At 33.7% G+C, this 64,574-nt stretch overlaps 2 protein-coding genes across 2 annotated transcripts; one reads left to right on the top strand and one right to left on the bottom strand.

Annotated features, from left to right (window-relative positions):
• The first annotated feature begins 31,726 nt into the window (after nt 1-31,726).
• LOC107897691 (RAN GTPase-activating protein 2) lies at nt 31,727-34,590 on the top strand. Its single transcript, XM_016823224.2, has 2 exons — nt 31,727-31,905; nt 32,677-34,590. Exon 2 carries the CDS (start codon nt 32,683-32,685, stop codon nt 34,315-34,317), a length of 1,635 nt encoding a protein of 544 aa, XP_016678713.1. The 5' UTR covers nt 31,727-31,905; nt 32,677-32,682; the 3' UTR covers nt 34,318-34,590.
• Nucleotides 34,591-34,851: 261 nt separating this feature from the next.
• Nucleotides 34,852-46,020, bottom strand: LOC107897690 (probable ATP-dependent DNA helicase CHR12). The gene is made up of 12 exons (XM_016823223.2): nt 45,484-46,020; nt 44,228-44,384; nt 43,934-43,998; nt 43,341-43,529; nt 42,627-42,776; nt 41,273-41,668; nt 39,361-39,620; nt 39,014-39,232; nt 37,842-38,049; nt 37,617-37,770; nt 36,469-37,071; nt 34,852-35,689 (listed from the first exon to the last, which is right to left on the bottom strand). Exons 1-12 carry the CDS (start codon nt 45,724-45,726, stop codon nt 34,986-34,988), a joined length of 3,348 nt encoding a protein of 1,115 aa, XP_016678712.1. The 5' UTR covers nt 45,727-46,020; the 3' UTR covers nt 34,852-34,985.
• Between the last annotated feature and the right edge of the window lie 18,554 nt (nt 46,021-64,574).

The following is a 64,574-nucleotide window of genomic DNA, read 5'->3' on the forward strand; positions in this document are numbered from 1 at the left end:
TCGCCCATTGTTTGTGGGGCTCGATTTACCCTACGAGCGGTTGTACGCTAGTGAGGCCTCAAATGTCGAAGTTTCAGCTTTTGTCGATTTCCAACAAAGAAGGGCATGAATACAGACCTGTTTATGAGAACGTGTCGAAGTCCACGATCACCAACTTTTGGCACAACCTGCGTTGAATCTTAATCACTTTCCCCCTCACCAACTCATCTGGTTCGCTCTATTTAAAGACAGCTTCTCACCAATGCTCATGTTAGCTTCCCGATGTGGGATTACTTTCAACCATTAGGAAAATTCCTTATTTTTCTTTTTTCATGACCACTTCAACCACAGAGTTCCAATCCAACTCCACCTCCTACATAGCTCAAATAGTAAAATAAATACTCCATTGCGCATCCCAGGACTTGAACCTCAAACCTCACAGTTACATAACACGCCACCTTGCCACTCCACCACAAGCTCTTTCTATGTCACAAAATATCCTATATTAATTATAAGGTCTATATGCCAAAGTCCAAGTTCCTTTAAAAGAAAAACCAAAATAAATTGCAAGAGCCAAGACTTGAACCTAAGCTCCCTTGCAACCTTAATGACGCCACAACCACTAGACCACATGCTTCCTTGTGTCATTTACTTAACACAATAATTTAAAAGGCCATCATCCAAGCATCCAGGGTTTTATTCACTTAAAATTAAAATTTTTACTAAAGCCCAGGTTTGAATCTAAGATTTCTGAGACACTTCACAGAGCACTTAACCACTGAAACAGATACACAGTTGTGTTATTTTCTTGCACAATTAACTACTTATATACAACCTCCCTATTGACCCATACTCAAGGCCCAATACTTCTAGGCCCAAATTCGGGGCGTTACATAATGAACCATTAAACCTTCATCAAGTGAAGAGGCATGACTTTTCAGCTATGCATGAATCAAGTGAAAAGACATGACTCTTTGGCTGCCCATTAAGAGTGATAACCGAATTTTAATATTCTATTAATAGTTTATATGAATGTTGAATTTGAATAGTCATAATAATGCCTATAAATAGCTTATAAGAAAACATTATTTTGGTTAAACTACTATTGCTAAATTTATGAAATATTTGAAACTTGTGAGAGTTCGAATCTCCTTGTTCTTTTTGGGACTAATCTGACTTATCAAGCTAGGCTTGTGGCGTCTTATCCTTCCTTTGTTTTTTGAACTTATCACTACAAAGTGTGGTGTTCGTTATACCTTTGGTTCTTATCTCGTTAGATAGTGGGTCAAGGTTTATTTGCTGATTTTACTTTTCATTATCCATCTAAGTGCTTCTAAGCCTTAGGTTGACAATCTCTATATTGTTGGTTTAGCCTTTTCCTTAGTCGAAATTCCTCTATCTAACTTCCAAACTCTTTGAACCTTTGTTTGAACCTATCTTCTATCCATCTTCAGCCTTTTTCTTATAATGAACAAACTTACTCAATTTCTCGATTGGGCAACTAATACGACTCGAATCATCACCAAATCAAGTTCATATCATTTAGTATCAGAGCTAGTAAAATTAGAGTAAGTATCGACGTCTTAAGCCTTATAGGATTATGATTTTATCAAAAAAAATTGACAAAAAAATACGTATTAAAAAATTTTTTCAGTATCCATTGAAGTTCAAAGTGTGAAATATTAGTATTTGGGAATACAAAATTCATTGGAAATAAAAAAAAAAAGAAGAAGCTAGCTTGGGATTTCATTGCTGCCCGAATCAATTCATTCATTTCCTATTTCAGCCACACTTAAATCTTTCTATTTTTAATTTCTAGCCTACCCTTTTGTCCTAACATCATTACCTACACAAAATCGAACATCAAAATTGTGAGTCGATTCCACAACGATTGTTGATTTGTCTAAGTAGTCCATTGAGAACTTAGAGAGACGAACGTGAGCAGAAAAAGGCAAAAGTGAGTTGTGAGATCATTGGAGTGTTGAAAAGCCAATCTTGAGTGTAAACACAAGTGAAGTGCCATTTTTGTTTTCTTTGCAAGTGAAACGTAAGGTTTGTATTGGTGAGGTACTCATTTTTATCTTTAAATTCTTTTCTTTTCCATCAATAAATAATGTTTCGATGAGAGTTTTTAGAATTTGAACTTCAAGATTTGATGAAAGAGATGGACCGGTTGTTCGATAGAAAATTAAAACCCCTACAAGAACGATTGGTTTGTGTCGAAAAGCGGGGCCAGTGAGCAAGAGCCCAATGGGAACAAATTTCTCCAAATCAAAGGACAGAAATAAGATCATTATGGAGACAAACATCCAATGACTATGTAGAAAGAGGCTCATATCGAGATTCTTATTCATCAAGGAAGTCGAGTCGGTATGAAGCATACCACGAGTTTGAAACCTTTCAAGGTTACCAACGAGAAGGTAGAAATTTCTCTTCAAGTGTCTCAAAGTATTCATCTACAGAGAAGTCTTTATGAAAAAGTGAACGTGTTTCATATAAATACTCATCTATGGAGGCTTATTCACAAAGAGATGGTCATGACTTATATGAAGATTCTTCCACTTCTTTCCAACGAAAAGTCTATCGTTCTGATTCTTTTGTATTATCTCCACCTTGTAATGAAAGATTGAGAGAAAAAGAAATAAAAAAAATGAAAGACAAGAAATGCTAATAAAAGAAAATGAGAGAATATTGAATGAAATTGAGAAAAGAAAAAAAGAAATGAAAGAAAAAATTTGAAAAAGAAAAAGAGAGTGAGAGAAAGCGAAACAAGATTGAGATGAAAAAGAATGTGAGAACAAAAAGAAAATTGAAAAGCAGAAAGAGATTGGAGAAAGAAAAGAAAGAGTGCAAGAAACTAGTGACATTGTTGAAAATGAAAATGAAATAAAAAGTGAGAACGAGTCTTCAAAAGAGACGATTGAAAAAAAAGATCGTGGTCAAGAGAAAGTGAGAAATGTTTTTACTAACCCATCTACGAGTTATTCTCATATTACGTCTTATTTTCATGTGTTTAAAGACTTGATTGACAAGCTTCAATTTCATTACTATAACGCCCCAAAAATCTCGAAACCCAAAAATCTCGAAATCCCAAACTTTTTTTGTTTTCGGTTTTGATAAAAATTGTGTTTTATGTTCCTAGCCATGTAATAATTATAGTAGGTCTTAATTAAGGTTTGAGTTCGAACCTAGGAATAAATGAAATTATAGTTTAATTATTAAAAGAATCAGGGTTGGCAAGTAGTTGGGCTTTTAAATAAAGATAGGGGAAAATAGCATCAAAAAGCCTTGTGGAAGAGTGGCTAAGTGGCAAAGTGTAACACCCTTCGCCTGTATCCCTCGTCGGAATAGGGTTCGAGGTGCTACCAGATTTAAACTCATCCATTTATATAAAACTAGACCGTAAAAATTTTTGATCAATTTTAAACTTTTCATACACACGTATATTATCCTTTAATCGGGCTTACAAGGCCTAAAATATTCATGAGGCATTATTAAATATTTACCAATATCTTAGTCTTGTATCATTTACTTACTCAACTTTACAACCCTATACATGCCATAGACTCGAAACACTAAGATTTATTTACGCCGATAGCGTAGACTTGACAATGTGATAATATCTCTGACGGCCTCCAACCCGAGCTAACCTGGCAACCCTAGGGAATATGGGAAAGAAAAGGGGAGTAAGCTTTACGCAGTAAGCTTTACGCTTAGTAAGTTCATAAGAAAACAATAAGCAACTCATTAACAAGTTTTATCAATGTTTACAACATAATCACAAATTCACTACAAGTTGTCTTCCTGATCAATAGTCACTAAATTATTTATAACTGGAGCTACAAAACTCCAAATTAATTGCTGTTAATTTTCCCTGAAAATAAACTCATATATCTTGCATCCATAAAATTTTAAGAATTTTAGGTTTGGCCAATCAATACCAGATTTTTCTTAAAGTTTCCCCTGTTTCACTGTTTGACTAATCTGACCACTCTTCACTACGAATCAAATTTCTCGTTGTACAGAATTCAAAATATTTTCTATTTGATTTCATTTAAAACTAGACTCATTAAGGAGTCTAAGCATATAAATTTTATCTTATAACAATTTTTGTACAAATTATAATGATTTTCTAAAAACAGAACAGGGGACCCCGAAGTCATTTGACTCTATCCCACGCCACTTCAAATATCTCATTATCAGAAATTCTTTTGCTTACACGGTTTCTTTTATAAGAAACTAGACTCATTAAGCTTTAATTAAATAATTTATTCAACTTCTAACTCAACTCCAACAAGTTATGGTGATTTTCCAAAATCACGTTACTGCTGCTGTCCCAAGCAGATTTATTACAAATTTACTCTTTCACACATTCTTTGCATTCACATTATTTAAACATGTATATCACCAATCAATTTCATCACATATCTATAATTTCACTCAAGCATAATCTCAATACAACACATCATGCTCAATGATTCACAGACAACCGTTCAAATTAGCAATTATAAGATGATTCCGCACATAGTCCACCCTTATCGATAATTTACGATGGTTTTGCCCTTACTCACAATATGACATAGGTATTTTCACCTATGCTTCTCATTTCACACTCATGATTCAATTCCAATCGATCTAACATGCATAAGAATATATCACATACCTGGCCAACTTAATGCATTGAACAAATTCAATTGCCGATTTAACACAAGGTCTCATAGTCTTAGACTTTTATCAAATCACCGGCATTTAGCCTGCTAGGTTTTAAACCCGATAATATTATTCACCAGCTTAAAGCTTGCTAGGCTCAAAGCCCAAATATCACCATTATAAAGTCGTCTCATAAACAATTCATATAATATAGCATGTATACCTGTTCACTTTGCTCTATTTAATCATTCAATCACAATTTATAATTTCCCTTTGAATCATTCGATATTTTGCACACTAAGTGACATTCTCAATATCTCGCACACTAAGTGCCATTCTCAATATTTCGTACACTAAGTGCCATTCTCAATATTTCGTACACTAAGTACCATATTTGATTGCCCCGCACACTAAGTGCCACATTTTGTCGATATGTCATCAGACGTTAAAATATTCACGTATATACAATTTATACGATATTAAAGCATTAGAAACATAAATTTAACAATGCTTATTGCATATGAACTTACCTCGTTTGCGGTAACGATAAATTAGATCGACGAATCCGATACTTTGTTTTTCCCTCGATATAGACTCGTACGAGGCTTAACTTGATCTAATCAATCAAATTCAACTATTACAATTCATATTCTATTCATTTTAACTCAATTTCATATTTTGGTAAAATTTCTATTTTACCCCTAAAGTTTTACTTTTATTCAATTTAGTCACTGAGCTCAAAAAAATGCAAATTAACTATTTCTAACCATAATTAAGCTTAACCGAATATTCATGGTATTAAAACAGCCCATAAATTACTTTATGGAAAAATTAGATTTTTTCCCCTGATATTTCAACTTCTTTACAATTTAGTCCCTAAGCTCGAAAAATTAAATTCATTCAATTTTTTGGCCAAACCCATGCCTAGACAAATTTACTACTACTTCATAACAGCCCATATTTCATTTATTCACACTTTCAACCACAAAATTTCAATAATTCACAATTTAATCCAAAATTGACATTTTTACCATAATTCACTTTACGAAACATGTATATTCAACAACAATAATTTATTTTCCATCATCAACTATCAAAATACTCGTGCACTCAACAATGGCAACATTCAAATACTTTAACAGTTTTGAAATCAGAGATACGGGCTAGCTAGAATACGAAGCAACGGTCTCATAAACATAAAAATTATCAAAAACCGAACACAAAACATACCTAAATCACTTCATGCAAATGCCGAAACTAAGGAAGCTTCAATGGCTTTCTTTTCTCCTCCATATTCGACCAAGAGATAAAATTTGCATGGCCATTTTATGTTTTATTTTTATTTAATACATTTTAATATTCCATTTACCTTTTTGTCCTTTATAATAATACATAATTTCATATATGCCAAACCACCAATCTCCACTATCATAAAGTAATGGTTTAATTGATAAATAGGGACTTATACTTTAGTAAATCATGGAAAATAAACACTTAAACAATTAGAATGTAACTTTTTCATTTTACGCGATTTAGTTCTTTTTGCTTAATTAACTATCGAAACGATAAAATTTTTCAACCAAACTTTAATACCATCTTTTTGCCACTCCGTAAATATTTATAAAAATATTTACGACTCGGTTTATATAAATGAGGTCCCGATACCTCATTGCCTAAACCCACTTGACCTTAGGGTCATACCACTTGAACTTAATAAATCACTTATAAAACAAATATCACAATATCAAAAACATTTTTAAAATCACAATTAACTCGTAAATATTAAATATAATATTTACAAACCTACTCGTCGGATTTGGTGGCCCCGAAACCACTGTTTCGATTAACCCTAAAAATGGGCTGTTACACTAAGTGACGCCACTTAGAGTGCAGGGAGGTGGCATTAGTAGCTAGCAAGGAGGTCTAAGATTTGAGTCCTAGTTTTGTGTTTTAAAATTTTAATTTTGGCCTTCTAGAAGGATGGAAGTGGCGTGAAGATAGACTCTAAGGGGAATGTTCAGAAGAGAAAATTAAGGAAAGGATCAAGGGGTTATCAGGGAGAAAAACGAGGAGATGAGAAGGCAGAAGAGATAGAGCCGAATTGAGAATTGGGCATGGAAAATTTAGCTATAAGGGCTATAAATAGGGCCGAATACAGGGTTTCCAGGCTACTGCCGAAATTCTTCTTCACCTTGTTGCTAGAAACCCTTTTCTTCAAAAGCCAAAAACCCTTTTCTTTTCAAGATCCAAAAAGGCGAAAACCCTTTTGTTTTTATTTTTTTCTTTGTGCCGATTTCTATTCTTCTCTACACAATTTTCTTTGTTTCACTTAGCCGATTTCTTCTTCTACTCTTCTTCTTTAATCTGTTCCAAATAAACCTTATTCACCATACTAAGTTTAAAAAGCCGAAAAGCCGAATCTCCCAAGGGCTGAATACTCTTTGACCAAATCTAGTGGAATTAATATAGGATCCCAGATCTTAGCTCTCTGCCGAATTGCTCTTTAGGTGTTTGCGGTTTTGATCTAGGAGTTGATCATGGTTAGTGATTTAAGAAAGGGTTGATCGGGCAAGGTAAGGTTAAGGTGAGGTTTCAATTTTAGTAAGGATATGTATTAAGCATGCGATTAATGGAAGGGTGATATCGTTTGTAGGTTTGGGCTAAGGAGATCGCATCACGCTTGCTTACTAGGTGTGTACATACACTACACACACATTATGTATCGACAAAAGCTGAAATGCCGAAAAGTTGAAAGTTTGGCTACGGTAGTCTTGCGAGTGCGTGAACACTCGTAAGGGGGAGACCGATAGGTTTCTTGAGGCCCATGGGCGATTCCGTGGACTTGGGTTGTGATTTGGCCATATAGACCATAATGGGCTAAATGGGCCCGATGGGCTGTTGGGCCCATAATAGGCAAAAACTGAATAGGAACTTGTATATGAGCATGAATATGAATGTGATTGGGCCTAATGGGCCATATAAATGTGATTTGGGCCTAATGGGCCATATACAGGTGATTTGGGCCTAATGAGCCATATAAATATGATTGGGCTTAATGGGGCAGATACAGGTATGTGAAATTGTTTGGGCTTTGTAAAGGGTTTTGGGCCTAGTATATGATAACTACGTCAGACTAAATTAATATTTTGCGACCGTGGACAGGTCAAAGGGTTAAGGTGTGGCAACGGGTATATGCATGTCTAGGATTGGATCTAGGGAGAGCTTGGAACTTAAGCGGTCTTAATGACTCACCTCCTCTTCTCTAGAATCCTACCTGGTGTATAGTATTCATTCATCTTAGCCCTCGGGATTTGTTTACGGGCCAAGGTAAGTGAAATCCATATTTAGGGAAAATTACTGAAATGCCCCTAAGGGCGAAAATGACCAAATTACCCCTAGGTGTTAAATGTAAGTTTTGTGAATGTGACATGCATGTTTGCTGCATACATATGATATTCTGCTTAGGTTGCATAAGGGTTGGGGATTATGGAATGGAGGAAGTATATGAGGATCGCATGGTTGCTTGACAATCATGGATCCACCGACGGCTTTTAAAGCCCAATATGTAAATGAAGGTAGTTCCGCAACTGGGCTACCATTGGTGTATGGGTTGGGTGGGTCGATATTATATCCCCACATGGTGTGACGGGGGACGGAGCTGGTGTGTAGCGGATGGATAATTTGGATGGGATTGCATTGCATGTTTGATGATTTTTCTTTGAATGCTTGTTTTTCATCGAGGGTTGTACACACTAAGTTTGCGAAAACTCACCCCTTCTTTTATTTTATTTTCAGGTGATGCTCAGTAGAAGGTTCGATGTTGGAAGAAACTCTGGGTGGCCCGATAGCAAGATAATTTGGACTTGTTTTCTTTCTAAAGCATATAAGTTTATATGTTATTAAGTACTTTTCAAATCAGATTGTAATAGGGCTTCCATTTTATTATTATTTGGATTATTATTTTTATGTGATGTAATTATAAGTAGTTGAACATATTTCTTAAACTATAGTATGTATTTTCTACGTTTCCGCAACTAAATTCTAAAAAGTGACATATTGTTATCAAATCCTATGTTTTGAACAAGTGATTGAAAGGAGTTTTTTTTTTGTTAATTAGGATTTTTTTCTATTTTAAGAAGGGTTTTCAATGAAAACACAGTTTTTGCTAAAACACTTCAATGTAACACGCCAGATTCGGCCATAACGTCTGGGCCGGGTTTGGGGTGTTACATTTACTTTCCTGATGAGAGATGATTTCATTTGATCAAGAAAGGTAAGGTTGAAAATGAAATCAAACCACAAGTGCCTAAAGGTAAGCAAGGTAAAGAGTTTTTAGCCATTGAATCAACGCAATCACATTTGAATGTTGTTGAGAAAATTGCTGAAGACTTAGTTTTTGAAAGAACTCTTCACCTTGATTTGATTAACTGTCATTTTCTGATTGTTAATGATTTTGCTCCAACTAGTGGCATGAAGAGGTTTTCTCATGATTTGTACTGTGTTGGCAAGTCTGTTGGTGAAGTGAGATTGACTTGATGTCCATAAAATTTGATTATGTTTGAAAAAGAGTTTTCATGTGAAACACTCAATCTGTTTGATCGTAATGGTAATGAGAATTCTTTAACTCTTAGTGCAAAATTTTCGTATATTTGCATGAGATTTGAGAGATTTGATTGTTTGAAAGTTTGCGTGTCTAAATCTTGTTTGCTTGGCATGTGTGATTTACTTGTGAAAACGAAATTTTTGTTACGTGCTGGAACAAGTGATCAAAACCGTGTGTTTAAACTGGGAGCAAGTTTTTCTAAATTATCATTAAGCGAAGGTGAACATCATAAATTTTATGTGAATAGAAGTGTGAACAATCTTTGCTTGTTTGATGTTTTATCATTATGTTTGAAAACAAAACATGTGAATTATGATGTCTTGCAAAGTCAAAATCAAATCTTTGATTCCAGAGATTATTCTATATTATGGTTTAAAGGATTTGAACGTGTTTTGCATGGTTATGACTTTCTATTGCATCGTGCTTCTACCATGTTGCAGGTAATGAAATGTTCAATTCAGATTGAAATGGTAAGGAAAAACTATGTTCTTGATTCTAGAGTTTATCTCTCTAATTTATTGTTTAAGGTGTTTGAGCAATGCACTTTTGATTTCCAAGATTATATCTTCATAGTACTTTGTGGTTCTGGTTTGTTTTCATCGAAGAATATTTTGATTCATTATGAGAAGGTGAGATCAACTTCTATTTTGATCCCGGTATCGGTTTAAGCATTCTAAGTTTAGATGGGTTGTCAAAAGTTATTTTCTGTTTAAAATTCAAAGTGTCACTAATTTATTCCATTATTGTGTAGGTGACAACTTGGAATGGTTTCCTCCTAAAAAGGGAGGTCATGAAAATAACATGTTTCCTTTTTGAACCATTTGTGGTTCTCAGGTTTTTGGAAATGAATCTGTCAGGTTCATGAACAAAAGTGTTCGTGACGATGAAAAATCTTTCGCGAGCAAGTGTCCCTATTTGAGGACAAATTGTTTTCAAGAGAGAGGGTATGATGTGATCCCAGCCGTATCATGTTTTGAAACAATTCGACGACATCGAGATTGGCCCAAACTCAAGGGGCCCAAGTGCAAAATGAAGCTTTTAATTCCAATTTGTTAATTTGGTTGCTGGAATAAGGACTTTGATTTATTTATTTTAGTTACTTTAGTTATTATAATATGAGTCTTTAATTATGTCTTGTTTATTAAATGCATCTTTAATTAATGTTTTGCATTATTGATCTACATCTTTTAATTATGACATGCATTATGTGTTTTGCATTTAATAAAGTCATGCATTAAGTAATTCATTGTTCATTTAGTTTACATCTTAATCAAACCAAGCATTTAAGCATCCTAGTTGTTAAATATGTTTGAGTTTGTTTATATAAGTATGTTATTTAATTTGGCTGTTATTTTTTTAATGCTTAAGTTATAGTGTGTTTAATTTTTCTTCAATAAATTGATTGTGTGATTGTTGTAGGAAAGTCCAAAAAGGTTGGTTACATCGCTACAAAAGGGTTGTTCGTTTGCCAAGAAGAATCAAATGCTGTCACATTCAATTAGCTGTCTAGTTTTGGCATAAAAGAGTGTGCATTTGGTCACTTAATTGCTGGCGCATATTTGGAATGTTTTTGGTGGTTATTGAACCATTCAAAGCTAGTTATGGTGCCAATTAAGAGATGAATACACAAGCATTAAGGCATTTGGTTAAGGGGAAAATGAAGGGACATCAAGCAGTACATTTAATGGACTACTAAACCTTCATCAAGTGAAGAGGCATGACTTTTCAATTATGCATGAATCAAGTGAAAAGACATGACCCTTTGGCTGCCCATTAAGAGTTATAACTAAATTTTAATATTTTTTAATAGTTGATATGAATGTTGAATTTGAATAGTCAAAATAATACCTATAAATAGTTTGTAAGAAAACATTGTTTTGGATAGACTACTTTTTCCAAATTTATGAAATATTTGAAACTTGTGAGAGTTCAAATCTTCTTGTTCTTTTTGGGACTGATCTGGCTTATCAAGCTAGGCTTGTGGCGTCTTATCCTTCCTTTTTTTCGAACTTATCACTGCAAAGTGTGGCATTCGTTCCTATCTCATTAGACAGTGCCAAGGTTTATTTGCTGATTTTACTTTTCATTGTCCATCTAAGTGCTTGTAAGTCTTGGATCGACAATCTCTATATTGTTAATTCAGTGTTTGCCTTAGCCGAAATTCCTCTATCCATCTTCCAAACTCTTTGAACCTTTTTTTAAACCTATCTTTTATCCACCTTTAGCATTTTCTTATAATAAATCAAACTTACTCAATTTCTCGATTGGGCAACTAATACGACTCGAATCATCACCAAACCGAGTTCGTATCATTATAGGTGTTGGAGCAAGGGTTAGATCCTCTATTCCCTACATAATTAGCCTACATATGGTTTCTCTCATCACTGTGCCCTGTACTAAAAATGGTTAGATTGGGTTGGTTTTGGACTTGCACCTTAGCCTCACTTATCTCCAATTAATTGAGCCTTTCGAGAACTTGTTGATATTTATCCTCGCTACTCACAACATTCATTGCCGCTTGTTTGGCTCAATATGTGAACCACTCAATCGGCCACATGTAAGAGTTCATCACTATGTCCTCGATAAGTTGACAGGCCTCAGTGTAAGTTTTTGATATGAATGCTCCCGAGGATGCTCCATCAAGACTAGAGCATAAATTTTTGTCAAGTCCATTGTAGAAGACTTAAAGTTACAGATAATCTTGTAAGCCATGGTATAGACACTTGCGCAACATCAAATTAAAGCACTCGCATGCCTCATATAATGACTCTCCTTCCAACTACTGAAAAATTGTAATATCTATGCGAACTTTCATGGTCTTGCTCGAAGAAAAATATTTTTCCAAAAATTTGCTTGCTAGCTCATCCCAAGTGTTCATAGAATCCACCAGTTATGAATTTAACCACATAAAAGCATTTCCAGTAAGAAAGAATGGGAATAATCAAAGACGAATAGCATCATCGGATATCCCATTATATCTAAAAGTATCACAAATGGTTAGAAATTGGTTAAGATGTTGATTTGGATCCTCATTCATTGACCCTCGAAATTGAAGGTTCGATTGTATCATTTGGATCATGGTCAGTTTGATTTTGAAGTTGTTAGCATTAATTATCGGGCAATTAATGCTACCTTGAACAACATCTAAATTAGGCATCGCATAGTCACGTGCAAAGTTTGTGGCTCCATGGGTAGTGTTGTGGTTGTCGAATTTATCCTTGCAGATTTTTGGTAGGCTGCTCTCTTAGTGGAGGTGGTGTGTCTCTGGGATGTTGCGCCCTCCTTATGTGTATGACGATACGTTCCGGTTTCGACTCAAATGGTAAGACACCATTACCGGTTCGAGTCATAGAATGCCTCCTATAAGCACAAGAGAGTGAAGAAAATTAACTAAAAATTGCAACAAAATAAAAACAAACAAAGAATAAGGTTATATCTATAAATCCTACTCTAGCTATTTATTTTTACCTAAAAATGTACACTAAAAATTACTTAATCTTACACTGTCTTCCCTCGAGACGGTGCCAACAACTTGATCGACTGTGCACGTGTGCATTGAAACAACGAATTTATATAAAAATTTTGAAAGCTCGATTTTATTGCAAGTATACAGTGTCAGTTGTAATATTTACAATTCCGATAGAACACAAAGTATTCCAAGGGGTCGAACCCAAAGGAAGAGGCAATTGAGAAGTAACTAGCATGCACAATAAAGTTTAAGAAGCTACTAATACGATTTTATAGTGCGACAAATCATAACAAGATAATTTTGTAAGAAAATTAAAGATTCTATCCAGCAAATAATTTATGGGGACTGATTGACCTCGATGTGGTTCTGTAACAGCCCATCTTTCAGTGGTGTCAAAAATAGTGGTTTTGAGACCATAAATCCGACGTGTTGGTTTGTAAATATTTATTATTAAAATATTTATGAGGACATTAGTATCATATTAAATTTTGATTAAGGAATTTTATCGTTTAGATAGTTAATTAGGTAAAAAAGACTAAATCGCAAAAGCTGCAAAAGTTGAGTTCCATTAATTAAGAGTTTTAGATGTTAATTGGAAGGTCAGTGAGGTACTCAAATGGAAATTATACCATCATGGTGGTAAGTGAATGATTTTGGGGTCTTATAAACTAAAATTCATGTTAATTAATTAGGTGTAAAATGGTAATTAGTAAATAAACTTAAGTTAAACTAAAAACAAAATAAAAATTATATCATCTTCTTCCCAATCTTTTATAGTCGAAACCCTAAGGAGAAAGAAAGAAAGAAAAACATTGTTCAAGTTTTAATCCTTCAATAGGTAAGTGAAATTTTGTCTGTTTTTAGTAATTTTTATGTTTTTGAACTCATATTAGCTTAAATTAGCTAACCCGAGGATTAATTTTTAAAACTATCAAATGTTTTGGATTGTGTCATTGATGAGTTGAGTTATTTTCTTGAAGCTTTTGAAAGATTTTTAAGCTTAGATATTAGATTAGAGTGTTTTGTAAAATAGTTTTGATGATTTTAAAGTTTAAGGACTAAATTGCTAAAAGGATGATATTGCTTGTACTTGATACATAATATTTGCAAATAGGGGCTGTAGAAAAACCATGGAAGGTTTTGGCTGGAATGGGTTTAAGAGAAAATGGGTAATTTGCATGTTTGGGTATTAGGGATTAAATTGAATAAAAGTGAAAAGTTAAGGGCAATTTTATAAATGTCAAGAAGGACTAAATTATATAAAATGATTAAATTTGGTTGTTGATTTAGTTAATTAAATGAAACTATTATTTTAGATCATGAACGTTGTAATATCCCGAATTAGGGCCTAATCGGAATAGTGGTTTCGTGATCATAAATCCGAGATAGAAATAATTATTTTATAATTATTTTGAGGTTTATGATATGATTGGATGATTGTGTGAAAATTTCGTGATGAAATTCTATGCCTAAAGTGCTTAAATTGAAAGTAGGGACTAAATCAAATAAGTTGCAAAACTTGCATTCTAGAAGTTTTTAGTATGAAATTGTTTTGGAATATTAATGAGGAGGTCTTAAATAGCAATTTGACCAATTTTAAGTTCATGGAAAAAATTAGGACATGGAAGGAATTTTTGGAAAGTTTAGTAGTAAGGGTATTTTGGTCATTTAGTTATTAAAATGAATTAAAAACAAAATTAAAAGCCAATTTTTGTCCATCTTCTTCATTAGGCCGAATTTTCAAGGGTTCTCCATAGCTAGGGTTTGTTTCAAGCTTCCAAGCTCCATAATCAAGAAAGACGTGGAATCGACCTCAATCGAGGAAAAGAAAAGATTGTGGACTAAATTGCAAAATCTTTGTATTTTGGTACCAAGGTAAGTTCATGTGTAAATAATGTAGCATAATGGTTATTTTTAAGTTATTGATGTTAATTATATGTTATGCTGAATTTTATTATGAAATGTATGCTTTGTGGTTAATTTCAAATAATATGTAAATTATGTGAACTACTTGTTAAATATAATTGTTACCGAGTATTGATTTCGGCATTCTACGGAAGATGGCAATGATAAGTGTTCGAGAAAAATCCTGTTTGAACCTTAGGAATAGATTAGGATACAAGTGACATGTCACTAGGATGGTTGAGCATCCGAGCTCGTTGAGTTGAGTCCGAGTTCACTTATGGATGCGAATGTCCGAACTCGTTAAGTTGAGTCCGAGTTCGTGAAATGTAACTAGGCATCCGAGCTCGTTGAGTTGAGTCCGAGTTCACTTATGGATGCGAACGCCCGAGCTCGTTGAGTTGAGTCCGAGTTCGCTTATGGGTGGGTTACATGATTGCTTGATTGTATATATGGCACTTATGTGCAAGATATCCATGTATCTGAATTATATTCTGATGTGTTCAACGGGTAAAGTCCTACTCAAATGGCGGAAAATTTCGAGATGTAAAGAGACGTATTGGTAAGTGATATGAAGAGGATATTTTGGACAGGTATGTATTTAACCCTCGGGTTGAGTATTGATACAACCACGATAAGTTTTGGACAAGCCAGCTCAGGAGTCGGGATAGGTCAAAGGCTCAGTCACACTATCCGGAAGACTTTTGGTAATGGCTTGTAAATTTAAGTATGGCATGTATAGCAATATACCTTTTTTGTGTAAATGATCTTATGGTATGGTGATGGAATGGTTGAGGAAATGCTTGATAATGATAAATTATGAAAATAGTTAGTTTAGATTATATTTGATGTTAAGGAAAATTATTAAGATACTTAGTGCATAAAAACTCATATAAGGGATGAAATTTGCTATAAACAGAATACTGCAGCAACACTGATGCGAGTTTAAAAATTTACTAAAAATCATAGAAATTTAACTTGGTGATGGACTACATATCAAATTGAAGCTTATTATGTCTAGTTTCACATGAAACAAATGAAACAGGTAAAGGAATTATATGTTACAAGATATTTGAATTTTAGTGAAACAGGGTCATAGCAGTTTCTGAATCCCCTGTTCCAACTTTAGAAATTCACCATAAATTGTAAAGATATAATTAGGTAGTTTATTTTATATTCTCAGAATCCTTATTGAGTCTGGTTTTAGTAGAAACAAATCTCATAGTCATATGCATTTTTTACAGAGAGAAATGTGGTTCGTAGTAAACAGAGGTCAGACCAGTTGAGTCCTGAAACAGGAGTAACTTTAACTAATAAACTGTACTAACTGGCCCAACCAAAAATTCTAGAAAAAAATTAGTAGATAGGTATATGAGTCTAGATTCAGCAAAAATTTACGGATCTTAATTTCGAGTTTTGTAACTCAAGATATGATTTTTCTTGTGACTGTGATGCAAGTAGCTTAAAAGCTGTGAATGTAGAAATAAATAATCCAAAGTTCTAAATATGTTAAATTAAGCTTAGTAACACCTCATACTCGACTCCAGCGACGGTCTCGGGTGTGGGGGCGTTACATTTAGTGGTATCAGAGCAGGTTTAGTTGGATCTCGGACTACGTGTTGTATGTACGGATTTTGCTATACATGCCATATGTATGAATTGTGATAATGTGACGACTTCTGACCTTTTTAAATGAATTTTTTTATATAGTAAATGGATCCCGATCCAGCTGTGGTAGATGAAGTAGAGAGTAATGCGCCAGCTCCGGCTGAAGGAGCAGCGCCGACTGAAAACCCACCCCCTACTGTTGGTAAGGGAGGAGGAGAAAGGGATCGGGAAGCCTTTCTCCAAATGATGAGTGCATGGTACACTGAGTTCATTCGTACGAACCCAAATGTACGATCTCCCCCACCTTCCCCAATTCCTCAACCTATGCCTCCGATGCCTCAGGGAGTGGATATGATAAAATTTCACAGAACCCCCGTTGACAGAATTCGTAAACAAGGGGCTGAAGAATTTAGAGCAAATATTGATGATGATGCCGAGAAAGCAGAGTTCTGGCTTGAAAATTCTATCCGTGTATTTGATGAATTATCTTGTACATCTGAAGAATGTTTGAAATGTGCTACATCTTTGTTGAGAGATTCAGCCTATAATTGATGGAAGACTTTGATTTCGGTGGTACTGAAAGAGAGGGTAACCTGGGAATTCTTTCAAGAAGAGTTTCGGAAGAAATATATTAGTGAAAGGTTTATTGATCAGAAATGTAAAGAGTTTCTTGAGCTGAAGCAAAGTAATATGACGGTTACAGAATATGAAAGAGAGTTTGTTCGATTAAGTAAGTATGCCAGAGAATATGTTCCTACAGAAGCCAAGATGTGCCGACGATTTGAAGACGGGCTCAACGAAGACATTAAAGTATTTGTCGGGATCCTTGAACTAAAAGAAATGGTAGTACTGGTTGATCGAGCTTGCAAGGCTGAAGAACTACTTAAAGAAAAGAAAAAGGTAGAGGCTGAGTCTAGAAATTGGAAGAAAAGACCGATGAGTAGTTCATTTTCACAGCAACCTAGAAAGTCAAGGAATATGAATCCTCGTTCCCAAGCTTCAGCTGGACAATCATATGGGAATTATAAGAAGCAAAATGTGGGTCCTAAATCTCAGAATACTTCTGCAGCCAGTGTAGGGAACTCGAGATTTGTTAAACCCAAGTGCCAGCAGTGTGGTAGAAATCATTTTGGTCCGTGCAGAGCAAATGAATGTTTTCGATGTGGTTCTCCGGATCATTTTATTAGAGACTGCCCAGAGAGAGCTGAGAAAGAAAAATTTCAGAATGTAAAAGCTAGTGGTGCGGACTCGAGGAGAAGGTATCCGAGAAAAGCTGGAACTGAAACAAGCAGTAAGAATGTAGCCAGGGATGCACCGGTTAGACCTGAAGGAAAGGCTCCGGCTAGAACTTATGCTATTAAAGCGCGTGAAGATGCTTCCTCACCTGATGTGATTACCGGTACATTTTCTCTCTATAATGTTAATGTTATTGCTTTGATTGATCCCGGTTCTACTCATTCATATGTGTGCATGAAATTGGTGTCTAGTATGAATATACCTGTTGAGAACACAGAATTTATGATTAGAGTGTCGAATCCGTTAGGCAAATGTGTGACTATTGATAAAGTATGTAAGAAATGTCCTTTAATGATTCGGGATCATTACTTTCCGGCCGACTTGATGTTGTTGCCGTTTGATGAGTTTGATGTTATTTTGGGTATGGATTGGTTGACATTACATGATGCTAAAATAAATTGCAAAGAAAAGGTTATAGAATTAAAGTGTGAAAATGGTGAAACTCTGCGGGTTGAATCAGATAAATCAGAGGCATTGCCTAGTGTGATTTCTTCAATGTCGGCTCAAAGATATCTGAGAAAGGGTTATGAAGCTTATTTGGCGTATGTAATTAATACAAAAGAAGTTGAAAAGAAAGTTGAATCAGTGCCGGTTGTGTGTGAATTTGTGGACGTATTTCCAAAAGAATTGCCGGGTTTGCCTCCAGTCAAGGAAGTAGAATTTGGTATTGATTTGATACCGGGAACAGCTCCGATTTCGATTGCTCCGTATAGAATGGCACCAGAAGAGTTGAAGGAATTAAAGTCGCAGTTGCAAGAGTTGACTGATAAAGGTTTTATGAGACCGAGTTTTTCACCTTGAGGTGCTCCCGTGTTTTTTTGTGAAAAAGAAGGATGGTTCTATGAGGTTGTGTGTTGATTATCGGCAGTTAAACAAGGTGACAATCAAAAACAAGTATCCGTTGCCAAGAATTGATGATTTGTTTGATCAGCTAAAAGGAGCAACATGGTTTTCAAAGATTGACTTGAGATCTGGGTATTACCAACTGCAGGTAAAGGAGTCGGATGTACCTAAAACTGCTTTTAGAACAAGGTATGTCATTATGAATTTTTAGTTATGCCATTCGGGTTGACAAATGCTCCTGCTGTGTTTATGGATTTAATGAATCGCATATTTCGGCCATACTTGGACAGATTTGTTGTGGTTTTATAGATGATATTTTAATTTATTCAAAAGATGAGACAGAGCAAGCTGAGCATTTGAGGATAGTTTTGCAAACTTTGAAAGATAAGCAGCTGTATGCTAAGTTTAGTAAAAGTGAATTTTGGCTCCAGGAAGTTGGATTTTTGGGTCATATTGTTTCAGGTGATGGTATACGGGTTGATCTTAGTAAAATTTCAGCCATTGTTGATTGGAAACCACCGAAAAATGTAACTGAAGTTAAAAGTTTCTTGGGGCTAGCTGGGTATTATCGGCGGTTTGTAAATGGATTTTCTATAATTGCGGCTCCTATGACTAGACTACTCCGAAAGGATGTTAAATTTGAATGGACGGAAGAATGTCAACAGAGTTTCGAAGAATTGAAAAAGTTATTAACTGAAGCACCAGTGTTGATACAACCCGAATCAGGTAAAGAATTTGTGGTGTATAGTGATGCTTCTCTAAATGGTTTGGGATGTGTGCTCATGCAAGAAGGAAAAGTGGTGCTTATGCTTCGAGGCAGTTAAAACCTCATGAGAGGAATTATCCTACTCACGATTTGGAATTGGCTGCAGTGGTGTTTGCTTTGAAGATTTGGCGACATTATTTGTATGGTGAAAAGTGCCGAGTATATACCGATCACAAAAGTCTTAAATACTTGATGTCACAAAAAGACTTGAACTTGAGACAGCGAAGATGGTTGGAGTTATTGAAAGATTATGAGCTTGTTATTGATTATCATCCGGGAAAAGTGAATGTGGTTGCCGATGCTTTAAGTAGAAAGTTGTTGTTTGCTTTGAGAGTTATGAACACTCAGTTGAAAATGTCAGATGACGGTTCGATTCTAGCAGAGTTAAGAGCAAGACCGATGTTTTTACAAGAGATTTCTGAAACTCAGAAAAATGATCAAGATTTGCTAGCCAAAAGAAAACAGTGTGAAGCTGATACGGGATCAGATTTCAGAATTGGTTCTGATGGGTGCTTAATGTTTAAAGATAGGATTTGTGTACCGAAGAATGAGGAATTGATTCAAAAGATCCTACAGGAAGCACATAGTGGTTATTTCTCGATTCATCCGGGTAGTACGAAAATGTATAATGACTTCAAGAAAATGTATTGGTGGAATGGAATGAAAAGAGACATATCAGAGTTTGTGTCCAAATGCTTAATTTGTCAACAGGTGAAAACTGAACACCAAGTACCTTCAGGATTACTCCAGCCTATTATGGTTCCTGAATGGAAATGGGATCGGATTACTATAGATTTTGTTTCAGGATTGCCATTGACTCCGGGAAAGAAAGATGCCATATGGGTAATAGTTGACAGATTAACTAAGTCGGCTCATTTTATCCCGGTATGTACGGATTATTCTCTTAACAAGTTGGCTGAACTGTATATTAAAAAAATTGTTAGATTACACGGAATACCATTATCGATTATTTCAGATAGAGATCCAAGGTTTACCTCGCGGTTTTGGCAAAAGTTGCAAGACGCGTTAGGTACGAAGTTAAATTTCAGTACTGCTTTTCATCCACAAACTGATGGACAATCAGAAAGAATAATTCAGATTCTTGAAGATATGCTTAGATGTTGTGTATTGGAATTTCAAGGAAGTTGAAAAAGATACTTACCGTTGGTGGAATTTGCTTACAATAATAGTTATCAGACGAGCTTGAAAATGGCACCTTATGAAGCATTATATGGTCGTAAGTGTCGAACGCCATTGTATTGGACTGAACTCAAGGAAAATCAGATTTATGGAGTTGATCTAATAAAAGAAACTGAAGAAAAAGTGAAGATAATTCGAGATTGTTTGAAAGCTGCTTCAGATAGACAGAAATCTTATGCAGACCTAAAGCGAAAGGACATTGAATTTCAAGTTGGTGATAAAGTATTTTTAAAGGTGACTCCGTGGAAGAAAGTCCTTAGATTTGGACGGAAGGGCAAATTAAGTCCGCGTTTTGTTGGGCCGTATGAAGTAATTGAAAAAGTTGCACCGGTAGCATATCGGCTAGCATTACCACATGAATTAGAGAAGATTCATGATGTGTTCCACGTATCTATGTTACGTCGGTATCGTTCGGATCCTTCACATGTAGTTTCACCGACAGAAATTGAACTACGACCGAATATGACTTATGAAGAAGAACCGATTAAGATTTTAGCTCGAGAAGTCAAACAACTAAGAAATAAAAGTGTTGCACTTGTGAAAGTATTGTGGCAAAAGCATGGGGTAAAAGAGACTACATGGGAACCTGAAGAAACTATGAAAAACCAATACCCACATCTGTTTACCGGTAAGATTTTCGAGGACGAAAATCCTTAAAGGGGGGAGAGTTGTAATATCCCGAATTAGGGCCTAATCGGAATAGTGGTTTCGTGACCATAAATCTGAGATAGAAATAATTATTTTATAATTATTTTGAGGTTTATGATATGATTGGATGATTGTGTGAAAATTTCGTGATGAAATTCTATGCCTAAAGTGCTTAAATTGAAAGTAGGGACTAAATCGAATAAGTTGCAAAACTTGCATTCTAGAAGTTTTTAGTATGAAATTGTTTTGGAATATTAATGAGGAGGTCTTAAATAGCAATTTGACAAATTTTAAGTTCATGGAAAAAATTAGGACATGGAAGGAATTTTTGGAAAGTTTAGTAGTAAGGGTATTTTGGTCATTTAGTTATTAAAATGAATTAAAAACAAAATTAAAAGCCAATTTTTGTCCATCTTCTTCATTAGGCCGAAATTTCAAGGGTTCTCCATAGCTAGGGTTTGTTTCAAGCTTCCAAGCTCCATAATCAAGAAAGACGTGGAATCGACCTCAATCGAGGAAAAGAAAAGATTGTGGACTAAATTGCAAAATCTTTGTATTTTGGTACCAAGGTAAGTTCATGTGTAAATAATGTAGCATAATGGTTATTTTTAAGTTATTGATATTAATTATATGTTATGCTGAATTTTATTATGAAATGTATGCTTTGTGGTTAATTTCAAATAATATGTAAATTATGTGAACTACTTGTTAAATATAATTGTTACCGAGTATTGATTTCGGCATTCTACGGAAGATGGCAAGGATAAGTGTTCGAGAAAAATCCCATTTGAACCTTAGGAATAGATTAGGATACAAGTGACATGTCACTAGGATGGTTGAGCATCTGAGCTCGTTGAGTTGAGTCCGAGTTCACTTATGGATGCTAATGTCCGAACTCGTTGAGTTGAGTCCGAGTTCGTGAAATGTAACTAGGCATCCGAGCTCGTTGAGTTGAGTCCGAGTTCACTTATGGATGCGAACGCCCGAGCTCGTTGAGTTGAGTCCGAGTTCGCTTATGGGTGGGTTACATGATTGCTTGATTGTATATATGGCACTTATGTGCAAGATATCCATGTATCCGAATTATATTCCGATGTGTTCAACGGGTAAAGTCCTACTCAAATGGCGGAAAATTTCGAGATGTAAAGAGACGTATTGGTAAGTGATATGAAATGGATATTTTGGACAGGTATGTATTTAACCCTCGGGTTGAGTATTGATACAACCACGATAAGTTTTGGACAAGCCAGCTCAGGAGTCGGGATAGGTCGAAGGCTTAGTCACACTATCCGAAAGACTTTTGGTAATGGCTTGTAAATTTAAGTATGGCATGTATAGCAATATACCTTTTTTGTGTAAATGATCTTATGGTATGGTGATGGAATGGTTGAGGAAATGCTTGATAATGATAAATTATGAAAATAGTTAGTTTAGATTATATTTGATGTTAAGGAAAACTATTAAGATACTTAGTGCATAAAAACTCATATAAGGGATGAAATTTGCCATAAACAGAATACTGCAGCAACACTGATGCGAGTTTAAAAATTTACTAAAAATCATAGAAATTTAACTTGGTGATGGACTACATATCAAATTGAAGCTTATTATGTCTAGTTTCACATGAAACAAATGAAACAGGTAAAGGAATTATATGTTACAAGATATTTGAATTTTAGTGAAACAGGGTCATAGCAGTTTCTGAATCCCCTGTTCCAACTTTAGAAATTCACCATAAATTGTAAAGATATAATTAGGTAGTTTATTTTATATTCTCAGAATCCTTATTGAGTCTAGTTTTATTAGAAACAAATCTCATAGTCATATGCATTTTGTACAGAGATAAATGTGGTTCGTAGTAAACAGAGGTCAGACCAGTCGAGTCCTGAAACAGGGGTAACTTTAAATAATAAACTGTACTAATTGGCCCGACCAAAAATTCTAGAAAAAAATTAGTAGATAGGTATATGAGTTTAGATTCAGTGAAAATTTACGGATCTTAATTTCGAGTTTCGTAACGCGAGATATGATTTTTCTTGTGACTGTGATGCAAGTAGCTTAAAAGCTGTGAATGTAGAAATAAATAATCCAAAGTTCTAAATATGTTAAATTAAGCTTAGTAACACCTCATACTCGACTCCGGCGACGGTCTCGGGCGTGGGGGCATTACAAACATGTTGGTAACCGAGGAAAAGATAAGGTAACAGAGTAGTCTCGGTATTTTGGCTATTTCCACAAATTAGCCGGATAAGTTCGTATTTCAAATTTTTATAATTAGTGTTTCTTTCCATACATTTTATAAATTTAAAATATGGAATTTCTAAGCATACTTTATCAATTAAGAGTTGGTGATACGAACAATTAAGGTGATTCGGCCTTGGGTCGAGATGTAAAGTGATGAAATAATTAAATATTATGTTTTGATGATATAGACCGTTCCGATGGTTGAGAATCCTGCATAAGTTATGGATTTTCGACAGCTTGTGTGAGTAGCATCGAAAACTAGTGAAATGACTGAATTCGCTGTTCTAATGAATGAACCATAGCGATGGCTGAGGTCCTGCATATGTTGCAGATCCTCGTCAGCTTGTGTGAGCAGCATTGCGAAACAGTCAATGTTTTAAAATTAGCTCGGATGAGCGATACTCTACATTTCTGAAATGATGAGCTAATGATATCTAAGAAAATTGATTTAATGAAACGTGTAGCTCATACTTGTGATGGATTGTGAACGACAAGGAATTACCTTATTTGTTATTCAATTGTGTTGTTAAGTTAAATTGTGGTAAGCTCTATCGTTATTTTACGAACTTAGTAAGCTTCAAGTAAGCTTACCTCTGTTTGACCTTTGTTTTGTAGATTTTGTTTTACAATGGGGAGATCAGATCAAGCTCAAAGAAACACACTATCTCAAGGACTATTTTGGTAGATTTTGGATTTCTTGGTTATATGGCATGTAATAGGGCTATTGAGTATTTTTTTTCTTGTATATGTGTAATGGTTGTGTGCCTTGATTGGCATATGCAAGAGTGTGAATGAGTATGGAAATTGGTGTGGTTTGTTCATGAATGAGTAAGGTACTTTGGTTGGGAAAGCAAGATTATGAATGTGCTTTGTGGCTTGTATGTTCAAATTAAGAAATCAATTGTTTAGGTGTTTGAGTTGTGGTGTCATTTATGGCACATTAGTTTGGCACATAGACTATTTGTTTTGGTATGTTTTAAGCATGTTTGATTTCATTTTGAAAGTTTCTATGCATGTGTTTTGATAAGTTTAGGTATGAAAAAGCAGAAGATTTTAAGTCAATTAAGGTTGCACATGGCCTGGACATGGGCTGAGACACGGGCATGTCGCCCAAGTCAGTGAGTTACACGGTCTGGCATACGGGTTGTGACATGATCGTGTGGCCCAAGTCAGTGAGTTACATGGTCTAACACATGAGTTGAGACACGGGCGTGTGACCCAAGTTAGTGAGTTACATGGTCTAGTAGATGATTGGGTACATGGGCGTGTGGAATGGCCACACAAGCCACACGGGCTTGTGGGAGAGCCACATGGCCGTGTAACCCCTGTAGGTAAAATATTTTAGTTTTTTCGTTAATATTTTGATTTGTATTGATTTGGTCCCTATTTGTTCGTAAGCCTATTTTAGGGCCTCGAAGGCCCAATTTAAAGCCTGTTCAAGTTTGTTTTAATTTGAAACGTGTCATATTTATTAGTAGGAAATTGAATTGATGAATGAATGATCTATATTATGTAAATATTAAGATATGTATGGTAACTCTTTGTAACCCTATTTTTTGTGACGGAGACTTGATGTGGGTGTTACATGCTCACGATCCTTGGATAAGGGACATAAATTGTGTAAATTACCAAGTGGCTCCGTTTTATCTTCTGATCTCACCGGTTAATCTAAGACTAATGAACAGGTGCGACAAGATTACCTTCCAATCTCACTTTGTCTTAATATTCCCTTAGAGGCGTCACTACCTAAGTTCTTAGTTTTATTTGATTTAGTCCAATTTATTACGATTTAGTCCTTTGTCCAAAAGTTTTAGTTTACCCACATCTCCGTCAACCAACCTCCTTTGAGGTTTAGCTACTCATGCTCAAAGTAAAAGAAATAAACATAAAAATGTAAAACAAGGTAGCCATGAAAGTAAAGCTTAAGAAAAATATAAAAGTTAAGATTTTATGCCAGAAAACTAAATAGCATGAAACCAAAAGCATTTAACAGGAAAATCTAAAGAAAGAAACATAAAAGAAACAACCTTTAACAGATTGAAAGTAAAATAAACTAAATACATTAAACTAAAGCTTAAAAGGTCTTGAAAACAAGGTACAGGGACTAGAAATGCAAATAAACCTTAGCTACAGTGATAACTAACTTAGCTAACACTAAGAACAACAAGAACAAGAAGTAATTGTAGAAAAATAAACTCTAATCTAAGGTAGAAAAAAAGAAAAATAAAAACCCTAGAAAAGTGCAGAGAAAACTAAACCTAAAACTAAGCTAATGTGTGTGTGTCTCCTCCTTAGAAATTTTTGGTTGTTTTGAAGTGTATTTTGATGAATTTTTGTTTCCAAAAACTCCCTTACAAGAGCCTTGTGTGATTGGTGACCGGGTAGACAAAGACTACCCTTTTTGTCCAAAATTGTCTCCCTAACGAAGGTGGTATTACGATACCCCGAAGAGGATATTGCAATACCTCAAGTAGTTTTGAACCTTGGGGTCTTCTTTGAGAAATGGATATAGGGATACCCAAAGAGGATATCGCAATACCACTAAACCATACACATTTGGACTGGCACACTCAACATCCGATAATCCTTGAGGTGTATTCAAAAAACTGGTAAAATTGTATATCGCATCAGGGGGTGATGGGGTATTGTGAAATCAGAGGTACCGAGCCAAAGATATATTTGAAGGAAGGTGGTTGTTGTTTTTCATGACTAGAACCACCTGTATCCAGATGATATGAGTACGTTTGTGAGGCTGAATGTTAAGGCTCATGTTAGCTCAGAAGGATCAACTCGAGATCAACGTTAGGGAGGTTAAATCGGCCTTTGAGAAGTTTGGTGGAAGCAACAAAAATTGTGCAACAAAGAACACAATGATTTAAAGTGGTTCGGCCCTAATTGCCTACTCCACTACCTTAACTTTCCACAACCAAGGATTTTCGCAAATTTACTAATTTGGCAACCTTTGAGGACAAGGTTTAACCTTAAAATCTCTTTTAAGACTTATACCCTAAAATTTTAAGATACAACTCCTTAAGGATTTTACCCAAACCTTAATAATGAACCCTCTCTCAAAAGAGATATAAATAAGCAAAAAAAAAGAAAACAATCCTCACAAAATCAGGATGTTTGCCAATTAAGCACAAATACAAATAAGAACACTTAAGCTAAATGAATACAATGAAAGCTCACAAGTGTCTACAAGATATGGTATGAAATAACTAAGCTCTATATTGTTTTGATTTATCTTTAAGCTTTGCACATTGCTCTTCTTGTTGCTAGACTTTTGGAAGATGGTATTTATACCCTCTAATTGATTTCCAACCATTGTGGTTGTTGTAAAAGTGAATGTAGTCGTTGGGGATGAAATACCAAGTCATTAACTGCACCTGTAGCAATGAGTATTGATATACACTAAAAGGGTATCGATATTTTTTGTAATTAACACAGACTTTAGTGACCGTTAGAGCTGGAATATCGATACCTTAGGAAACATATCGATACCTTAAGAAAATTATCGATACCGGATCGATACCTACTAAGGTTTGAAGGAAACAAAATATCAATTTGGTATCATTATCAGAAGAGTATCGATATCTTGTAAAATATTGATACTTAAACAAAAAGTATCGATACTTTTTTGTCCTAGAGTAATTCTAACTTGTTTGAAAATGATTAAAACATATTTGAAAATATTTGACTCAATTGAAACCATTTCAACTTGATTTTATCAAATTGCTCAACTTTACTTTTATTCAAAAACACTTTAATTTGTTATATCAAAACATATTATCCAATAAGGCTTAGTTTAACAACCTCCCCCTTTCTGATATAACAAAACATTTTGTAAACTTGTTTTTGAATAGATTGCTCCCCTTTAATAAAAGTCATTTTCAATTTAAGCTCCCCTATATAAAAATCATTTTCAATTTAAGGCATAAATATTTGAATTAAGCACAAATTTGACATTCATTTTGATTTGAAATTTTTGGTCACTAATTTTGGCATATAAGCAATCAATCAACCATTAAAATTTACCTTTCTCTTCTACCCTTTTTGTTATATAAAAAAAACAATAAAGCTCTCAAAATGTAACATCCCAAAATAGGGCCTAAACAGAACAGTGGTTGCGAAACACGAATTCAAGATAGAAAAGTTTATTCTTATTAATTTTTATAATTTACCGAGTGATTAGATACATGTGTTAAGAGAATCGATAGGAAATTTTATAGATAGCATGCTTAATTTGCCTACTAGGGCTTAATTGCAAAAGTTGATAAATATGAGTTTTAGATGCTAAAGGATTAAATTGAAGAGTATAATTGAAGTAGAGGTCCTTAAATGGTAATTAGACCATTAGGTTTTCATGGACAAAAATGGACATACATAGATAAAAATAATTAAAGTTTTAATGAAGGGTATTTTAGTCATTTGGTAATTAAAAGATTAAAAAAGGGAAAAAGATGGAAAAATGTGTCCATCTTCTTCATTAGGCTGAAATTTCAAGGGTTCTTCATAGCTAGGGTTTTTTCAAGCTTTCAAGCTTCATAGTAAGTGATTCCAAGCCCCGTTTTTAATGTTCTTTACGTTTTTTAAGTCCTGGTAACTTAATTTAGTTTATTCTAGTAATAATTTAACCTAGGGTTCATATTTGGAAAAATAACCATAGGTGAAATGTGTTTATTTTGATATTTTATGGTAGAATATGAAGTTTGAAATTATGTTAAACGACTTGAGCTAAGCGATTTTAAGCGAAAACGAGTAAAACGACGTAATCGGTAAATATACCTAATGGTCATAAGTACATGTTAGAGTGGGAATTTGATGTTTCTGTAGGTAAATAAATGATCAGCATGTCATAAAACATAAGAATTAGGGATAAAGTTTCATTTTCGAGCCTTGGGACAAAAGTGTAAATATGCAAAAGTTTAGGGGCAAAATCATAATTTTTCCAAAGTTAGAGTTAAGGACTGTTTTGATAAATGTGAATATTAAATAAGTTAAATTTTATATTTTAGATCAAGAAGAACGAAATTCGGGGTTAGACCGAGGAAAGAAAAAGGTTGAGGACTAAATCAAAATATTTGATCGTATTTTGTATCGAGGTAAGTTTGAGGTAAATAAATACAACGTTTTATTATTTATAATTAATGATGTTATTTTTCAGCATCTATATATTTATTATGTAAATTTATTCCTTGATGATTCAAGCAAGAATTGACGGAGAAATGATACTTAAAAGTCCCAGTTGAACCTTAGGAATGTGTAGGATACAAATGTCATGACATTAGGGTTTAAGGATACCAAGTAAGACCATGCCAAGGCATGGAATTGGTAAGTTCTACAAGGCAAGGAAATCATGTAAGACCATGTCAAGACATGGCATTGATAAACTACTATAAGGTAAAGATCCCATGTAAGACCATGCCAAGGCATGGCAATGTTGAGTTCATAAGGCAAGGATACCACGTAAGACCATATCAAGACATGGCAATGGTAAGTTAAAAAGGAAAGGTACCTGTGTATCCTTAGTATTCCAAATGGTTCAATGGAAAATTCAAAGAGTGTACCAAAGGGAAGGTAAGATAAGTCCATGTTCGAAAGGTTCAAGTTATCTTGATAATTCATTTAGAATGTTGTTATTTATTTACATGCAAACTTACTAAGCTTTATGCTTACTCCCTTTCTTTTCTCTCTTTTTTATAGTATCGCAAAGCCAACTCGAAAAATCGTAAGGATGTCGGAGATCGCCTCACACTATCAATGAGTTATATCGGTATTTTGTGACTAGAAATACTTTAAGTTATGGCATGTATAGGGACTTGGCTATTTTGTGTGTATGTCCTTATGATATGATTAAAGAATGGCATGTGAATACTTGGTAATGATTAGCTTATGATATAGCTAAATAAGAACATGTTTTGGTATTATGCATGCCTAAATGAAGTTTGATGCAAAGAAACTATGAAAGAGTAAGAGTTGGCCATTGAACAGTTAGGAAACAGCAACAGTGATGTGGATTTGAAAAATCACTAAAAATTGTATAAATGGAATTAATGGTGAATGAGATATAGAATTAAATCTTATTGAGTCTATTTTCATAGGAAAGAAACAGAGAAAGCAAAGGAAGTCTATATATTTGAGATATTTAAATTTCTGTAAGACTGATTCAGAGTAACTTCTTGATCTCCTGTTCCAAGTTTGGAAAATCACTAGAAATTTTACAAAAATAATTATAAGTCAAAGTTTATATTTATAGATTCTTTAGTGAGTTTATTTTCATTATAAATAATCATAAATGTTATCCGATTTCTGTATAATGAGATAATTGATTTTTAGTGAAGAGAGGTCAGGTCCGCCAAACTGCAAAACAGGGGAACATTTAATGAATAAACTGTATTAATTTACCAAACCAAAAATTCTAAAAAAATTATGGTAAGAAGATATATGAGTTTAGTTTTAGGGAAAATTTACAGATTTAAATTTTGAGTTTCGTAGCTCGAGTTATAATTAATTTAGTGGCTGTTACGCAAATGGGCAGTTTTATTATGAATAGTGAAATAAATTGTTTTGATTTGTGTAAGTAATTGGAAAATTTTTAATGTTCCTGGTTTGGTCCCGAACCATTCCAATTGCACATTTTAGAGCCTCGAGGACCCTTTTTAGGGATTTATTGGATGAATGTGAACGAATTAATATTTTTTTTTAAAAAAGTAATTTTTTTATGCCCCGAACAGGTAAAGATAAGTCTGGTAACGCCTCGTGCTCGACTCCGGCGATAGTTTCGGGTAAGGGGTGTTACACAAGAGGAAAAGAAAGTGATTTGTTCAAAGATAAATATTAAACATAAAGAACTAATGAACTACCATACAACATTAAGGTGCAATCGCATAGAATTTGCCTTTGATCTCCTTGAAGCAATGCACCTTACCTACAAATATAGAATTAAGTTTTTTGGTTCGCAATATCATTTGGGTCCATAACCATTAGTCTTCAAAATCCTAGTTCCTTTAGGTATCCATTTTGAAAGAGCTTCATTGTCTTGAGTATCACTAACCCCTTTAGAGACCCATAAACTCTTAACAAGTTTTCCCTTGTAAAATTTTGAGGGACCTCTATGTAGTAATTAAAGCTATTTTTAACAAAGTTTTGTTTTGAATTTTCTCCTTTTTCAAAAACTTTGTAAAGTGAGTTTTTTCCCTCTTAAGCAACTCAAGTTGCTTTTGATGATCCTTTATGCAAGTCTAAATTTTTCTTTTCAAAGTCATTAATAGTTTCTTGCATTTTGTTTACTCTCTCTTTATGTTCATGATTGGTTTTGGAAAGTAAGTCATTTTCATTTCTCAATTTTGAAACACTTTTCTTATCTTTTGACAACATGACTTCAAATTCCAAACTCAATTCATTATAGGCATCTTGCAACTCATCAAATTAATAATCATTTAAAGTAGTTGAGTTAGAAGTTACCTTAGGATCATTGATGGTCATAAGGCATAAGTTGGCTACTTATCACCGGATGAATCTTCATCACTCCAAGTAGCAACATAGGCCTTTTGTCTGCTAGACCAAGGAAGTTGGGACCCAAAATTTAAAAAAAAAACACTAGTGCCGGCAGATGGAAGGTTGGCACAAAAAATATATATTTTACTGACAAAATACTGATGCTGGCAACTGGAAGGCCGACACTAAATTTTTTTTCTTACCCAAGGCCCGACCTCGAGAAACACGAGGCCAAAAAAGAATTTTTTTTTACCTTCCACAGGTGCCGACCACGACAATTCCGACACCAAAAAATACCGAAAAAATATTTTAATTTGTTTCTCCTGGTGCCGACCACTTAGATGCCGGCACCTAATAAAAAATAATTTTTTGAACCGAAAAATAGCTATATTTTTTGAAAAGTACACCAAAAGACACCAAAAAAATATTTTTTAGCCTCGACCCAATCAACAAGTAATGGTTACACGGTGATTGACTTTGGTGCCGACACCGCTTGATATTGTAGATTTCAAGTAATTTTTGTTATAATTTTTGAATTTGAGTCATTTTCATAATTCATAATATTTTTTAGATTATTTTTGTAAAAAATCAAAATTATAAGAAATGAATATATTTAAAAAAACCAAATTGTGAATTATATATATTTAAAAAAGGTAAGTGATCTTTCACAAGTATAAAGATAATATTTTTTTTATAAAACATATTATATAAATATTAGATTAGCTATTAATATTATGTTAACACAAATTAATAATATTAATATGAAAATACAAACCTTATAATAGAATGTAAGTTTAGATACCAACTAAATACAAAAAAATTAATTGAACAAGTTAAATAACAAACTAATATTAACCCTTAAGCATTTAATGATTTCAACCAAACCCTAATTTTTATTTTATAAATATAGCTTCTACAAATGATCTTAATTAAAAAAAATATTTATTAAAAATAAATAATGTGATTAAGCGAATATATCGCTTATTCTTACAAAAGTAGGTACTTTTTTCACAAAGTGGATAATTTTTAAAATATATATATGGCGATGTGACTACCCTAAATAGTTAAGGTATTAGGGGCCAAACCAAACCATCCAGAAAAAGACCTAAAACAGTATCAATGTTAGCTTGAGTCTGGCTTCACTTCACACTCTCACTGCCTATCTCCCTTCTCTCAAACCCAAAACAATCAGACAGACAGGTAAGGCCATTTTCAAAACTATTTCTTTTGCACTCTTATCTTGGCTGCTGATTTCTTCGTTTTGATATTTTCTAGGGTTCAATTCCTGTAATCTTCCCTCTTCTAACTTTTCCCTTCTTATATATCCTTTGCTGGCTTCCAATCCAATCTCTCTTCTGTGTTTTATTGTTTCTTATGTCAGATCTGCTATATTAAAACCGAATGTTTAAACTGTTATGCTGATTCTGATACTTAGTATCTTCTTTTTCTTTTTCTTTTTTTAAATCCTATTTTATGCTTAACGTTAAAGATAAAACCTTTTCTTTTACTATCTTAGATCTTGAGTTTTAATTGTGAGCAGTAATAGTTTCTTTGCCTTCTATTTGTTGCATTATTTATTACGACTCAATTCTCTTGCTAAGCTACTGTACAAAAAAAATGACCTTTGTTTTTTTTTTTTGAATATCTTGTTTGCTTTAATTTCATATTATATAATATTATTTAAAAATAATGTGGATTTTGTTTTTGTATTGTAAATGAATGTCTTATTTCCTTATTGTGCATTTTTATTTGAAAAGATGCACAATGCCCATGTATGTATTCTTTTCTTCAGATTTTCAGGAAGTTTCTGATGAATATTGCTGTTATCTTTTTTGAGAATCAGTTGAACTGTGTGAAATTTAGGAATCCAGACATGTTGCCCACTTTGTAGTTTTTTGTTTTTTTTTTTTTTGCATTACTGTATTATTGTATCTTTATTAAATGTGAACTAAGGTTTTTGAGTAATTGCAGCCTGTAATGGAAACAACTTCAAATTCAAAACACAGGCCATTTTCGATTAAACTATGGCCCCCTAGTGAAAGCACTCGACTGGTACTTGTGCAACGCTTGACAAACAATCTCTCCAGTAATTCTATTTTTACCCAGAAGTATGGTGCTCTTAACAAAGAAGATGCCGAGGAGAATGCTAAGAAAATTGAGGATATAGCTTTCAACGTGGCAAATGAACAGTATGATAGGGAGCCTGATGGTGATGGAGGTGCTGCAGTGCAGCTTTATGCCAAGGAATGTAGCAAGCTTTTGTTGGAGGTTCTTAAAAGAGGGCCTGAGGAAAAGGAGAAGGAATTGGCATCTCAGAACAATGCTTCCGCTGAAACCTTCTTTGACATATCTAAAGGCCAACGGGCTTTTATCAAGGCAGAGGAGGCTGAGAATCTTCTAAGGCCTTTGAAAGAACCGGGAAATTCATACACCAAGATATGCTTTAGTAATAGAAGCTTTGGTTTAGAGGCAGCCCGTGTGGCTGAGCCTATTTTGGTTTCCCTTAAGAATCAGTTGAAAGAAATTGATTTGTCAGACTTTATTGCAGGAAGACCAGAGACAGAAGCCCTTGAAGTTATGAATATATTCTCAGCTGCCTTGGAGGGTAGTGTTTTGAAGTCTCTTAATCTTTCAAACAATGCCTTAGGTGAGAAAGGTGTTAGGGCTTTTGGTTCTCTTTTGAAATCACAGAGTTGCCTAGAGGAGCTCTATTTGATGAATGATGGTATTTCAGAGGAAGCCGCAAAGGCTGTCTGTGAATTGATTCCCTCTACAGAGAAGTTGAAGGTGCTTCACTTTCATAATAATATGACCGGAGATGAGGGTGCACTTGCAATTTCTGATGTTGTGAAGCGCTCTCCTTTTTTGGAGGATTTTCGATGCTCCTCGACAAGGGTTGGTTCAGGAGGAGGAGTTGCCTTAGCGAAAGCACTCGAGTCTTGCACCAATTTAAAGAAGCTTGACCTGCGAGACAACATGTTTGGTGTAGAAGCAGGAATTGCCCTGAGTAAAGCATTTTCAAAGCATTTGGATCTGGTTGAGGTTTACTTGAGTTATCTCAACTTGGAAGATGAGGGTACAGTAGCAATAGCCAATGCTCTGAAGGAATCGGCTCCTTCTCTTGAAGTTTTAGAAATGGCTGGAAATGACATAACAGCTGATGCTGCTCCTACCATAGCTGCTTGTATTGCAGCAAAGCAGCATCTAACCAAGCTGAACTTGGCTGAGAATGAACTCAAGGATGAAGGTACCATCCAAATAAGTAAGGCTTTGGAGGAAGGGCATACCCTTTTAAAGGAAGTTGATATGAGCACCAATTTCATAAGAAGGGCTGGGGCTTGGCATTTGGCTCAGGTAGTTGTTCAGAAACCTGGCTTTAGGCTGTTAAACATCAATGGGAATATCATCTCTGATGATGGTGTTGACGAGGTGAAGGAAGTATTCAAAAAATATCCTGGTGTGCTTGGTTCCTTTGATGAGAATGATCCTGAAGGAGGAGATGATGATGATGATGATGATGATGATGATGGAGAAAAATCCGGTGGGGGTGAAGCTAATGAGGATGAACTGGAATCTAAAATGAAGAATCTTGAAGTTGGCCAAGAAGAATAGATAGTTTACAAAAATTTCTCAGCTATGCAGCTTTAGGTTTTAATAATTGTAGAATTCATTGCTGAGCTTATTTTCCCAGCGAATACCCAACTCGTGTTTTAGTAGGGTAGCCTCTTCTGCAGGATCGTTGTTCTCCTTTTATTTTCGTTAGGGTATGTATGATCCTTGAAAGTTGGATCTTCCTTTCAAACTTTTATAAGTCTTGTTGTGATAGCCATTAGCCAAGCTTTCTCTGGACATAGCTAATGATGCTTGAGATCCGTTCTGTTCTAAGCTGCTGCTGATATTGTCTCTTTCTTTCATTGTTTCCACTGTTTTCGGTCCATGTATATTTCCCTCCAATCTCAGTGGAAGGATCTTGATTACCGCCCCTCAAATTTCACCAGTGATTTTGGGGGGCAATAGCCATTGTCTGGCTATTAGCAACTTTATTTCAATACCCCCCCCCTTTTTGTAGTAAAATTTTCTTTAAGAATATTGCATTGCTGATTATGTAACATTAAACACGAATTAGATTCTAAGGTAAGATGCTAATTGAAATTAAGCGGGGGAAATTAAACCATTATAAAAACTTCATGGTAGGTAGATTACAACACACTAGTGAAGGTTATTTCTGGTGTAAAATTGGGTCTGGAGGAATAGGAATAAGAAATTTACATGATCAAAATTCAAACCCATCCATTTCCTCTTCCATTGGAATTCTGCCCTCTAGAATCAGATGATGAACTTGGGAAAACATAGCTTGATCTCTTCTTTTTCTTAATAGTATTCCATGTAATTATTTGCTCATTCCATGAACTTCCTCCACCATGATGCTCAGATTTTTCGACACCTAGATCACGATATTCTGGTTTCTTTGAAGCTGATGAACCATAGGTGGTATCTTCACTAGTTCCTTCACTTATTGCTGCCATATTCTCGTTCCTAAATTCTACTCCTATGTTATTAATAGGCAACTCGGAGTCCTCATCAGCTGGAAGATGGTCTTTTCTCTTCCTTTTGCTTGGTAACTTCTTTGCCATGTCTTCTGCATTTTCCACAGCCCTCATGAACTGTAAGTCACTTAATGTATCTGGATAATAGTTCCCACCTTTTCTTTTTCGCTTCCCTAATTCAACATAGCTTTCTGAAATTTTGCCCTTCCTATCATCATTAAGTACAAATACCCACTCAGGTACCTCATGGTCTTCCATGAGACGAGACCGATAATTCTCCTTTACTCTTCTTTCCTCATCCATTTGCTCAAACATCCGGAACTCATCATCTGACCGAGCTGCAAGTCGATTGATTTCCCTCTCACTTGGAACATCTGTTCCAAGTGAGCTTGTTCCTCTCCGCATGATTTCTTCCAGCATTTCTTTTCTGTCCTGAGCTGCATAAGTGAAGATGATCGTATTATCATGGTATTGACTTTACTCAAGTAGGAGTACAATTAAAATATGAACTAAAAGATAACAGTTTTTGGCATGTGATAGACGAAAAATACAAATTGTTTCGATTCCAAGCTCCAACCAGTTCAAATGGACTTTTAAGCATCATATCCCACGAAGAGAATAATAAACATTTAGCACTAACTGTTCTCTTATAACATGGCAAAATTTTATATATATCTCCAAGAACTCATTTTAGTTTCTGGAAAAAGGAATAAAAAATTAAGACACGGTTGAAAGAAAACAATTTTTTAGGACTATAGATGCTAATATATAATAATATATATATATGAATTTATATATATAGAGAGAGAGAGAGAGAGAGAGATTTCCTTCTTTAGCATTCAAAGTAAAATCAGATGGTAAAAAAATGTATGAAAAGATGAAACGGAACAAGGACGTGTTAAGTGTCAAAGCAAAGGTTAGGGTAGGGCAGGGCTTTGCCTCTACATTCTCCGCATTTTACTGTCTGACCAATTATATAATCTTTAAGTAACTAACTCCTACTTGTATGCCTACACACGCAGACACAGATGCATACAAAAAACAATACACACCATGCAAACTCATTAAATCCAACAATACCCTGTGGATTCTGCAACTGCTGATTATCAAATATGGTGCAACATAACTGAGGCAATATTACTTGTCCTAACTCATGCCATGCTGATATTTATGTTGCATGCATTAAATAGGTAAAATTAATTTGAGCAAAACAGACCTGTGGAAGTTGTATTAAACAATCCAGCCTGGATGACCTTAGCATCAATACCCATCTTCTGCTTTGCACGCTCTAAAATAACCTCTTCAATTGATCCAACACTAACCAGCACAAAAACCCTGACTTCCTTCTTCTGTCCTATACGATGGGCTCTATCCTCCGCCTGCTGATCCATTTGGGGGTTCCAGTCACTATCAAAAATAATTACAGTGTCTGCTGTCTGCAAGTTCAGCCCAAGACCTCCAGCACGAGTGCTTAATAGAAACATAAAATAAGGAGAGTCTGGAGCATTGAACTTCTTAAGCAAAGTGCCTCTTTCCTCTGTTTTTGTTGAGCCATCAAGTCTAAGATACATGAAATTGTTGAGCCTTAGATATATTTCAAGAATGTCCATGAGATGAGTCATTTGGGAGAAAAGCAGGACACGATGGCCAGTTCTGTGTAGTTTTGGGAGTAACCTATCAAGGAGCTCAAATTTCCCTGATGCTCTGACAATCTCCTCTCTCTGCCACATATTGTGGGTAGGAACAAAGAGATACGGGTGGTTACAACATTTCCTCAATTGCATAGTCAGGTTCTGGAGGCTCTTTGATTTCCCAGACCCTGCAAAAATTTAGACTTCTTATTAACCAATTGGCAACTATTTCTGCTTTCCTATTCCAGTAAGATAGTACTATCACTGAGCTGGAAACCATATAATCCAGTTCAAACAAACTCAAATGTGAAAGAGTCCAATATTAAAACTTGACTAGTCTAAAATTGAGTAAAAGGCTATGCATAAGGTCATACAAGATAGATAAAACTAGGCTCACAGCATAAGAATTAAGAAGCATACTACTATAACTCAGCTCCCTTTGAGAAGGTTCTGGTAGATATATGGTAACTCACAGTACATTTTTACCAGCCCCTTCCCATCTTAGAAGTAAATGTCAGTAACCAGAAACTAGTCACTTAGCAGTTTTGAAACAATGTACATCTACTTAATGATATTTAAGGAGAAGCTATACTTGCCACCAAAAGCACAAGCACACAATTAAAACATCCCTGCCTAACCAATATGATTCAAAGAATGCAAGTTTTTCAACAAAAATAGATCAGTACAACATCAAAACAGCTGATTGATCACATGAAAAATAGAATCTACAAACCATTGTCTAGACCAACCCTGCCCTTTTCTGTTACTTGCTGATAGTATGCTTTCTGCCATGCTGACAGATCACATTTGAGTATAACCTGGGATTTTCCAGGAAGGTATTTCTCCACCTCATCCTTTTTTCTCCTTAAGATGAATGGCCTTATAACCTGAAAATCAAGGAAATTTAATCAATAAAAAGTCTTAAGGATAGATAAGACAGTTACTAATGAAGACCTACATGATGTAGACGACGAATAATCAAGAGTTGTTCTTCATCAGTAAGAGAAACATCACCACGATCTGCAAAGGGTGCATTAAACCACTCCTCAAAATTCTGAACTGAATTGAAAATGTTTGGGAGTAGAAAGTTAAGCAGGGACCATAATTCTTGTAAACTGTTCTGAATAGGGGTCCCAGTTAACAGAAGTCTGCGCTGGATCTGATAGCTGTACACAAGTGAAAATTCAATTAGAACAGCCTTTCTAATTTTCTTGCAAAGACCTAATCTAAAATATAACATGACATCCTCAATTCTCTAGCAATTGAGAGAAAACACTCATAATGATAGTTATCTGAAAAATAATGTATCTTCTGTAATGCACTAAATACAGTGAAATATATTTAACCCTACATTATGTTTCAGAAGGATAAAATTCTAGATGAACACTTTGAATTTTTTTTCAATTGCAACCATAAACTGTTTGTCTTCAAAAGACACTACCTTTAAAAGGCCTTCCGAATTCAATAGCACAAGAAGAGAAGGGAGGGGAGAATTTTGAAGAATTATATGTTAACATTCAAGCCAAATTAATATCATCTGTCATGTGGTATCTGGCATTAAGTAATTTTCCAGGCAACCCAAAGCAACAAACTACACCCAACTAAACAAATCTATGTGTCTGAATACATATATCACTAAAGCCAACTCTAACTCTCCCCACCCGTCCCCAACTCTGGTGACCCCATAGAAAAAATAAAAGATATCCACTACGCATATTAAATCAGTGGCATAATCGGTGACCTTTCAAAGAAGGTAAAGGATTAGTTGGTATTGTAAATTGAAAAGAGGAAAAAGATGAAACAGAAGGAAAATACAAGACATAAGCAATTCATTTTTTCAGTTTCTTAATTTTCCGTCTTCTGTTATGTTTCTACATAGAGCGCACAAGTCACTGCAAGTCACATTTGATCCAAAACCTGAAAGCTAGCAAGGTCTCTCCCTAATCAATGGTGTTGTGTATACAAACTAAACAAAACCTGACCTTTAAGATGCAAAGTAAAATGTAGATGAGACATCTATAGGATAAAGAATACCAACAGGCAATGGTACAAAAAAGTGGGTCTATAACCTTCCAAAACAATATGATTACAATCTAGCAGAAAGAGCAAACATAAAGTTTATAATAATACCCTGAAATAAGGGTTCGTGCAAGGGCACACTCATGATTCTTTAACCTATGCCCTTCATCGACAATCATGTAGTACCAGTGTATCTTCTTCAAAAAAGCTTTATCTCTCATGATAAGATCATAGTGTGTGATCAAAACATTAAATTTTCCATCTCTTGATATTTCTTCCCTCATCGCCTTCCTCTCATCCAAACGTCCATCATAGAGGACTGCATGAATGCTGAAACAAGAAGAAAATGCCTAAGAAATTTCAAATTATAGGTTACATGAAGAAAAGCAAATGCATCCTTTTGGATGTGTGGATGTACACATGCTTGAGAGAGATGCTTTTGAAAACCACTTTGGTACCTAGGAGCCCATGTCGAGAATTCATGAATCCAATTTGGTAATACAGCTTTTGGAGCCACTATCAAGTGGGGCCCAGTCACCCCTTTGTTCTCCATGAGATATGCAATTAATGAGATAGTCTGTATTGTTTTTCCCAACCCCATCTCATCAGCTAAAATCCCATTAAGGTTGTTATTGAACAAAGAAAGCATCCATTGAAGCCCTTCTAACTGGTATGGTCTTAACTCTCCACCTTGAAGCATGGATGGTTGCTCTGTTACCTGTTAAGAGAACATAATTTAGTAGTTTCTTCCCAGAAAATGAAGAACATCACAAACATTGAGAACATGTATTGTTTGCAATATATATATAAAAAGCTTCATAAGATATCATATGGTAGCAATTGGGTGGTAAAACCAGGAACTAACACTGACTATTGGTAAAGGACTGACAATTCACAGGCATCCATCTCAACCTGTATGTTTTATTGTTGAGTACAAAGTTTACCCCCATTAGCAAATTAGCCACAACTAATATGACCACAAAAACCTAAGAACCTATAGGTTCAAAAAGATGGAATCCATGAGTAGGACATTGCTAATGAACATATCGGAATATCAACACAGTCATTTTCCAATAGTTAAAAGAAAGCAAACTAAAACATTTAAGCCGTTTTTATCACCATAAATGTGCAGCAAGTAGATATATATATTGCTCCAACCTTTCACAGTGCAATTGAATTCTGAGATAACATAAGCTAATGGCCCGGGATGAAACTTTCTTTTTTGAAATCCAGGATGAAACATTAAAAATGAAAATATATGGTGCATTTGTTTCGTGGAAATGCTTTCAGCATTTTTCGATGTTTGTTTCATGGAAAATTACTTGATCAATGAAAAATGATTTACCGATCAACAAAAAATAAGACAATTCTTTTGTAAATTATCTTATCCTTTTAAAAAGAAGACAATTTCCAAAAAAAGAACATAAAAGTAAGGTGAATTATGAATCAAAATTTACCTTGAATCGAGCTAAATATATTATATTAATAATAATTTTTCATTTTTATCAAAAAATAATTTTTAAGTTTAAAACATTTGAAATATTAAAACATTAATGTAAAATTACTTTTAATATAACAATTTTCAATATATTTAAACAAAAACTTCAATAATTAATAATAAATTTATTAATATAATTAATACTATATACTATTTTAATAAAATATTTAATATTACAATATTATTTAATAATAAATTATATTCTTAATATTTTATTGAATAATGTTTAATAGTACTATTTTAACAATAAATATATAGATTATAACATAAAACATTTAACAATAAAATGTTTTTGTTGATATATACAAAAAATAGAAAGATACATAATACAAAGTATTTTCCACATTGTATGGTTAGAGTAATATTAATATTAAAATAAGATTTACAATAAGATTATCTTGGGTTTTCTACATTAACATAATACATTAAATATTATTGTTAAACTAAATATTAAAATAATATTATCTTGGGTTTTCTATATTAATATAATACATTAAATATTATTTTTAAACTAAATATTAATATTAAAAATTAATTCTTTAATGATAAACAATTTTTAAATAATTAGTATTTATCGCAATATTTCTATTGAAAAAAATGTAAAAATAATATTTTAACAATAGTTATGTTGATATAAATAATATTTACTAATTATTATAATATATTAAAAAAATAGTATTAACTTTTTAGTAATAAATATTTTTTTATGTATTTAATATCAAATATAATATTTTAGTATCCAAAAATAAAAAATTCTCTATTTTTCTGAAAAATCTTCACATTTTCCAGAAAAAGTTTACTGGAAAACAATTATGTAAAACAAAAAGACCCATAGTTCACAAGGATGCAGATAATAAGGTTTATAATCTTACCTTTTCCTGAATTGAGTGAATAGCCAAGTTATACTGCCGCTGACCTTCAAGTAGATCGCTGGATTCATCATTCTGATCAGAATCAGTGGCACCTGTATCTTCTTCAGGAAGTGAATCTCCAGGAGTTCCATCCTTCGAAGCATCCAGCTCCGGTGAATCTGAATCTAAATCCTTCAAATCTTCAATACCATCTGAATGTTTAGCATCTTTCTGCCGCTGAACAGCAGCTCCTAAATTAACAAGGAGCTTATTTGTTTCCGACAGTAGCATAGTTAATCGTTCATTCTTGCTCTCCTTTACTAATCTCATATATGCTTCTTGATCATCAGCCTTCAGGGCCTGGAACCTCAATTTCTCTGCTCTTGTAGCACGTTGCCTTTGCCTTCCATGCCATGCCTATTAAATTACCAACTTATGCTATAAGTCTCTCATGATTCATACCAAATGGTATGATAACTATAGCTACTAGTAATTGATGCTGAATCCAATAATGGAAATATATAAAGCATTTTCAGAATTATAGAAGATGATTAATTGAGCAACATCTTTATTGGAAGCTTTCCCTTTGTGTCAAATAAGAGCTTACACTTCTTCCAAAATATACTCAATATCTAAATATTATAACCATGGTAGTGTTTCAAGTAACAGGACAATGAACACATGATGCTTCAATACGCTTCTGACAAGAATAAATCTCTGAATAATATTAACAAAGGATGTTTCAATAATCAAGAAGCATCTATCCACTATAAATGCTTGGTTGAAGGTACAAGTACTGGAATTCCCCGTACTAATGGAAAAGGAGTTTAGATTTTCATTTGTTTTATCTGAAACTGATGTTGGATTGAAGACATGGAGCAGACCTTTGATAAAAGAGAGATAGGGCGTAAGCGAGTCTGCATGTAATAAGCTATGCAATGCCAATAGTTACTAGAAAAACAATAGAAGCATCTTTTTGTTACAGTACTAGCAACATCATCATTTGACTAATTACCATACGACTTAATTAAAATGCAATTAAGTGTTCCTATAAAGTGTTTAATGCATATTTTAGATAGACATCAGAAGGCTAGAAGGCACCCTATTTGGTGCTTCAGTTCACAATTCTTTGTTGAAAGCTTAAATCAGTGTCGCAGTTTTATCTATTACCTAGCATCTAAATGACACTTCCTATGCATCCTGTAAATGCCTTTCATTAGCTTGATCACTATTGACTCAAAACAACCATGTTCCACAAAATTCCACATATATACTTGCCCATCAAGTAAGTAAAGCATGACTCTGCATCCCTCTATCCCTACCAGATGAACGGTAAAACACTATAAAAGCATATCACATAAAAGGAACGTAATACCTGGACACCATCATTCCTTTGTTTTCGACGCTTTAGAGTAGCTTGAATCTGCAATTGGAAGTCGCGGAATGCATTAACTATTTCTGAGAAAAATTTCTTCTTTCTATTCTCCAAATGGTTCCTTTCCTCCTCTCTCAATCGTGATAATCTCTGCAAAAAATAGAAAAACCACTTCATCAACGGCACATGATAAATTTCAATCTCCTTTTGATACATGAATATATACATATACATACACATATTCCTTTTAGATAGAGCACAAAATGATTTTTCATTCTACAAGTGATATCCATCATCTCCTTTTATCCTAATACAAAGGTTGGAATCATTCATTGAAGGGGCTTCATATGATTCCACCATTACCAAAAATCAACTAACTGAACACTCTTAGCAATTTTATCATTTCTCATAAATCCTCTAGAAAATCTCTGTACATGTTTATTGCTACATCCTTTACATAGCCGCTCACACACCCAACTAAACAAAGCGCTTAGGGAAGCTAAACTAGAGTTTCCGTAACAATCTGTGAACATGAGACCACTAAGAGGATTTGAAAGGTAAAAACTAAATGGAAACCACAAATTTCTGAGCTTAACCTCATTCAACAAGATTGAACTTCAGTTATTACAGAGTTATCCAAAATCAACACAGATTTTAATACCCACTTTCTCGAGCAACGCTAAAATAAAATGACTATTAGATAAAGCAAAAGACCTCATAATCCCGTTTCTTTCTCGTTTGATCATCAGCTTCTGTATTGAATGGAACAAAAATGCCATATGGAGGAAAAGGTAATCGCGTTATGCCCCAGTCAAACAATTGCTTGTCAGGATATGCACAGTTGATGTGAAGCCAGTACTCAGAACTTATATAAGAACGTATCTTGCTTTGCAACTCTGCCAGCTGCCAGGAAAAGGATCCCATGTAATTCACAATACCAAGAGAAAGTGAAATCTAAAAAAATGTTCATTATCATCAACCTAAGATCTTCGGGAGCATCTAGGCAAAGGGCTAAAAGGAAAACAAGAAAGATGGTGCTACAATCTTGCCCATTATAGGCTGCATTTGGTCATCTTCTCAGAACTTTGAAAGTCCTTAACAGATGGCCACATTAGAAAGAAAAATTGTAACCAATTAATTTCATATCCAAAGTCTATGAGGGGAGAAATAACTTCATGATAAAGCAATCAACAGCTGCCCAAACAGTAGAACAGATTATTGAATTTTAGATATTAATATGGAGTTCACTTAGCACTTGAGAAATATGGGTTTATGTGTGTATCAGCTACTTCAGCACATTAGTTTACCTTTAGTCCATAGAGTTCAAGTAAACACTTTGCCTGTAGGTCCTCCCCTTTGCTTGAGGGCAAATCTGATTCAAAATACAAATGCATAAGTAATCCTTCTAAAGTGACTGTCAAAATACAACTAGAAATGAAATGTTGCTACTCTAACTCATAGATGTCACTAACAGCAATAGAAAGTTAGATGCAACCTGATCCAAACACTAGATATTTTCAATTACTAAGATTTGAACGTATCATGACCATGTCAAAAAAATACAAAACATTTAGTAAAGATCCTTTGTGGAAAATGATAACCTTCAAGTTCATTCAATCGATGATGAATGAGGCTCTTGTGCCGGTTTTCCTTCGATTCTGCCAAGCCAAAACCTGACATGCATTTTGATCGTTGTTTTGATAGTGCACCATCAAGGTCACACAATAAATCATCTTTCTTAGAAATAGAAGGATCTTCCTGGCATATATGATATCAACAATTTAAGAAACCAGAACTAAGTCAATATAGTAATGATATAATTGCAAACAGAAAAGACAGCCAAACTACTGAGAAATAAACTTCATTGTAAAAAGGCCAAGCCTAAAAACCTACAGATTAGGCATAGAAATTGAATTCGGTCAATTTGAACAATAGAAAGAAGGGGGGTGTCTACAAAACTGAAATCAAATTAAAACATGGGCCAAAAATACTGAAACAGAATACTCCAACTCCTTTACCACACAACTTCAAAATTTTCAATAGCAAAATAGGAAAACAATAAGAGAATATAATTACTCCCTATAACAGATCAAAATCCAGAAGTAACAAGGGAATCCAATCCAAAAATAGTACACAAAAAGTATTGACTTAAAAAAACCGAAACAAAAATTCGCCATCTCAACAATAAAAGAGAGTGCATCAAATTCAAGAACAGTTCCTCCGACAGCATCAAAACTAATAAGTGTATCTATAAATGAAACAAAAACAACACAAAAATACAAAATTTGCAGAGAATGTTTATTAGATTATTAGACGAATTAAGTTAATAAATTGGTGATTTAGTTTTTTTTTTAAATAGAAATACTAAATTTTAAGAAAAGAAAATAAACTAGTACTGCAATTTTGTAATTTAATTACAAAACAGTATTTCAACTTTAAAACAATAGATATTAGTTAATGGAATGATACTTCAAAAATATACATTCGACCAACTAAATTTCACTAAAAAATTAATACCTTGACAAGATTCAAAGTAAACTCACATAAAACTTAATTTCAAAAAACTGCTAGCGGATCTGGAATTTTGTACTGAAATTTCGAATTATAGACTAATTCATTGGTCCACTAAACAAGTTCATGAGTGCGCCCATCACAAACCAAACAAAAAAAACAAAAGAGCATCTAAGAAAACAGCATAAATGAAGAGAAATAGACACAAAAGAAAAACAATTCAGACGATTCCACACAAAACAAACTTAAAAAAAAAAAACAACAACAACAACCACCCTCAAATTGGCAACAATTGCTACAGAGAGAAGAGCGAAAAAATCAAAACGGAATTTCTAAAATTACTCACCAAACTCGTCTGGGCATGTCCAGGCACATCAGATCCAGCCTCAACCTGGGTCCCATCATCAATGACCTCAAGGAACCCCTCTTGTTCATCAAAGCAAATAGATGAAACGACGCCGAATAAATCAGGAGGGAGGGGGAGATTTCTGGAGACAAAGTTAAGAGCACAGATCAAAGACTTAACCTTCTGTAGATTGTCTAAACAAGGTTCCTCCTCCTGCTGTTGCTGCTCTAGCTTAGCCACCATGGCGGGAATCAAATTTTTTTCCGCAACGGTAAACCTTTTTTTTCTTTTTATAGGGATGGGGTCGTTTTGAAAAGGAAAAATTAAAAGAAAAAAGAAATTATTTGTAGGTTTTGTTTGCGAGGGGTTGAGGCCTGAGGGTGCTTAGCAAAGGGGAGAAACAAAAACACACATAATCTCTCTTTAGTTTTTTTTTTTTTTTTTAATATCACTTTAGTTTATTTATTATTTATTTACATATTTTCTGGCTGGTGAGAGAGAACCCTCCCCTTTTTCTGTTGGTTTTGACTTGGACTGCTTTCTTTCTTTTCTCGCATCTTTTTGTATAATTATAAAGGGAATTCGGGCCAGCCCTAGTAATGTTTGGCGCGTTCGAACAGTGTTTTCATTTTATGTACTCATATAATTATCCTTTTGTAATTAATTAATTAACCCACCAACCTACTGAAAAAGGAAAATGGGTTAAAAAAAATTTTAGTTTGATTATTTGAAGACAATTTTTTATTTAAAAATAGCATATAAAAATTGAAATGTATTATTTGCAACTAGTTAATAATAATAGTACAATATTAGAACCTCAATGAAGGTTTGATGGTCAAAGGTGTTCATCGCCCCAAATTTGACCTGAGTTCGAGTTGTGCCAGTTGTGTTGGTTGTTTGGGCTTTACCCTATTACTGTAACCCTACAATTTTAAAAAATTATGAAAATGATCCACTTCAAGATTAATTAGGGGAGTGAGTTGGTTTCTACCGTGGACATAGGTGTTGTCAGTTCCCAAAGTGGCACCACTTTAAATTTTGACTCAATCATCAGTCAATCACTCAGTAAATGGTTACCTTTAAGAAATATTTTTTTTTTGGAGTAGTCACTTTTGTAGGCATCACCCGTATGTGTTTTCTGAAATACCAGTATTTTCACGGGTATTCCCGAAACAAAAGGAAAAAAATAAAAAAAAATTATTCTAGTGCCAGCTCCAAATATAGTGGCACCAGTATCAATAATTTTTATTTTTATTTTTTAGGTGTCGCATCTTCATGTGGAGGCACCAAATTTGAAAAAAAAAATCTTTGGTCACAGGTCCAAATGTGGTGGCACTCAGTGTTTTTTTTTAACCTTTTTTATGCCACCTCTTCATGTGGAGGCACCAAAATCAATAAAAAAATTTTCTGATATGAGTCTCAAGGCCCAACAATAAGATCAAAGGTCAAGCAAATTAAACTAAGATTCGATCAAAGCCAGTATGTGATGATGAATCTTTTCGAGAAAACAAGAAATGATAAATGTACAAAATGGGTGAAATGTATTAAAGTCAATTCAACCAAGCTCTCAATTTTCAAGCTAAAAAGATTAGTCAACTTGCAACAAATTTTTTGATGGCATCTAGACATTTCTGGATTAAAATATTTTTATAGCGTTCGAAGATCTATCTTTTAGTTTCGAAACACACTTTGAATTACTCAATTTCATGTAACGACCAGATAGTTAGAGGTGTCAAAAAGTATATTTTCGAAACTCTGTTTCTACAAATTGAACCCGTAAATATTTTTATTAAATATTTGCAGAGTCATATTAGAGGCGAATTAAATTTTTAATAAGCAATTTTCTTGAACTAGAAGTTATGAAAGTATAAGAACTAAATTATAAAGGAGTAAAAAGTTAAATTATAAATTAAAATTAATTAAAGAGATTAAAGTGATCAATATACATTTATTTATGTTATAGTGGACGGTCATTAATGGTGTGTATTATATATATATATATATGTAAATAACATGAATTTAATGTAAATATATTATATAATAATAAATAAATGGAAAACAAAATGAAAGAAATATAAAGGAAAGTGGCATGAAAGAGAATTCTCTTTCGCATGCATTTCGAAACAATAGGGAGAAGAAAGAGCTTGAACGACAACTAGGGGTCTTCAAGCATTCAATTGTTGGTTAATAAATTTAGTCCATTTTTCTAGTTTTTATGTTTTTCGAATTTTGGAATGTAGAACTAGCCAACTAATGTTATAATTTTTAGTATTGTTCAAGATTGATGATGTTACAATTGTTGATTAGATAAAGTTTTAGGGATTTTATTGATATATTTTTAAGTTAGAAGTGGAAAAGGACTAAATTGTGGAGTTAGTTGTTAATTTTGAGCAATAGGGACTAAATTGTAAAAAATTAAAAATTAAGGCATAGAATTAAAACTAGGGATCTAAATTTAGTTTAGAGTGAAATTAGTATAAAAATTTGAGGTTAAATATGGAGATTAAAATTAGTCTTGGTTTAGGGACTAAATTGAAGATTAAGCAAAATGAGGTATAAAATTTAAAATTTAATAAAAATTGAGTTGTGTATTATTAATCTATTTTAATTATTTTACTCCGTAGCAAACATTGTTCTGGAATCCTCGAGTAAGAAGAGGAAAGACAATGTCGATATCGAGTAACTCGAAATATACGGTTTGTATTTCTATAATCCAAACTAAATTGAGAATTATTGCATATTAAGTTGTTTGTGTATGGTAAGTAATTGAGGTGAGAACTCCTGTACATTTGGGCTGAATTGAATTAAATGATGATTAAAATGACTCGATTATAAATATCGAGAAATGTGGTATTTTTATGACTGTTGAATTAAATATATGTATTGAGAAAATGAGGTTACTATCAAATGAATATATGCTTATATGTGATAATATACATTCATGAAATTGAGACATTGATTGTATTGAAAAGTTAAATGAAACCCTATTAACTGTTTTGGGCTAATTCAGATATAGGAAGAGTACAGGGATTACTTCTACTTCGAGTCGATGAGCCATTGGGTGCCAATTTGCTTCGGTTTAACCGATGAGACATTGGATGTCAACTTATTATAGCGCTGAGCGCAATTACTTGCTTTGGATTTATTCGATGAGGCACTGGGTGCCAAGCTTGTAACACTCTTAACCCATATCCGTCACCAGAACAAGGTTACAGAGCATTATCGGGGTTTACGGATCAATCAGACAGAAATTTCAAACATTTCTGTAACACCCCTTACCCGTACCCGAGACCGGGACAAGGTACGAGGCGTTACTGAACACATACTCGGACACTTTTGGAAAATACGGGTTATAAAATTTCGTTCTAATTGAAAATAGATCAAACAATATTATAGTGTCCCAATTATGGACCTACAAGGTCCAAAACGTACATTAAAATAGATCCGAGACTAAACGGAGAACTATTAAAAATTTTAGTAAAATTCCTAGGGTTATGACTCACACGCCCATGTGGAGGCAAAGCACACGCCCATGAGCTTAGGAACACGCCCGTGTCCTTCACCCATGTTAAATTATTTGAATTTATTTTTCATTTCGAATCTATAGGGGTTTTTACATGGCCAAGCACATGCCCGTGTCCCTTACTCGGCCTAGACACGCCCATGTCATCGCCTGTGTCCAAAAACCCGGACATTCTGTTTATGATGTCATCATTCATTTTGAGGCACACACCCTTATTCTAAGCCGTGTCCTCCACACGGTTGAGACACACGGCCGTGTCTTTGCCTGTGTGTTTATACCATGCAAACTGACCTAAAATTTTAGGTGCAAGGGACACATGGCCTGGCAACACGCCCATGGGGGCTGACCGTGTGTCACACACGGCCTAGACACATGCCCGTGTGTCTACCCGTGTGGACCTTTTTAGGGCTATTTTCTAAGCTTTTGGTCACCCTCTATCATCCATATACACTTAAAGACTTCAATGGTATTTAGCATGGCCTCATTATACTCTTAAACAACCTTGGCATGACTCATCGCATGTTAGCCTCATCTCATCAGCTTAGTACATGCTAAATTATCCTTTTCATATGAGGGATTAACATAGCACATTTTATATTCACATTTTATATTTTACACTTAGGTCATATTATAACCATATACCATTGTATGCTATGACCACTCTCAAATTATTAGGTCCCATTTCAAGCATCCATTCATGATAAACCTCGTCACCATATCTCATGAATCATTTAAACATAAACATGTATCATTAGTAGGTTTACAACCTACATTAATATGAGCCACATATCATGACCATATACAAAAGAATAGGTATACCCTTTAAACCCTTTACATTGGCTAGCAAAATGACACATATAACAAAATAACAAAAGCCCTATACATGCCATTAAACAAAATAAAAGTATCTATATACCAAAGCGGGACAAGACGATAGTGTGTTGATTCTCCAACCATCTTCCAATCTTCACGAGTCCACGAGCTCTGTAAGACAGGGAAAAGAGGAGGGGGTAAGCATTTATATGCTTAGTAAGTCCAAATAACTAGAAAGTAAACTTACCGGTTAATTAGCATACAACCATATTTAGGCAATAATTCCAACAAGCATGAAATAGTTCCCCTATCACATGCACTCAATCATCAAGTTAGTCTCATAACAATACATCATGTCATTAGTCTTAGATGAGCTCATCAATTCAATATTTTCATTCTTTATTTCTCATGTTAATCCCGTTGAATTTCTTGAAAATCTCGATAGATAGTCTAATTACCGTCAAGTCATACAAGTGATCATCTCAAGTACGCACTCCCACGAACCTTACATCTTATGGCGGGATTACCTGTTCAGGCTAAATCCCCCGTAGTAATAACTCATAGAGCAATATCGGGATTACCAGTCCAGGCTAAATCCCTTTTAACAATAATTGCTCTCATAAGCTTGAATCTGAATTGCTAGTCCAGGCTAAATTCAGTCCTCATTCGAATTACCCGTCTAGGCTAAATCCTTAATACACCCATATTCTTCGGGAGGCTCGATCATTCAAGGAACACCTGTCCAAGCTAGATCCTTTCTATTTTGAGATCATCGAATTACCCGTCCGGTATAAATCCTTTTCTGCAACACATGGAGGATCTCATGTCATGTAAGCCATAATTTATCCATCGGATTTCCCTTTCTATTTCAACCGGGACTTTTATCATCCTTTTTAATTACACCACCACATTTCATGGACTTTCATGCAATGAATATATAAATTTTCATACATTCAAGAACATGCATATTTAAGTACATTAAGAGTTTACTTCGAGTTATATGAACTTACTTGGTAATTGCTTTGGTTTCGTATTTCGGTTATTCCGAAACCTTTCGTTTTCCATGGTCGACCTTTAGAATTAGTTTCTCGAGGTCTATATTAGTAAAAATAAATTATTAATACCTCACATTATTCATTTTGGGCTTAAGACTCTCTCTTGGGCAAAATGACCAATTTGCCCTTAACCTTTCTCACTTTTACAAATTAGTCCATAGGCTTGTATAATGAAATGCATGAAATTTCTTGAATACCCAAGCCTAGCTGAATATTTTTCATGCTTATACCAGCCTATATTTTCTTCTATTTCACATTTCTACCCCACATTTTATGCCTTTTACATTTAGGTCCCTTTTTGGTGTTTTTATGAGAAATCACTTAGCAAAAGATGTTTATCTAACATCTAACTTTCATAACCCTCCATAAATCATCAAAGAACAACCATATCATGTGTTGGTCAAATTCCTAACATGAACCCTAGCATGAGATATGGGTAGAAATGGATAGAGCATGTTACGAGGGTTTCAAAAATACGAAGAACATTAAAAACGGGGCTAGGGAACACTTACTATTGAGCTTGAAATGTTGGAAAACCCTAGCTATGGAGACTCCTTCAAATTCGATAGCATGGAGAAGAAAATGAGTGAATTTTTGCTTGATTTTCTCTTTTTATTTCATTAATTAACTAAATGACCAAAATGCCTTTCCAAATTTTCCATGCATGCCCATTTTTGTCCAAAAACTTAGAAATTGGGAAAATTACTCTTTAAAGACCTCTAATTAATATTCCAAAGCAATTTCATAAAATTGCTTCTAGAATCCAAGTTTTACAATTTATTCAATTTGGTCATTAATTTCCAATTGGACACCTTATACTTAGAATTTCTACATGCATATTTTCATATCCTAAACCTCATAATGATCATGAAATAATTATTTTAACATCGAATTTGTGGTCCCAAAACCACTATTATGACTAAGCCCTATTTCGGGATGTTACAATTTCATTACATATCAATACTCATAATAAAACCAATCAAAATCATATATATTGTCCCTTAAACGAGTCCTCAAAACCTGAAATACATATTAGAGACAAGTCGGGACTAAATAAAAAACTTAGAAAATTTTTCAAAATTGTTTAAAATTTTCAACACTGTAGGGGTCACACGGCCGTGTGGCAAGGCCGTGTGACTCACACAGTTAGGAGACATGCCTGTGTCTCAGGCCGTGTGGACGTTCGAAATAGGGACACACGACTGTGTCCAACCTGTGTCCAACCTGTGTCCATACCAGTGTAACTCTCTAACTTGGGTCACACGGCCAAGTCACACGTCCGTGTGCCAGGCCATGTGAGCATACTGACTTGCATTCTTAAAAGATACAAGGGACACATGGCAGTGTCACCTAGCCGTGTGTCACACACGGTTGAGATACACGTCCATATCTCTACCCGTTTTGATGAAAATAGGTCATTTTCTAAACCACATTTCTCACCGAAATTGACACCCACCTAGTCTCAACAATTTACACAACAACAAGCCATAACAAAGCATTCAACACAAGCTAAAATCAAGTCTTAAACATGTATTATGACTACATACAACCAATATACTATTAGGTACCTTAAATGATAACTTAAAAATCTGTCCACCAAATATCCAAACTTACCTAATTAATTTACGTAACCAAGTTACCAAAGTTAACTTTAACTCAATTATATACATACATATATCACTTATACTAACATCACAATCATACCTTAATTTCATACCAATATTGTAACAGCCCGATTTTAGCTAAACCGGAATAGTGGTTTCAAAACCACAAATTCAAGGTCATAAAATTATTTTAATATTATTTTTTGTGTTTACAACATGTGAATATGTATATGTGAAAGTTTTGTGTGCTAGTTTTATCATTTAAGTGGTTAATTTGAGAAAAGGTCTAAATCGCGTAAAATGCAAAAGTAGCATGCTATAAGTTAAAAGTGCCAAATTGCTATGGTTTATTAAATGGGAAGTCCTTATGTTGTTATTATACCATTAATTGCTTGAGTGGACCATTATGGACATGTATTATCTAGTTTTCATGTTATATAACTAAGGTTAAATGTGTAATTAGTAAATTAACATATAATAAGTAAAAGCAAAAATCAAAATCATGTTTAATTATCATCTTTGTTAACCAAAAATTAGAAAAAGAAATAGGGTTTTGAGCTTTCAACCATTCGGCCATTGTTTATTTTGATTGAGGTATGAAATTTGTTCGGTTTTTAATGATTTCTACGTTTTTGTGATCGTTGCTTTGAGTACTAGCTAGCCCATGCCCTAATTTATTAAATTTTTATGATTTTGTGAAATGCCATTGATGAGTGCTTGAGCTCTTGAATGTTTGATGATGGAAAATGAGTATTTGTTGATAGATTATCATGTTTTGTAAAGTGATTTTTAGTGAAATTGTATAAAAGGGATTAAATTGAGAAAATGTGAAATGTTGTAGTTAAAAGTGTGAAATAAATAAAAATATGGGCTATTATGAAGCTATGGAAAATTCGACTAAGCATGGGCCATATTGAATTTTTTGAATTTTGTATTTTTGTGAAATAGGGATTAAATTGAATAAATGTGAAACTTTAAGGGCTAAAGTGCAAAAATGCCCAAATATGTGTTTGTGGACTAAATTGAATGTGTTGATGAATAAAAGAGTTAATTTTGAATGTATATTGATTAGAACAAAAGAAATCGAATTTAGATCGGGAAAAAACAAAAGTTATTGAATAGTCGATCCAGTCCCTCTATTCCGACTACGAGGTAAGTTCATATGCAAATAAACTTCTTTACATTGAATTATATATATATATATTATTATGATTGAATTGCAATGAATGTTGAACGAGCAATTACGAGCAAGAATCGACAGAGTTACAATATCCGAAAGTCACGTACAAACCTTAGGAATAGTATAGGATACAAATGTCATGACATTAGGTTATCGAGATGTGATTACATGTAAGACCATGTCTAGGACATTGGCATCATTAATCGATTTCGTGTAAGACCCTGTCTGGGACAGTAGCATCGATATGTGATAACATGTAAGACTATATTTGGGATATTGCATTGTACGAGCTTATGGGATTTCCGAGTATCCTTAACGATTTCGAATGGTTCAACGGGTAAAGTCAAGTTGAGAAAGAAGATGTGAATGAGCTAAGTGACTCAAGTATGTACAAGATTCATATTAGTATTGAGAAGTGAAGTAAATGACGAATTTGATTATGATATTGAATATGTGTTCAATGTGAAAGGTTTGTGAACTTGTGTGTGATTAGTTAAGTTTAACATATTTGAATTGATATGCAAAGATTCACATAATAGCTTATTTGTATATGGCTTACTAAGCTTTTAAAGCTTACTTTGTGTGTTCTTTCCATGTTTTATATATTATCGAAGCTAGCTCGAACTTGGAGATCGTCGGGAAACGTCATCACACTATCGATCATCTCGTTAGTACTTTTGAAGCTTTGTATATATGGTATATGGCATGTATAGACTAGTGTTATTTTGGTATGTTTTGAGTTGTGATTATAGCCATGAGATTTGGCTTATAAATGTTGGAATATGGCCATTTAAGTTGGCTTGAATTATATGTTTGATAAATGATATATGTGATGTATATAATGTCCTATGTGTTGCTTGTTTGGAATGGTTGTATGGATGCTCTTTTGGATAGTTATATGTTGTGGTATTATTGCTTAGAATTTAGTATATTTTTGTATGATTTGAGGATGATGAATTGATAAGTTTGAGAAGCATGAATTGGTTGATAAAAAGGTAAGCAAATTCATTTAGAACTTATGTGAGTTTGATTATTGTGGCATGTTTATTTGGTATGTTTTGAATATGGAATTTAGTAGTTGAATTGATTGATGATAGATAGCATGATATGTGATTAAATTGGTATATTTTGGCTGCCTATATATGTGTTGAAATGATACCATTTTGATGGCTAGGTGTGCATGAGAAAAAGGGTGGCAAATTGGCTTTGTAAATGGCCTATTTTTGTCCACACGGGTAGAGACACGGGCGTATGTCTCAGTCGTGTGCGACACACGGTCATGTTAAACGGCCGTGTGTCCCCTTGGGTACCCTTTCGAATTAAGTCAATATACTCTAAAATTTTGACACGGCCTAAACAAATGGGCGTGTCTACTCGCCGTGTATGGCACACGGGTTTGACACACGAGCATGTGGTCGACTGTGTGGCCAAGTCAGTAACCCCCCTTAGATTTCACACGGATTGGCACACGGGTGTGTCCTCGGCCGTGTGGTGCAAGTCAGTATGTATGCCCTGTTTTCACACAGTCTGTGACACGGGCGTGTCTGATAGTCGTGTGAGGCACACAGCCTGTTCACCCGGGTGTGTGACCCTTAAATGTTTGAAAATTTTCTATGTTTCCCAAAGTTTGCAAATGTGATCGGTTTAGTTCCGAACCTCTTCTAAGCATGTTTTAAGGTCTCGTAGAGCCTTATAAGGGACAATGTGAATTATTTAAATGAGTTTTATATATGAATGCATAACTGAATACGTTATGTATGTGAATGATGTAATTGATCGGTAATGCCTCGTAACCCTATTCCAGTGACGGATACGGGTTAGGGGTGTTACAAATATGTATGTCAGTTATATAAACAAAAAATTATTCATAATATTTACATAAGCTAAATTTTGACCAAAATTGAACAAAAGTCTATACATGCCATATAAAATATATTTAACGTTTCAAAAACTACCGAGATAAGCTGGATAGTGTGACTTGAATGCTGGTCCGATCGTCCAACTTTCTGAAAATATACAAAGACATTAAACAACACATATAAGCTTAATAAAGCTTAGTAAGTTCGACGGGTAAAACATAAATCTTATCGAACCTACTATAACAAATCAAATAAATAAAATCATTCATGTCAACTCCCTGTCATTCACAACTTCAATTGATAAATACCTTAGTATTCAAATCAATACAAAAATACATAATATGTCTTTCAAGTTCATTAAATCAATCACTTTACCAAAATTTTCCACTTGAAGAACAACTTACAAATAAGAGTAAATCGTCAACAGAAGCTCATAAGAACTGGTCCTCCCAAATATGCCAACAGAAGCTTAAAAGCTAAATAGAAGCTCATAAGAGCTGAACAGAAGCTCGTAAGAGCTAAACAAAAGCTAAACAGAAGCTCATAAGAACTTAAAAGAAGCTCATAAGAGTTGAACAAAAAGTAAAACACGAGAGTTCGCAACAAATGCTGAACTCCGGTTTACTTGGGAAAAAATGTCGTTGTACTATTTTGCTATTTTTTATTTTTCACGAATATCTACGAGATCTTGATCTAGAATATAAAATTACTCACTTATCAAAATATATTTCATTTCCAATCTACTTTACAATTAATACCCTTTTATTTTTTGAATTTACACAATTACCCCAACTTTTACAATTTCTACAATTTAATCCTTTAATTAGTTAATGTAACAGCCCGTTTTTAGGTCAAATCGGAATGGTAGTTTCGGAACCACAAATTTGAAGTCAAAATATTTATTTTATTATTTAATAAGGTCTAAAACATGATAGATAAATTATGTGGAAGTTTCGTAAAGAAATTTTACCGTTCAAATGCTTAATTCGGTAAAAAGGACTAAATTGCGTAACGCGTAAAAGTAGAGTTCTATTGTTTAAAAGTATTATATGACTATAGCTTAAAATATGGGAGTAATTTCATGTCAATATAGCCAATATAAGGGTTAGTGGAAGTTGTTAGCTTAGTATTTATGAAATTATTAAAGTTTATTAAGGTTAATTTGGTAATTGGATAATAAATGGTTTAATAAACAAAAATAAAATTCATTTTAAATTATCATCATCTTCCTTGGCCGACTCTAGCAAGAAGAAAAGAGGAAATTCTAGGTTTTACATTTGGCCAAGCTCGAGGGAGCAATTAATGTACAGTTTTGACTTGATTTTTAATGATTTCTATATTTTTGAGCTCGTTGCAGCTTAATCTAGCTAGCTCGTACCTTTGTTTTTGAAACTGTTCTAGATTTTGAGATATGCCATTTTTGAATACTTAGGTATTTTTAAGGTTCTTGTTAGATTATTGATGATTGTTAATAGTTATACAAGTTTTATAAAGTGATTGTTGACAAAAATGAGAATTAGGGATTAAATTGTAAAAGATAGAATTGTTGTGGTTGAAGATGTGAATAAAATGAAAATATGGGCTGTTATGTGATTATGTAAAATTTGGATATACATGGGTTAAGGGTAAATTGCATAAATTTGCCATTTTGTGTAAAAAGGATTAAATTGCAAAGTAGTCAAAAGTCTAGGGTAAATTTGTAATTTGGCCAAAAATGAATGTTTTAGGCCAACTTGAGTTGAATGAAAATTAAATGAGTTAATTTTGATATCATATAGATCAAGATAAGCAAATACCGAAATTAGATCGGGGGAAACGAAAAGTAGACGAGTAAATACTAGTTTTCATCCGAGCAACCCGAGGTAAGTTCGTATAATTAGAATCAAACTTTAATATACTTGAAATGGTTGAATTGAATGTATATAATTGAATTATTTGAGATATGATTACATTGATGATATATCGAAACTGTTACCGAACCTTAGTCGAACTAGGTGAATTCATTGGATACGAGTGGCGTACTGGAATTACTGAAATGGTCGAGCTCCTACATTTGTTACGGACTCACCATAGCTCGTATGAGCTTATTGTTTCAGCTCAGAAGAGCTTACTGTTCAGCTCAATAGAGCTTACCGTTTTCAGCTCAATAGGGCTTACTGGCCATGTCTCGAAAGAGCGTATATGATGATGATTTGACGGATTTTTGACATTGTTCACTCGATTATCCCTTAAAGTTCTAATAGATTCAACAGGCCTATATAATGTTATATGAACAAGTTATGGATTATGTATTAGTTAAATGACTAACATGTGATGATATTGTGTGATTAGGATGCTTATATTGAATGGTTTGCATTATATTGTTGCTTTGATTACTTTAAATGGTAAGTTTAATTTTGAATTATACGAGCTTACTAAGCTTAGAAGCTTACTCTATTTCTGTTTCTATGTCTCATAGAGGTATGTTAGCTCTCTCATTCCGGACAAGTTGGAGTTGCACGCATACTGTCCAAATTTTTGTTTGGTATTTTGAACTTATGAACTTATGTAAATATGGCATGTATAGGCTAGTTTGATGGTAAAAGTTTTGTTCTGGAATCATGGTTTGAGTATGAAATTGTAAATAAGTTAAGCCATGTGATTTGGCTTATTTGGTACCATGTTTTGGTTGTGTATTTATGTGTTTGAATTTGGTATGTTTTGGTATGATAATGTTTGAACGAAATTATGCAAAGGTAGTCTTGATTTATAGATGTTAAATAGATGAATTGTATATGTTGCTATATAGGTATATGAACATGTAAATGGTAAGTTTAGATATGACTTATAATGTGTATTCAAATGGTTGATTTGGTTGTCAATTGAATTGCTTAAATGTGGTCAAATATGAATGTATATGCTTGTGTTATAGGGTGGCAAATTTGGTTTTTCAAATGGCCTATTTTTGTCCACACGGGCATAGACACGGGCGTGTGTCTCAGTCGTGTCCGACACACTGAGACACACGGTTATGTTGCACGGTCGTGTGTCCCCTGGGTACCTTACGAATTAAAGTCAGTATACCCTCCAGTTTTGGCACGGCTTAGACACACGGGCGTGTCTATTGGTAGTGTGTGGCACACGGGCTGGCACACGGGCATGTGGTTAGCCATGTGGCCAAGTCAATAACCTCTATAATTTTCACATGGCTTGGCTCACGAGCATGTCCTATGGTAGTGTGGACAAGTCAGAATGTATGCCCTGTTTTGCCACGACTTAGACACACGGGCGTGTCTAAAGCCAGACACACGTGCGTGTCTAAAGCCGTGTGAGGCACACAGCCCGTTCACACTGGCGTGTGACCTTTGAAAAGTTAAAAATTTTCTAAGTTTCCCAAAATTTTATATGTTATCAAATTAGTCCTAAATGCATATGATTAAAGCTTTAATATGATTGTTTTTAGATATATTAGAATGTGAATGATTGATGATTACTGAAATAAGATAGAATTTGTTAAATGAACATTCTGAATTGAGTTATAGGTCTGGTAACGCTCTTAACCTATTTCGACGATGGTTACGGGTTAGGGATGTTACATTTTATTGTTATCAGAGCTACAATTTCGTCGATACTAGGACTAACGTAGTGTATGTGAGTCTAGCTATACATGCCATATGTAAAATTGTGATAGTGTGATGACTTTTGACGTTCTTAAATGTGTTTTTATATAGTAATTGTAATGAACCGAAAGTTACAGTATCGAAAATTGAGTCTTGAGTACTGTTTCCGTGAAATTAATTCATGAATATTTATTAGAAATATTTATGAATTATAGTTGAATGGTTATTTAGTGTTTAATTAAGTGAAGTAGCTTGAATTTAGTTTAAAGGACTAAATTGAATACGGTATAAAAGTTTAATTATAGATTAAAGATTAATAAAGGGACTAATCTAGCAATTAGACCCTAAGTGACATGTGTGTGTTAATATTGAATAACATGTGTAATAGTTGGTAAAGATATTAAATGTGTTAAAGTAGTTTTTCTTATAGATTAAGTTATTTTATTAGAATAATATTATATTATTAATATTAGTATATTGAATATAGATTTATGAGTAAGTTAAAAAAAAAAAGAAAGAAAGAAAGATAGAAAAGTTACAGAGAGCAAACGTGAGAAAGAAAGAAGGAAAGAAAGAAAGAAATAGAAAAGGAAATTTTGAGGATTAAGGCCCTAAAGTTTAATTGGTAAGTTGTTTTAGCTCATTTTCTTATGATTTTTATGTTTATGGATGCCTAATTCAAAGTTCTACATGTATGAGGTTAAAATGAAGAAAAATAGAAAATTTTTAGATATTGATTTAGTTGAATAAATTGAGGTTTTATGGGTTAAATTGATAGAAATTGAAGTTAGAAGTGAAAATTGAGTGATTTATTAAAAGAATTCTAAGTTAAGTTTAAATAGGGATTAAGTTGAATAGAGCTCAAAATTTATGTTTTATAATGAATTTTATGAGTTAGAAATTGTTAATGGGTTGATTAAAAGAGAATATGAAGCTTAAGTTAAAGAAAAAAAGATTAGTAATGGAAAAAGGACGAAATTGGAATTTTTGTAAAAGTTTGATAGAAAGTGAAAATGTGTTTTATGAATTAGTATATTGATGATTTTTAATTGTATGATTGTTAGTAGCAAACGTAGCACCGGATACGTCATCAAAGAAGGGAAAAGAGAAAGTGAACGAAGATATCGATTAAATTCGATAAATATTGGTTTGTATTTCTATAATACAAACTTAGTTTTTATTTGTTATATTTATATACATATGGCAATTGTTAGTGTTAGAATTATGATGTTTTACAATTGGAATGGATTGATTTTGGTATGCGATGAATTTATTGAATTTATATTGTAACGACTCGGATTTTACCGTTACCGAAAAAGTGTATTTTCGGGTCACCGTTTCTGAAAAATAGATTCGTAAATATTTATTAAAAATATTTACGAAGTAAAATGAGTAGTTAATTAGAGTTTAATTAAGTGAATTTAATTTAATTAAGAGTAATTAAGAAAAAGGACTAAATTGAATAAAGGATGAAAGTTAAATTGTAGATTAAAAGAAAATGAAGAGGACCAAAATGGCAATTATGCCATTTGTCCTAAGTGAGGCGGCATAAACATAAAAATCTGAGATTTTTATGTGTTAAAATATATATTAAATTATTATTATTAAAAGTAAAGTAAATAAAAGGAAATAAAGGAAAGAAACAAAAGAATAAAAAAGAAGGAAGGAAACAGAATAGCAGGAAACGAAACAGAGAAGAAACAGGGGAGAAAGAAAGAAAGAAAAGAAAAAGGGAAAATAGGGTTTTAAAGGTTCCAAGTTAATTTGGTAAGTCAATTTAGCCCCTTTTCTTATGATTTTTGAGTTTTTTGGAATCCTAGAGATAAATAGTACTTGTTTTAAGTAAAAATTTTGAAAGTCATTAGATTTCTAAGTTTGGTTCATGTTGAATAAAATGATGGAATTGGGGGTTTATTTGATAGAAATTTCGACTGGAATTGAATAAAGGATTGAATCGTAAACTAAGCTATAAGTTTTGAGTTTTAGGGATTAAATGGAAATAAATTCGAAATTATGAAAATATGCTGGAAATTTAATAGTTAAGTATGAGTTTGGACAAAATTTGAATAGAAATAAAGTATGAATTAAGATAGAAAAGTAAGTGAATTTAGTTAGGATTAAATTGAAATTAAAGTAAATCAACATTTTGTACTAAGACTATTTTGGACAGCAGCAGTAGTCTAAGTTTGAAAAATCACCAAAAATTGTAGAAATTGAATTAGAGAATGAATAAAATATGGAATTAAAGATTATTGAGTCTAGTTTCTTATAGAAGAAATGATATAAGCAATTGAATTGTAAATTATGAGATATAATAAATTTTGTGAGACAAGGTCAGAATGAATTCGGGTTCCCCTGTTCCGACTTTGGAAAATCACCAAAAATTGAAGAAAAATAATTAGAGGCTTAAAGTTATATGTTTAGAATCCCTAATGAGTCTATTTTCAGGAGAAATCAACGGGAATATTATCCGAGTTCTGTAATGTGAGATAATTAATTTTTAGTGAAGAAGGGACGAAACTGTCAGACAGCAGAATAGGGGTGAATTTAAAGAATAAACTGTACTTAATGGCTAAACCAAAAATTCTGAAAATATTATTGTAAAAAGATTTGTGAGTCTAGTTTCAGGAAAAATTAGCGGATCTTAATTTAGAATTCTGTAACTCAAGATATGAATTAGTAATGTATTAATGATTATGAATTGTATTAATTTCGTAGTCAATGTGGTACCGGAAATCTCGGCTAAGAAAGGACAAGACAAAGTCAACGGGAGTTAGCTCGAAAATTACGGTTTGTATTTCTATAATCTGAACTTAGTTATTATTTGTTATATTTATATACATATGGCAATTGTTAGTGTTAGAATTATGATGTTTTACAATTGAAATGGATTGATTTTGGTATGCGATGAATTTATTGAATTTATATTGATTGAAATTATTTTGATTGAATTTATATTGATTGAATTATATAATATATATGACTTATGTAGAAATTTGAATATTGAATGAATGTTATATTGAAAAATATATTGATTGGAAATATGAGGAAATTGATATGAATATATGAGATTGTGATATTTGAATATTTGGTATTGAAAAGTGAATTGAATTGTATTGAATTATGAATTAATGTGCATAATTGAAATATATTTGTTGAATTGAATGAAATTGTATGAATTGTGAAAATGGGTAAATATGTGTAATTATCGGAATGAGATATTGATGAAAGAATTATTAAATTGAGAAAGTGAATGAAAAACCCTATTAACTAGTCGGGCTGAGTCGGATATAATTGGCATGCCATAGGATCTGGAAGTGTACGGGATTTGCCGGCTTTATCGATTAGGCACTTTATGTGTCGTATTTTAGGCACCTCGTGTGTCGTATCAGGCACCTCGTGTGTCGTTTTAGGCACTTTATGTGTCGTATACTGATCAGGTACTATGTACCGTTTTAGGCACAATGTGCCGTACTGGTGTGTTTGGGTTGGAATCCGTGTATCCGTTAAAGTCCGGGTTTGTTAATAGGGGTAAATAAGTGAAAGATAAATCGAATAAATTTGATTGATCAAGTTATTGAAATGAAACGAGAAATTGAATTGAGAATTGAAAATTTAGATATGAAATTGAAAATATGAACCAAAGGTTCATGAAATGATTGGAGTTCGAATTGATGATATATGATGCCACTTGATGGATTGAAATGTGATTTGAGATATATGAATCGTATGTATATACTGAAAGCTATTAGGGATAATAAGTTGATATGATATAAATGAAATTGACTGTTATTGAAATGAATTAAAATGGAATATTATTGATAAGTGTATAGTTGAATATAGTTTAATGATATTGAATTGTGAATAAATTAAGGAAAGCTATACCGAATAGTAAGTGAAAGAATAGAGTAAATAGTAATGGATTTATTTAAGAATTGAACAATTATGTTATTGTGTTTATTATATGAACTGTATAAAATTTATATGGTAAGTAGTTGAAATTTATCTATGAATAAATAATTGCACAATTGTAATTGTTATAATGATCTTAAGTATTTGTTATATTATTAATTGTTCGGATTATAGAAATACCACTGAGTATACCATACTCAGCGTACGGTTTGTTTCCGTGTGTAGGTTAAGTAAAGAGAGTACGTTGAATCAGCATCCCAAGACGATCCCGAATTCATTAAGGTAAAGTATGTTAAGTATTGATAGTGGCATGTACCCAGGATGTTTAATGAGAGTCATTTAGGTTGTAAAAGTATTGATGAAATGAGTAAATTATGGTTGGTAACGGTATGTAGTATGAATTTTGAAATTTACTAAAAATTCGTAGTGATTCTAAATTAGTCCCGAATTGAATTTACTGTTCATATTGAACCGCGAGGGCCCATTAAAGGGACGACATCTTAAAACTAGGATGTGTGTGAATATTTATTTTAATCAATGACCGAAATTGGACTGTACTGACTGGTAATGTCTCGTAACCCTGTTCCGGTGACGGTATAGGGTTAGGGGACGTTACATATATTGATTGAAATTATTTTGATTGATTTTATATTGATTGCATTATATAATATATATGATTTATGTAGAAATTTGAATATTGAATGAATATTATATTGAAAAATATATTGATTGGTATCAGAGCTAATTAGGTTTAGTCGGTTCTAGGACTAAATCGAATGTCAATGTGAATCTAGAGGTACATGCCATTATTGAGTCACATTTGAGTTGGGATTGGATGCTGATACGTTTATTGAATATTTTTGTTTTATAACATTAAGAATGTCTGATAAAAGCATTGAGGATACTGATCAAGAGATGTATAGTGAGGATGATGAACCATATAATGTGAATGAATCGGAGTCTGCAACACCAAGTGTGAATCCAGTAGAAAATCAACCGAATGTCGGAAGTGATAATACTGAAGTCTTTAGAATAATCGCCGATGCCCTTCAAAAAGCGGTAGGAACTATGCTTGCTACGTCCTCTATCCCTACTACCCGAAGAGCTCCAATTAAAGAATTGAGAAAATATGGAGCTACAGAATTTTTGGGTACAAAGGGAATTGATTCGACTACTGCTGAAAATTGGTTAAAGACTACAAAGAGAGTTTTGAAGCAACTTGAATGTACACCACATGAAAGCTTAGTGTGTGTTGTCTAATTACTGCAACAGGAAGCTTTAGTATGGTGGGAATCAGTGATTCAGAATGTACTTGAGGAACAGATAAGTTGGGACTTCTTTCAAAAAGAGTTTCAAAATAAGTATTTGGGAGAAATGTACATAGAGGACAAAAGACAAGAGTTCTTAACACTGAAACAAGGTGAGATGCTTATAGTGAATTATGAACGAGAATTTCTGAGATTGAGCAGATATGCCACTGAGTTTGTACCGACTGAAGCCGACCGATGTAAAAGATTTTTAAGAGGATTACGTGATGAATTTAGAC

The sequence above is a fragment of the Gossypium hirsutum genome, chromosome A10 (assembly GCF_007990345.1).
Source record: "Gossypium hirsutum isolate 1008001.06 chromosome A10, Gossypium_hirsutum_v2.1, whole genome shotgun sequence".
Classification (NCBI taxonomy): Eukaryota; Viridiplantae; Streptophyta; class Magnoliopsida; order Malvales; family Malvaceae; genus Gossypium; species Gossypium hirsutum.

Excerpts from the sequence above, each read along its gene's own strand:
- LOC107897691 (XM_016823224.2), top strand. The coding sequence starts at position 32,683 with ATGGAAACAACTTCAAATTCAAAACACAGGCCATTTTCGATTAAACTA.
- LOC107897690 (XM_016823223.2), bottom strand. The coding sequence starts at position 45,726 with ATGGTGGCTAAGCTAGAGCAGCAACAGCAGGAGGAGGAACCTTGTTTA. Across the intron at positions 44,385-45,483 it reads GACATGCCCAGACGAGTTTG|GAAGATCCTTCTATTTCTAA; the intron begins GTGAGTAATTTT and ends CATATATGCCAG. Across the intron at positions 38,050-39,013 it reads GCACGAACCCTTATTTCAGG|CTATCAGATCCAGCGCAGAC; the intron begins GTATTATTATAA and ends ACTTGTGTACAG.